The 72,089-nt window shown below is 49.4% G+C and overlaps 1 long non-coding RNA gene across 1 annotated transcript; it reads right to left on the reverse strand.

Annotated features, from left to right (window-relative positions):
- Positions 1 to 3,430: 3,430 nt before the first annotated feature.
- On the reverse strand, positions 3,431 to 42,442 carry LOC140395914 (uncharacterized). Its single transcript, XR_011936390.1, has 3 exons — positions 42,398 to 42,442; positions 7,714 to 7,792; positions 3,431 to 3,510 (listed from the first exon to the last, which is right to left on the reverse strand). It is a non-coding gene; the product is annotated as an uncharacterized lncRNA (long non-coding RNA).
- Between the last annotated feature and the right edge of the window lie 29,647 nt (positions 42,443 to 72,089).

A 72,089-nucleotide genomic window follows, 5' to 3' on the forward strand; every position in this document is an offset into this window, starting at 1 on the left:
TTCTGAACCCTTATCTTTTGGTATCATTAGTAACTCTATGGTACCATTCTTGTTACTGCATCGGAAGGCCATATGTCAAACTTCCACTCCAGAGACTTGAGCACAAGACCTATAAGAGTTCTACACTGTCAGAGGTGACATCTTTAGGGTGACACGATTAACTGAGGCCCTTTCTTCTGGATTAAATATAAAAGATCCCACAGCTCTATTTTGAAGAGGAGGGGCCGTCTCCCTGATTTCCATGTCATTAATTATTCTTACTCTCATTGCTGTCTGTGGGGGATTGTTGTATGCTGCGATTCCTACATCACAACAGTAGTTACACTTCAAAAGTGCTTCAATGGTTATGAAACGTTTTGGGATGCAGTGGAGCCATTGAATCAATGGCAGTCTTTATTTATTTTCTCAGTGGTACCTGTCACCAAATTGCCTGCTGCATTTGAGAGGAAGTTCTTTATACTTAACTAAAGTTCTGGGTGGTATGTATACGTTGGGTTATGGCCTTCATTTCTGAAAAGAGGAACATCTGCCTCACTGTTTAACTGGCACATATCCTGCTGCTTGAAAGGCATTGAATCAGGTTGACTCATTTCAGGTAGTAGGGCAGAAAACAGAGGACAAAATATGTGTACGGTGTTCTCTGTAGAGATAACCTTGGAGATGCAGGGCTTGACTGTCGCAGTCCAACAAATTTTAAAAAACAATGATACAAGTTCAGGAATAAAGAATTCAGTTTGAATGCAAAGCATCAAAATTTACATTTTCTCAGTATGAGCCATATTCAAAGTCAACAGAGGGGTGATTATTGCAAAATTGTGCAGCAGCTCATCCTTGGGAGCTCCAAATATATCATTAAAAATACAACCCACATTCTGTCACCTTCAATCTATCAGAGTCGATTAGATGGACACTGTTATCAAGATCTCTGACTTTTTTTGATTAAGGTTAGGAAAGAGGGAAAGATGGTATGAGTGATAATAATGAATTATAGATAACCAAAACACAGCATCGCAGTTCGATCTTGAGCAATTGTCCAGTACCAGTAAAGAAAGTGGCACTGGAATCTGGGACTGAGTGAAGAAAAGGAAGGCAATAGCAACACTAGTGGAAAGTACTAATGCCACACAGGTCATCCAACATCAAACAATCAAGCCAAAACTAAACTAAGAATGCAACAAGAAACTCGGAACGCTTCAATTAACGATCTACTGTATATTGGTCTGGATTTTGCGATCAGTAATGAAGTGACAACACTTGCTATTGGTCTTGAAGAAAACTGTCCAAAAAGATAGAGTGGGCTCTTTAACATGGATTTCACCTTTCCCAGTAAAGATTTAATTCTGGTGCCAGTTAATGAATAATAATCTTTATTGGCACAAGTAGGCTTACATTAACAGTGCAATGAAGTTACTGTGAAAATCCCATAGTCACCACGTTCCGGCACCTGTTCGGGTACACTGAGGGAGAATTCAGAATATCCAATTCACCTAACAGCATGTCTTTCGGGACTTGCGGGAGGAAACCAGAGCACGCGGAGGAAACCCACGCAGACACAGGGAGAACGTGCAGACTCCGCACAGACAGTGACCCAAGCTAGGAATCAAACCTGGGACTCTGGAGCTGTGAAGCAACAGTGCTACCCACTGTGCTACCGTGCCATCCAAGTTATTGGGGATCTCTGACATCCAGGAACACTGATGTCACCAAGCAGGCTAAGCAGCCTACCGGATTGAAGAATTCACAAAGGTAGCAAATCATGAAGTAAGAAGCACTTTGTCATTCACATTTTATTATTTTATAGAAAGCAATATAAAGGGCTGGATTCTCTGGCCTCCCAGCCGCATGCTTCTCGGCAGTGGGAGGCACCACGCTGTTCGCTGGCGGTGGAATTCTCCATTCCTGCTGCTGTCAATGGGAATTCCCATTGAAACCACCCCACCCTGCCAGGGAGCCCACAAGTGGGGGTGCATTGCCGGTGGGATCAAAGAATCCCACTGCCAACGAACGGCCAGAGAATTCCAGCCAAAGATTGGGATACACATATGGGATAAAGGTGGGAGATGAAATATCTTGAAACAACAAAGGCCCTTTTAACATACAATAAAAAAATTGATACACCACAAATAGAAAATTAGAGGGCGGCAAGGTGGTGCGGTGGTTAGCCCTGCTGCCTATGGCGCTGAGGATCCGTGTTGGTTCCCGGTCCTGGGTCACTGTCCGTGTGGAGTTTGTACATTCTCCCTCTGTCTGCGTGGGTTTCACACCCACAACCCAAAGATGTGGAGGTTAGTAGATTGCCCACATTAAATTGCCCATTAATTAGCAAATAATAATTGGGCACTCTAACTTTTGAAAAAGAAGGGAAAAAACAAATATAAAATTAGATCTTCAGGGCCAGGGAGCTTGCTCAGTAATCTTAGTCATAAACTCAAGATTTTTACAAAGAAACTAATAGCATAAAAAATGGAAGTAGCTAAGAGTGTGTTAGCATTGTCTAAAGATAACAAAGACATGGATGAAGGTTTTAGCAGTAGATAAGCTGAGGCAAGAGTGGAATAGACAATATATCAGTACAAGAACAGTTCAAATGTTTCACATCCACATCAATGAATACAAGACACTTAAATACACTCTGGTGTCTCTTGACAGCCATCTGTCTCCGATGCTTTGATGCATGTGTGGGAATAGGAAATGTGTGAAAGGGAGTAATGAGCATGGTTGACTAATATTGATGCATATGGCTTCAAAAATAAGTCGTCAAGACCCAGATAAAACAGAGTTCTTAAACATGTCTGTGCTGAGGGCACCTGCAAGATTCACATAATGTGTAAATCAATTCCTCATCAACTCTGCCTTGATCTCAGCGGCTTTGATACATTAGCACAGCGAAATACAATTTAAATGGGACAATACATATTCATTTAGCCGCAAAATTCACCATAGCATGCGACGTAACTTGGCTGTGCACTGGCATTAGTGCCAGATAACAATAAAATGATAATGTAGACATTGTTAGACAAGTCTGTCTAACTCGTAAATGTTTCCATCTAACTTGTGCAGGACAGTTTGCAGGCCTTGAGTTTCCTGAGTGAGGACATTCCAGCTCTCAGTATACCAATAACTGCAGCATGAAAGATCACTACGATAAATAAAACAAGTTCATTAAATTCCTCACTGAAGGATTTGTTGAAGCGGGGTTGATATACTAATGATTCATTTTAGTTCCTACATTTTTTTGGGGCGGGGGGGGCATTTCCCTAGTTCTCTGTTAGCCAACTTACTTTCGGTCTCTTATTATCCATGTGGAAATTTGTGATTGATGCATGACTCGATCCTTGAAAATAAATATATAAATAAATGATGGCAATAAAAGAAAATTACCCGATCACAAAGATCCAACTTTAATTGAATATGTATCAAAGACTATTCCAGTGCATTGAAATAATCAGGTGGTGAGGCCTTCGCTGAATGCATATCCTCATCCATACGTCAAATTCCTGTTCAAAGCGCCTATAGAAATGAGCACAAACAGGTTCAGGAACTGTATCTGAGGGATTGTAGCCTTTTTCCTGAATGCATCAAATTGTAATACTGAGATAAAAGAAAATTACTGCGGATGCTGGAATCTGAAACAAAAACAGAAAATACTAGACAATCTCAACAGGTCGGACAGCACCTGTGGAGAGAAAAGGGTGCAAACGCTTTGAGCCTGGATGACTCTTTGTCAAAGCTAGAGGTCAGGCAATATATCTGCCACAAATTTCCACATGGATAAATAATAGACAGAAAGTAAATTGACTAACAGAGGACTAGGGAAATGTCCCCCCAAATATGTAGGTACTAAAATGAATCATTAGTGCAAAAATGTATGCAAGTATAATACAAATAAATAATGAGGAGCCAAAGGCTTTAAGTCTAATTTTACAGCATCTAAATGAGCTAGTTAGTAAGTATGAGGGAACTGAAAGCCAGAATTACAACAAAGAAACTCTATGATAGTTGACTATTGAGGCCATAGAATAGTTCAACTAACTTTATGCACATAGTTTTTTAAAGTTTTTCCTTCAGTATTTTCTGTTTTTGTTTATAATACTGAAATAGGAGCGTGAGTCTCATTGCTCATGATGCTCTTTTTTACTTTCACCAAAGTTCTTTAAGAGCAGATTTTATCAAGAGAGATTTGCTCATCAAATGGTGTGGATGGTGTAGAGACCGTACTGACTGAGATTCTTTCTGTCAATATTTGCATTTATATTTCTTTATTATCATTTTAGAACCAACACCAGATGTGCCGTCCTTACCAGGGTGTTAAATTTCATCACAAAATCTCTCGACATTTCATCCATAAACTCCTGTTGATGGGAGCAATCATACAGAACCCAACACTGGCTGCCAACCGACTGGCCAGAATGATGGAAACTCTAATCAGTGCTTTAATGGGGAAAGGCAGAATTATTTATTTCACCACTAACTGCTTGCATACCTGTTCCTATCGAGTAGCCAATTTGTGCAGTCATGATGCTCATGTAGTTATTTCTTTTCACTCTGGATTCATGACCATCTAAACTCAATATCCAGTTTCAGCTGGAGCTTAGATCTGAGGATTCAAGCTATTGCATTATGATTCCTTTGTTCAATCCCTAGCTATTTTCTTGGATGACATTAAACATACAGTGCCTATCATAGTATTAGTATATCTGTCTGATCCAAAATGAAACCCTTAGGGGAGAAACACAAATTAGTCACACACAGCAGTGCAGATAGCCATGCAATTTGGAAAATATGTTTTTCTATTCAAAAGTAGGAATGGTTTTCATGAAACCCATCAGTAATTAAGTGCATTTTTCCTATTTATGGAACATTCTTATGAACTTAAATGTCAAAAATACACAAAATATGGGTACTAAGTGTATACTGTGAAAGACATGCCGAAAATATCAAGTTCAATCAGTCAAAGTTCTTTTTTGAAACTTGAATGGTTTCAAGGGGAAGAAAATCCTGAATTATTCATCAAAAGCTGCAGGATGCCATCACTTTGTCACATTTTGAATCTAACACTCTTTTGTTGGTGTATATACTATCCCTGGACAGTGGATAAAGGCTTTTGTGTTGCACTGGGACTGAATGCAAATGCACTTATGTCAAAGTCATCCATTTTAAATGTGCCAATGGTTCACGTGATTGGAATGGATGTGCTTGGAGTCAACCTATGCTTTCATCGGTGATGCAGCACAGCAGACACTACTAGACAGTGGTGGGCAACCTGCGGCCCGGGGCCACGTGCGGTCCACCTGGGTTCTGAGTGCAGCCCACGAGACATTTCGTTGACCGTTTCCCACAAGCAGGGTTGCCACGAACCGCTGATTAATGTCTGCGTAGTTTTTTTCTCCCGGTGTGACTAAAGTGAAGCAAATGAAAGTGAAGTGAGATGCGTGCTGATAACACATAGCTTTGAATGAGAGCCGAGTGCTCCCTCTGCATCCAAAGTGTAAATACTTATTTTGTTTATACCATTTGAAGTTGATGATATTAATATATAAATGATTCAGCGTTTTCTATAACTTGTTATGAAATACTCGGAATGTATTAAATGTATTTAAGTTTATTCATAGGGTCATGTTTAGTGACCAAGGCTGATTTCAATCTTGCGGCCCACTGAGGTGAAGGAGGGTCACTCATGATGTCTACACACCAGCCTAGGTTGCCCATCACTACTGCAAGATGACTATCAGGATCTAGAAAGAAGTCGCAATCAATGTACTCACTATATAGTCAGATGCCAGTGCTGTAAGTAAGTAATAATTAGGAACATAGTGCTATGGGCCAGGGCTTAGAAACTCCAAAGTGTATTGTGAAGCTCACCTGACCTATAACTTTTATGTTGAATTTGGCTAGGATGAGCACAAGAGCCTTCACTTCAGGTGTGATTCAACAGACTTCCTAGGCGCGGTTATCAAAACAAGGTTTATTATTAGAATGTAATTAACATATCTGAAACAGTTAGCAAGAGGTTGTTCTCAATTACAAACCTGAAAAAACACAACAGCTACAGTAATCTATATATATAAAACTCTTAATGAATCCCCCTTAGTAGCTGTTCCAATTCAATACAAAATCCAATAAACCAAACCCCCTTTCAAGGGCGTGGCCCAGCACACATTAATCTCACTTGAATGGGACTGGTCCTTTCCCTGAGATTCTGGTCCAGCCTCCAACCAGCAGATTCAAAACTCCTTCTGGGAAGCAACTCTATCTTTAAAGTCACCAAGGCAGTTTGCCACACCCAATGTGCTTTCAGTTCCCTGGAACTGTTTTAAAATGAAACAGGGAAACACTGCTTCTCTTCTGCAGTCCAAAGCAACAAACCGAAACCGAAACCCAAACACTAAAAACCCCTCTCACCTGACAGCCACAGCCCAGCTCCACCCACAAATGACATCACTGAAGCTGTGCTGCAGGTCATGTGGTAAGATCAAACCTTTCTTAAAGGGACACTCACATGACAATAGGGAAGTGAGCCATTCAGCTCCTTGAGTCTGTTCCTCCATTCAATTAGATCATGGTTGATTGCTCTCTGAGTGCCTTGGGTTTGAAAAACATAAGAACCATGAGCAGGAGTAGGCAATTTAGCCCCTTGAGCCATTCAGTACAATCATAGCTGACCTGATTTTGGCTTCACCTGTACTTTCCTGCCCATTCCCATAACCCTTCAACCCATTAATAATTAAAAATCTGTCCACTCTTTAATTTTACTCAATGTCATAGCAACCATGGAATTCTGGGGTAATGAATTCAACAGATCCACGACTCTTGAGAGATGTAATTTCTCCTCATCTCTGTTTTAAATCTGCTACCCCTTATCCCAAAACTACGACTTCTTCTTCTAGATTACAGCACAAGAGGAAGCATCTGTTCTACGTCTACTTTGTCAATACCTTTTATCACCTTCTTTACCTCAATTAGATCGCCTCATATTCTACTAAACTCAAGAGAGTATTGGCTTAAACTGCTCAATCTCTCTTCATAAGACGAACTCCTCAGCTCTGGCATCAATCTAGTGAACCTCCTCTGAACTGCCTCCAATGCAACTACAACCCTCCCCAAATAAGGGGATCAAAACTGTACTCCAGGTGCGGTCTCAACAATGCCTTGTACAGTTGCAGCATGGCTGACCATGTTACGGCAATTACATTGGCTACAGGTTTAAGGGAAGAGTACATAGCAATAGGGTTTGTCATGGGTTCTCCAGCTAAGAGCCAAAGCAGACTTAATGAGATGGTTGACCTCCTTTTGTGCTTCATATCGTAAGTGCATTATACAGCTAGTTGGAAATCAAACCAAATTATTATTCTGCGTATTTGGAAGCATATTACTCTTTTCTTCAGTTCTCTTCATAAAAGCAGGTCCTTGGTGCGTATTTTCCAAACCATAATAAAGTGTCAGGACTTTTTAATCACGGGTAGTGCAAGGAGACAGGCCCCCAAGTATACCTCAGCGTGAATGGGGAATTGAACCCTGTGCTATTGGTGTTGACTTAATCCACATGCTAGCCATCTGAGCTAACCATTCCCCTGCTATAACAATAGCCAACTCTAATAATAAAATATAGACAGTGAAGTTGAGTTTGATGTTAATGCAGAGATGAAAGGGCCTGTAAAAACTGCACCAGAGTGTGGACAGACAAGATTAAGATTTCTCATTGTTAGTACTTACTGCAATAGCTTGTACCTAGAAGAGCTTTGCTCCATATTAGAGGTTGTATTCCAAGTGATGGGCAGATTATCTCCAAAATCTGGAAAATAAATTTGTAAGTGTTTAAGCATTGGTAGCTTTTTGCATGAGAGAGATCACCAAGTTTTGAAGCTGCCGTTAACCCACAGATCACTACCAGCATGACAAATCCATGTGTTTAAAGATTTTGAAATCGAAGTGAGCATCTCCTCCAATCTATTGTTTTGCGAACATCTAAAATAAAATTGAGAAACAACTTGACATTGATTTTGTAGGACGTTCAATAGGCTGGATGAAAATTATGCACTCTAGATTTTATATTTACTTATCAGAACTCCAACATTTCCCAACATATTTCACAGCCAGCAAATGATGAAATGTCAGGCGCGATTTAATGGAAATGAAACAGTCTGTTTTGGGTGTATTTAGCGGGGTGTTTCACAGAATCATAGAATAATACAGAGCATAAGAGGCCCTTCAGCACATTGAGTCTTCACCAATGCATGAAAAACAGCTGACCTGCCAACCTAGCCCATTTGCCAGCACTTGGCCCCGAGCCTTCAATGCTTTTTAAATTCAGGTACTTTTTAAAAGATGTGTGGTAACCCACCTCTACCACCCTCGCAGACAGTGATTTCCAGACTCTCACCACCGTCTGGGTAAAAAGGTTTTCCCTCAAATCCCCTAAACCTCCTGCCCCTCAACTTGAACATGTGTCCCCTCATAACTGACCCTTCAACTTGGGGGAACAGTGCTCCCTATCCACCCTGTCCTTGCCCCTCATAATCTTGTACACCTCGATCAGGTCACCCCTCAGTCTCCACTGCTCCAGCAAAAACAACCCAAGCCGAACCAACCTCTCTTCATAAACTTAAATGTTCCACCCCAGGCAACATCCTGGTGAATCATCTCTGCATCCCTGCCAGTGCAATCACTTCCTTCCTATAATGTGGTGACCAGAATTGCACACAGTGCTCCAGCTGTGACCTCACCAAAGTTCTATACAACTCCAACATGACCTCCCTGCTTTTGTATCTATGGCTCGATTCATAAAGGTAAGTGTCTCGTATGCCCTTTTTAACCGTTCTATTAACCTGTCCTTCTGCCTGCAGTGCCGGAACGACCCCACTATTAAATGGGACTCTGCTTCATTTTCTGCCTCTCGTGAGATTTACCGACCTCGTTGAGTCCCAGAAGTCAATTTGCATACAGCATTGTCCCACAAACATCGCTGAGCTAAATTACGAAATTTAAGTAATGCTGCTTGAGGGGTTTTACCTTGGCTGGATACAAGGAGAACTCGCTTGATCTTCGTCAAATAGTGCTATGGGATGTCCAGCTGAGAAAGTGGCCACAATTTTCCTGCTATTCCCGCCAGCGAGATCTACCGGTCCCACTCTATGTGTGTCTGATTCAGAGGTTTTTACATATGTTGAAGATATTATTCCACAGTGCCCTCATGAAGGACAACAACCAATACGTTGATTGACAAGCACAGAAACATTTCTATCTCACTGGTTGAGTATGTTTGTTGGATTAGTGCAGCAGAAGTAATTTTCACCTGAGTAATTGCTTTTTTTTGTGGAAAATGAAGAATGAAAGATTTACTTTTCTTCATAATTAGCAATAAGGCGGAAGAGGAATGGATATTATTGACAACCTTGCGGGTTTTGCTGCCAGACCAGCATTGTTCATGGAGAGTGACTGTGAGACTAAGTTAAACACGTTTGCTCATTGACTTGGATTAGTGGTACGAACACGTAACTTCAGTTGTCTTTCGTTACACCCATGACGACAAAAGAACTAAAGTCAACGCACAGATGGAATGCGGATACACCCTGCATAGTCTGCAGAAATATCAATGCCAAAACTACACCAGCCGTCTGCACCTGACAGAACCTTGAGTATATTCGTATTTGGATCCATAGCACCACTGGAGATTGTGCCACAGCAACTGAACACCCTCCTGCGGGTACGTGCTGTGGCACCTGCTCCTTCCAGTGAAGGCCGTTGTGTTATGTAATTTGGAATTACACAAGCTGCCACTTGATGCAGTTCTGAGTAAAAGATGCTCCAGACTTTGAAGTGAGTTCAATGTCTTTTATTGAACTATTAGCACAGTTCTCAATGAGTTCGACTCTCTGCTAATCTAAATGTAGTAACTCAGTCTAACTGAACCAGCCATGCTCTAAGCCACGTGCTGGGGTGTTATGCTGAAGATACACCCTGTCTCACTCTGTAGATGTTGGTCTGTGGAACGAGGCGGGGTGTGAGTGCCTCATCCCTTTTATAGTGAGATCCCACCCCTGAGTGTCCAGACTGCTCATTGGTCATGTCCTATTCTACGTGTTCATTAGTTGCATGTTTGCATATCATGACAAAGGCCACATGATGCACCATGTTAAGAGCACCAGAAACAACTCAACTGGTACTTTCATGACATCACAGATCACTACTGGCTGATGTGATGCCTATTTTCCAACTTTGGACCACATAGGTCCAGTCAACAAATTTCCACATCCCTCACCATAGAGCAAGCATTCAGCTGCGAGGTTGACCCTGCTCTCGTATTATTTGAAGGGACAGGCAGCCATATTTCAGGAAAGGTAATTCTGAAGAACTTCTGACATTACAAAGTGTCTAAATATTCTCTGGTGTGTTTCTGGAGTTCCTGTGGTGAGCTGCTGGATTTGACAGGGAGGGTTGCTGCAACTTCAGAAAAAGGGGAGAGAGTAGGCCACTTATTCACACAAAGACTGCAACTGTAGGGGCTCCACTGGCATTTAGGTCAACAAAACAACAGGAACATGAAGCAGAGGCTGTTCTGTGCCCTCTGTCACATTGTAGCTGGACTCACGGTGGGGGGCACAGTGGCACAATGGTTAGCACTGCTGCCTCACAGCGCCAAGGTTCAATTTCACCTTGGGTGACTGTGTGGAGTTTGCACAATCTGCCTGTATCTGCTTATGTTTCCTCCGGGTGCTCTGGTTTCCTCCCACATTCCAAGATGTGCAGACTATGTGGATTGGCCATGTTAAAATTGCCCCTTATGTCCAAAATTTGCAGGTTAAATGGGGTTACTGGAATAGGGCGGGGACGTGGGCCCAGGGTGCTCTTTCAGAGGGTTGGTGCAGACTTGGGGGATGAATGGCCTTCTTCTGCACTTTAGGGATTCTATGGATCCCTCCATACCTTGGCAGCAATGGGAAGCTGTGACAGACCAGCCAATACACCCAAAATCCTGGCATGCATACCTATCAGTGTTCTGTATTTCATCCCATTGAGTTTCCTGGAGCAGAACTTTCCTCTGAGCTCATCTTCCACTGAGTTGGCACAAGAATCATAGCCCCTGGATTTGGCTGCAGTATACTCATGACTGGTGACTCACCATGTGCAAATTCCAACTCAATACTAGCCTGCAGGGTATATGCAGATTCAGTACCTGCGCTGGTGGATCTGAGCCTCTTATCAAGTGACAGAGCCTCACCATTAATGCTGAGCTGCTGCTCCCTCTCCTTCTGCTGCTGTTTCTGGGCAGATACCAGTGCGAGTGGGTCTGAAAGCAGAATATCAAAAGGGGAAGCTTTGGGGTGAGGGAAAGGGAGTTGTATGATAAGCAGGAGGTCCATGGTCACATCTTTAGCAGTGTTTGACTCAGAGGAGAACTTGCAGTAGCTGGTGTTTCCATTTGCCTGCTGGTCTTTCTCTTTTAGATGGTGGAGATCTCAAGTTTAGAAGATGCTGTTGAGGAAATCTTGGTGAGTTGACACAGTACATCAGGTAAATAGAATGCACTGTTTCCATGATGTGCGAGTGGTGAAGGAATGAATGGTTAAGATGGTGGATGGGTTGCCAATCAAACAAGTTGCACTGTCGAGCTTCTCGAGTGTTGTTGGAGCCACAATCATCCAGGCAATTGGAGAGTATTCCATCGCATTCCTAACTTGTGTCTTGTACATGACTAAAATACCTTGGCAATGGACCGCCTCATGTGAACATGGGAATAGCAGCTTTTCCCTGCGCTCTGCGCCACTCACTTTATAATCATTTATCCTGATTACCTGACACAGGTTTGCCTTATCAATTATTTGACAGTTGATGTTCTGTCCCTCAAAGGCTTCTGGGTGAGTACTGATGAGAATGTGCTGCAGAACATGAAGAAATACAGCAATAACTGGGTGCAGTCGGATTCAAACGGGGTGGAGCCGCCTTTTCAAAATGGCGGCTTGATGCTCGGGCAGTCTCTGGATCCGGCCCTTGCTGAAGTGCTCTCGGAAGGGCTGAAGGTGGCGGCTGCTAACTGATACGAATGAAACAAAATGGCTGTACAACATCCTGACTTTTTCAACTCGTAACAATGTCCAATGCCTCTGGATTAGTGACAAAAATCCTTCAATTCAAAACTGGCATAAATTAGTTACGTAATGTATTTATATGGAATTCCTGACATCTGTGATCTGTTTTAGATCTGATGCATTTGGTAGAGTGTGGACACCTATCTTAAATGTATAGGCTCCATCTTGTCTGACTTGCTCCTGATAGGCTTTCCATGATCTATATTATACGGTGTACGGTATTGTATGTCTTGATCTCGCAATAGATGAAGGTATGCACCCTGAACTAATATCCTTTATACTTGGTTGGCCTTATCCTCATTTTCCCCTCATTTTGTAATGTTAGTGGGCGGCACAGTGGAACAGCGGTGTGAGTGGCACAGTGGTTAGCACTGCCGCCTTACAGCGCCAGGGCCCCGGGTTCACTTCCGGCCTCGTGTGACTGTGGAGTTTGCACATTTTCCACACAATTGCCTCCGGGTGCTCCAGTTTCTTCCCACAGTCCAAAAATGCACAGGTTAGGTGGATTTGCCATGTTAAATTGCTGCTCAGTGTCCAAAGATGTGCAGGTTAGATGGGTTGCCCATCATCAATGCTCGGGTTACGGGCATAGGGTGGTGCCTAGGGAGGGTGCTCTTTCAGAGAGTGCAGACTCGACGGGCTGAATGGCCTCCTTCTGCACCGGATTGATTCTATGTTACCGAATCGATCCGGCATCAAAACTAAAGACACTAGTTCCTTAAACATGTTGTTCCAAACTTATCTTGTCCTGTTTGTTCCTACGTTTGCGATAATTCTTGATCTGTGGTGCTTTGAACTATTTATTCCTTCTTATTTTTGTTGTATAATGAGTAAAAAATTTGATAAAAAGTATATTTTTTAAAACGCCCTGGGAAGTCCTGAGGTGAGTTACTTGCCGCAGAATTCCCAGCCTCTGACCCATATTTATTCAGCTGTTCCAGTTCAGTTTCTGGTCAATGGTACCCCCAGGATGTTGATGGCAGGGGATTCAACAATGGTAATACCACTGAATGTCAAGGGGAGTTGGTTGGATTCTCTCTTGTTGGAGATGGTTATTGCCTGGCACTTGTGTGGTCCAAAGGTTACTTGCCACTTATCAGTCCAAGCCAGGATATTACCCAGATCTTGCTGTGTGCAGGCTTGGACTGCTTCATTACCCAGGGAGCTGCAATTGGAGCTGAACACGGTGTAAACTCCACTTCTGACCTTATGATGGAGGGAAGATCATTGATGAAGAAGCTGAAGATAACTGGGCAGAGGCCACTAGCCTGAGGTGCTCATGCAGTGATGTCTTGGGACTATGGTGATTGACATCCAACAATCACAACCATCTTCCTTCGCGCCAGCGGAGAGCGTTCTCCCTGATTCCCATTGACTCCAATTTTGCTCAGGCTTCTTGATGCCCTACTCAATCAAATGCTGCCTTGATGTCCAGGGCAGCAACTCTCACCTCGCCTCTGGAATTCAACTTTTTGAACATGTTTGAACCAAGACTTTCATGAGGTCTGGAGCCAAATGCTTAATGTTTATTCCTTATTCTTTGTTACGTAATTCAAAACTTGGTCTTAGTCTTGAATTTGAACTTGAATTCTGCATATCACTTAAAAATGAGCCAAAAACATCTTAAAGATTATTTGCGATCCAAAGCAGTCAAATAATTGTATTTTTCAGTCTCATTATGCTATCCATGCTTTGTGTGTTCAAAAATATTAACAGACATATTGTAGATAATGGACAGTGTTTCCGAATGCTATAAATACTTGGTTTCATAATTTACTTTTGTTGAGATTGTTCCTCACAGATTTACATTGGTAAAGGTAAAATAATCATCATCTCAGATGACGATAGGCTACTTGAGGGGGAGAGCTGACTGGTGGTGATTTAACCTGAGGGTCACCACACCTCAGGTAAGGGAGGAGGTTGAGAAAGCGAGGCATTCATGAATAACCTCAGTATCACAAACCAGCTGTCTAGCCAAGTGAGCTAAACCAGTCCCCAGCTTTACCTCAACATTCGGTCAATGCTTCAAAGCCAGAGGGCACTATAATAAAAGGTAGGTTTGCAAGTTCCAAAGATTATTTTTGGAAGATTGAAATGTTTTAATTGTGCTCTAGAGGTGACACGTTGAAAATGTTGCTGTGTGGTTTTATTTAATCATCAGGTAAAATTGATGTGCTATGATATAGCAGCCAATCAAAAGTAATTGTCGCTTCTGCACATACTCACACTCTGGCCTGTGCACTTATAAAATGTGTGATCATTCCTTCTGCCAGACTGGAATATCCTTTGGGTCACTAATTGTCACTTGTCTGAAATCATGCCACCAGAATGGCATTTATCTATGTCAGTGGCACACAGTTTTATCAGATCAGAAAATTCACTGAAAATCGTCCTGGCCTGGTAGACACAAACCTGACAAGATATACACATACATGTTTGAGGCTCATGCATCATTCTAAAAATTGTTATCATAAATCATTGACATTGAAAGCTCATTAAGGAACCATTTAATAATGCAGTGGATGGATTAACCATGACAGTAATAGTGTGATAGCCTGTCACCTACAATCAGTTACACTACATTTGTAGGATTAGTAGTGACGTATATTACCATTACTGGCACTCCTTTTAATTAGTGGAACTGTGCTGCAGTGTAACTGTCATCCAAGAGACAGCAATAATCTCACAACATTTCTTACTCATTACTGACATTTTTCGCAAATATTTACACACCTTCTCCTAAATACACCATTGGATATAGATGCTGTGTCTTAATGAGGCTGTATCACATGGCTAATTGGAACCTGTTTTCCTTATCACATAGGTTGAATTCATAGAATCCCTACAGTGCAGAAGGAGGCCATTTGGCCCATCGAGTCTGCACCACCCCATTTAATGAGTACATTTACGAGTGACCACCCTGTCCTATCCCCGAAATCCCATAACCTAACCTGCACATCCCTGGACATCAAAAGGGCAATTTATCATGGCCAATCCACCTAACCCACACATCTATATAAAAGCAAATAACTGCGGATGCTGGAATCTGAAACGAAAGAGAAAATGCTGGAAAATCTCAGCAAGTCTGGCAGCATCTGTAAGGAGAGAAAAGAGCTAACGTTTCGAGTCCGATGACTCTTTGTCAAAGCTAACAGACAGAGAATATGGGAAATAATTATACTGTTGTTGCTAATGTTTGCTTGGCTCTTAATTTGGCTCTGTTTAATTACGTTTGCTCAAGAGTCGCCAGGTATCTTTCGACACCTCCACAAGGTTCAGAACCAAATGCTGATCAATGACTCGATAAACCAGTTAGTAAGTTCAAAAGCAATGCTCATTAATTTACACACAGTCAAATCTACTCATGCATAAACTCTACAAACTAAACTACCACTATAACTGAAGCCTATACTTAACTTCGGGTGCCCACTCAGTCAGAGGAACAATGGCCATTGCTCGGTTCTGGGGCTGCTGGGTCGAGCTGTTTACAGGGTAGCAACTAGGAGCGTCTATCTCATAGCGTGTGTGTGGTTATTCTGCGAGCCGTAAGCCTTGAGCTGGTTTATATGAAACCATGCAGACTTACCATTGGGATAGGTTATTTTGTATACTGAAGGGCTGACTTTGTCCGAAATGGAGTACGTTCCGGAAAATTTGGGGGAAAGAAATGAGCTGGGATTGTAAAGGGAAAGCATAACTTGTTGCCCTACTGTAAACTCAGTGGCATGTACTGTTTTGTCGAAACAAGCTTTGCTCTGTTTCTTCCTGGTTCCAGGTCTCACTGCTGCGTTTTATATTCAGGTCTCACTGCTGCCTTTATATTCTGCATCTGTTGTTTAACCGCATTTTCATGCGCGAGGGCTGTAACTGCGGGGCTGGCCAAATCCAGTCCTAGTAAATACTCAGTGCCTTTCATGGGGCTTCCGCTCATGAGGGTGTGGGGGGTGTATCCTGTGGACGTGGATACCGTGTTTCTTAAAAACATTAAAGCAAATGGGGGTACTGAATCCCAGGTGCTATTATTCTGCTGTACTATTTTCCTGAGGGTGGCTTTCAATGTCCTATCTCATTCATTCTACAATACCACTTGACTGGGGGTGGTATGCGATATGGAACTTTTGGCTAATGCCGAAAATCGTGAGGACGTTTTTTATTGCACGTCCGGTAAAATGGGAGCCTTGATCGGACTCTATACTGTGTGGGAGGCCCCATCTTGTAAAGATGTGGTGTGTTAATATTTTCGCCGTTGTCTTGGCCGTATTAGTTCTTGATGGAAATGCTTCCACCCATTTTGTGAAGGTGTCTATGACCACCAACACATACTTGTAACCATTTCTGCACGGGGGTAGGGGTCCTATATAATCTATCTGGAGATTTGTCCAGGGTCCATTAACGGGGCGGGAATGGCTAAGTTGAGCCTTTTTCGCATATCTGTCCGGATTGTTCTGGGCACAGATTAAGCAATTCTCAATGTGGTGCGTTACATCGGTTTTTAAATCAGGCCACCAACAAAGCGGTCTGAGGTGGGCTAGGGTGGGTTCAATTCCTTGGTGTCCATGATTGTCATGGAACTGACAAATGATCTGGTTCCTGTCCTAGCTGGGAACTATATAAATGCCATCCTTTAAAATCACTCCGTCATGTGTGGTTATTGAGTTTTTAAACTTGTCGTACGGGGCTGGGAAGGTTCCCTTTAAAACTTCCCTGAGTTTCTCGTCCTCTTTCTGTGCCTTCGCTAAATCCTGAGTGTTGGTCTGTGAGACCTGAACTGAGTGGATTGGGGTGCTTTCAGCGGGGTTCCAAAAATAGCCAGCCTGGAGCCTGCCTTCGCTAGGGCGTCTGCTTTAACGTTACTAGGGTGGGAAGAACGGTGATGACTGCGAACCTTAATTATTCCGTATTTCCTATCCTTCGCTGTCTCTATGATATGGCGGAGTAATGGGGCTGAGGGTAGGGGTTTACCGTCCGCGGAAACAAATCCTCTTGTTTTCCAGAGTGGTAGGAATTCTGTCAAACTATGACAGACATACAAGCTGTCTGACTAGATGTCTGCTGGGGTCGGGAACGAGTCTGGGTGGTCTACAATATATGCATCGCTGCTAGCTCTGCTGCCTGCGAGCCTAAGTGTCTTGGCAACTTTAAGGAAATTTCATTTAGGGCGCATCCCTGTGCGTCCTCTACATATACACCGCAACCGGTAATTCTCTCTCCATTTAATACTGTGGAGGAGCCATCCACGTAAATCTTCAGGGGTGCGCACATGTCTGTGGGCTGGGGTCTCTGTGGTGTGCTACCTGTTTTCCTGGGAGGTGTTTTCATAGAAACAGTTTTTACAGTGCAGAAGGAGGCCATTCGGCCCATCGAGTCTGCACCAGCTCTTAGAAAGAGCACCCCACCCAAGTTCCACACCTCCACCCTATCCCCATAACCCAGTAACCCCACCCAACACTAAGGGCAATTCTGGATACTATGGGCAATTTAGCATGGCCAATCCACCTAACCCGCACATCTTTGGACTTTGGGAATAAATGGGCCTGTGTTCTGTTCCGTGGTGATGATCTCACATTCATGAGGGGTGCCTGCATACTGCAAATTATCAGCAAGGAAGGTGTGGGTTTTGGTTCTCTTTTACGTGATGTCCCATCCCTGCAAAAGAAGGGTCCAACGGGCTGCGCGGATTTGGCTGACTGTGCCATCTTTAAGTCGGCCGTCTAACAATAGCTGTGTCGGGGTGTGTTCTGTGAGGATGGTGATGGGGTTGAGTCCTGTAATGTAGGCGAAGTATTGTACTGCCCAAAAAACTGCGAGCAGGTGCCCTTCACAGGCAGAAAATCCTTGCTCTACGGGGTCTAACATGCGTGAGGCGTATGCTACGGGGCGTAATTGGTCGTGGCGTTCCTGGAGGAGCACGGCCGAAAGGGTTTGGTCGGTGCTTGCTACCTTGATAGCGTACGGGGAATGTGGATCTGGGACCTGTAGTGCGGGGGCTGTGCTGAGTGCTCTTTTTAAAGCGTCCATGGCATCTGTATGCTGTGGAAGCCATTCCCAAGGTGCCTGCCTCTTGAGAAGGTCGGAAAGGGGCGCTGCTTTAGTGACAAAACCGTCAATATGGTTTCGGCAGTAGCCAACCAGTCCTAAAAATGACCGGAGGGCTGAGACATTGTGGGGAAGGGGCAATTTGATGATCGAGTCAATTCTCTTGTACTCGATCTCGCGTTTACCATGAGTGATCACTGTTCCCAAGTAAATCACTTTTTCTTTCGGAATCTGAGCCTTCTTGTGGTTGACTTTCCAACCAATTTCGTTTTGGAGTGCTAGGAGCTCGGTGAGAAGCAAAATGTGCTCTCCCTTTGTGTCTGTCTGGAGTAACAAGTCGTCTACATACTGGACCAGACAATCGGGGCGGGAAAATTTTGCTGAACCATTACCAGCTGTCGGTGGAAAATGGAGGGGGAGTTGTGGAAGCCTTGTGGAAGGCACGTCCACGTGTACTGTTGCCCTTGGAATGTAAAGGCGAATTTGTACTGGCACGCTTTAGCCAATAGAATGGGCCAAAAGTCATTACTAATGTCCAAAACTGAAAAACATTTTGACTGGAGTCCCTGTTTGAGCATGGTCTCGGGACTCGTGGCTACGGTGGGGACTGCTGCTGGGGTTACTTTGTTCAGTTCCCGGTAATAAATGGTCAGTCGCCATGATCCATCCGGTTTCCTGACGGGCCAAATCGGTGCGTTGTTTGTGGAGGCTACTGATCTGAGTACGCCCTGATCCAACAAACTCTCTATTACTTTGGAGATTTCTCCCTCTGCTTCTTGGGGAAATCCGTACTGCTTCTGGGGTTTAGGGTCGGGACCTGTAACGCTCACAAAGCCAGCCAAATTGCCACAATCGTGCTTGTGCTGTGCAAATGCTGCTTTATGTTCCTGCAGGTCTACCCTAACCTGTTTGTCTGCACTAATGGCTCGAGGGCGCACCAGGAGTCTCCTACTGAGCTTATCCTATTTGCGTATTCTCGTACAGCTCGTGCTGCCTTTGCCATTTTCCAAACACACTTGTTAACTGGATCAAAAGAAAGGTTATGGGAGCTCATGAAATCGATCCCAAAAATGTGTTCTGCTGTCTGGGGTAGATCAACTAAAACTAAGGGGTGCTTAGTCGTGATGCTCCCTATCTGTATTGCTATAGGGGTTGTGATGTGTCCCTGTTGTAAATGGTCTGTAAAGCCGCTGAGTGTGATGGTGTCTGTTGTGGGCCACGTGTCTCGCTGAAACATCGTGGAGGAATTGAGTGTGGTGCAGGACCCTCCTGTGTCCCAAAGAAATTCTATGGGTTGTTCCCGGACTTTGCCTGCTACTACCGGTCTACCGGACTTGTCCCAAAGGGTGTCGCAGACCCAGGTTGGGGAGCTCGAACACCGTCAGTCGGTGCCGTTCATATCTGCATTCTCTGAACGGGCGCTAACGCTATGGATCGGCTTTGCCCTATTCTTGTTTAGGGTGCCTGTCTGTTGGTTTCTTTGCTGCTTCTGGGGCGCATTGCACTCTCGTGCAAAGTGTCCTAGCTGTCCACAGTTGTAACATTCCTGAGGTTTAGGCTGGGGTTGGCTGTTCCTGCCCTCATTTACCCATGCGGGGTTCTGGTGTGTTTTAACTAGGTTCATTTCTGCCTGCTCTTCATCGGGTGTTATAAATGCGGTTTTGCCTGCAATTGATTGCTCCCAAGCGCGGGACAATCTCTTCAAAACCCATTTTCCATTGTGGGCCTCATCTGAGGGGTCATAATTTGCACAAGCTTTTAGTCCTGCTTCTGTGGCGTGGGAGACTAGAATTCGGGTCCATTTGGCCATACTATCTGGGGACAAATGAGCGCGGGCTAACTCTCCAAAAACTGGTGAAGCGAATCCACAAATGTCCAGCAAACGCTGTGGGGTGCTCTGTCTTCTTTTGCCTACACTTATTTAGGCCTTCTATGGGGTCTCCTCTGTTAAAGCTGATCGCATCAAGGATGCTGTGTGCATGTCTTGGAATGTGCCTCCTCCTACATTCTGTGGGTGGGGAAGGGCTGCTTCGACTGAAGGGTTGAGGCTTAAAACTGTGAGCTTCACTTGCTCCTTTTCGTCCAGGTCGTACATGGTAGCCTGCTGTTTGACTTTCGCGAAAAATTGGTGGGGGTCAGATGTGGGAAGGAACGGTGTAATTTTTTCACACACGTCCCATGATCGGCTCAGGTTTAACGGGGTTGTATAAAGGAAGTCTGCTTCTCCTTCTCCTGCGGTCCTGCGGTGTGTGGTTACAGGACTCATGGTGTTCTGCCTGTTCGGTTGGGGGTTGGGACGCTTTCCTTTTCTGGGGTTTTTCCTGCGTACATGGCATGTACGTATCTATGGGCAGTCTCCTTCAATTCCTGCCAATCGGAGCCGTTTTCTTGATCTAATTGGGGTCCGAATGTACTTTGAAATCCATTTTGAACGGAAAGCAGAGATTGCAATTCTGCAATTTGCTTCCGTCTCTTTGCGTGGTCTACGGAGCTCTGCCTTTGTTCCGTTGTGGAAGTATGGAGTGCTCGTAGGGCTGCTTTTAAATCATTGCACTGTTTCTGCAATTTCTCGACTTGCTGTTCTGTCTCTTGTCTTACCAAGACCGCACGTTGTCTTACCAAGACACTGTCCTACTCTACTGCTGGTCACTGCGACCTCGAATTCCTGGGGGTTCATAAGACATTCCATTGCCTTCATTGCTATTTGCTCTATCTAGGATCTCTACTCAATTTGGAACAGGGGGTGATAAAGTGGTGATGTAAACACGGGTACAGCTTACACTAATTTCCGGCCTACAAAACTCTCGACAGTTTTACACAACAAAATCTCTCAGGTTTACCTGATATCCCTGTTAGTACACATGCATTAACATACTTCCGAATCTCAGAGGCTTGATCAGTACTGTTTTGACGCTTCTGGTTTTTCTGTTCCCAATTGGATTCTCAATTCAAATTTTGGGTTCTCTCGGAGTGGTTAGGCCACTTCTAAGTCGAGTCCCGGCAGACTCGCCAGTAAATGTTGCTAATGTTTGCTTGGCTCTTAATTTGGCTCTGTTTAATTATGTTTGCTCAAGAGTCGTCAGATATCTTTCGACACCGCCACAAGGTTCAGAACCGAATACTGATCAATGACTCGATACACCAGTTAGTAAGTTTAAAAGCAATACTCATTTATTTACACACAGTCAAATCTACTCATGCATAAACTCTACAAACTAAACTACCACTATTACTAAAGCGCACTTAGTAAGCATTGCGCTGGTCAAGGAGACACAGCCTGAGTGAGTGAGACAGACAGAGTGAGAATTTGGTGCAGTGAGATAATTCGGTGAAGAGTGGGAGAAGGTGCTTTTTCCAAACTGTTTTGTTCTCTTTCTTTCTTCGGACCTAATTTTGGGAGCCGTTCGGAGGAGGAGGAACAGTCTCTGTGAGTATAAAAACCTAACGGTAACTTCCTGTTTTCCAATTTTTTTCTCAAAACGTGACGTCAGAGGGAAGCTGTGATCTGATTGGTTGATAGCAAATCTGCCCCAAATTTAAAAAAAAAACACAGCTAAACTCGAAAACTTAAATTAAACTAATTAATTAATTAGTGATGGCTGGTCAGGTGAAGTGCTTGAGCTGCTTGAGCTGCTTGATGTGGGAGCTGGCAGATCCCATTGCGAACTGCAGAGACCACATCTGCAGTATGTGTTGGCTGCTCGAAGAGCTCCGGCTCAGAGTTGATGAGCTGGAGTCTGAGCTTCAAACACTGAGGCACATCCGGGAGGGGGACACTTATCTGGACACTGTGTTTCAGGAGACAGTCACACCTGTCAGAGTAAGTAGTTTAAATCCTGCCAGTGGCCAGGGACAGCAGGGTGTGACTGCAAGTCAGGCAGGTAAAGGGAACCAGCAGCCAGGAACTCAGGAGCCTTAGCCCTTGATCCTGTCCAACAGGTATGAGGCACTTGCTTCCTGTGTGGATGGCGAACAGGGCTGCAGGAAGGATGAGTCAGCTGACCAAGGCACCATGGTTCAGCAGGCCATTCAAGGGGAGGGAGTAAATAGGCAAGTTGTAGTTGTAGGGGATTCTATTATCAGGGGGATAGATAGTATCCCTTGTGAGCATGATAAAGAGTCCCGCATGGTATGTTGCCTGCCCGGTGCTAGGGTGCGGGACATCTCTGACCGGCTTGAAAGGATACTGGAGAGGGAGAGGGAGGGGGAGGATCCAGTTGTTGTGGTCCATGTCGGTACCAACAACATAGGCAAGTCTAGAAAAGAGGACCTCTTTAGAGATTATAAAGAGCTAGGATTCAAATTAAAAAACAGGTCCTCAAGGGTCATAATCTCCGGATTACTGCCCGAGCCACGTGCAAATTGGCATAGGGAGGCAAGAATAAGGGAAGTTAACACGTGGCTGAAAGAGTGGTGTGGGAAAGAGGGGTTCTTTTTCATGGGACACTGGCATCAGTTTTGGGACAGGGGGGACCTATACCGTTGGGATGGTCTCCACCTGAACCCGAGCTGGGACCAGTGTTCTGGCGAAAAGAGTAAATAGGGTGGTCAATAGGACTTTAAACTAGAGATTGGGGGGGAAGAGAAAGTCAGGGAACCAAGAGGTGAAGTAATCAGTGGGAATCGTAGCTGCTTAGGAATACAAAAAAGCACGAAAAGACAGAACTCAGGAGAGGTTACGATAGTCCCCATCCCACAAAATATGACAGTGTATGGAAAGGCTCAGTAAACCAAGGTCCACCACACTAAGAAAACAAAAAGGGATGGTCAATAGAGAATTAAAGGTGCTATATTTAAATGCGCGCAGTGTATGGAACAAGGTAGATGAGCTTGTGGCCCAGATTGTGACTGGCAGGTATGATGTGGTAGGCATCACAGAGACGTGGTTGCAGGGGGTTCAGGACTGGCATTTAAACATCCAGGGATTCACAACCAATCGAAAAGACAGAGAGGTGGGCAGAGTGGGTGGGGTTGCCTTGTTAATTAGGAATGAAATTAAATCAATAGCACTAAACGACATAGGGTCAGATGATGTGGAGTCTGTGTGGGTAGAGTTGAGGAACCACAAAGGCAAAAAAAACCATAATGGTAGTTATGTACAGGCCTCCTAACAGTGGTCAGGACCAGGGGCACAAAATGCACCATGAAATAGAAAGTGCATGTCAGAAAGGCAAGGTCACAGTGATCATGGGGGACTTCAATATGCAGGTGGACTGGGTAAATAATGCTGCCAGTGGACCCAAGGACAGGGAATTCATTGAATGTTTACAGGAGGGCTTTTTGGAACAGCTTGTGATGGAGCCCACGAGGGGACAGGCCATTCTGGACTCAGTGTTATGTAATGAGCCAGACTTGATTAAAGATCTTAAAGTAAGGGAACACTTAGGAGGCAGTGATCATAATATGGTAGAATTCAATCTCCAATTTGAAAGAAAGAAGGTAGAATCAGATGTAAAGGTGTTACAGTTAAATAAAGGTAACTACAGGGGCATGAGGGAGGAACTGACGAAAATCGACTGGGAGCAGAGCCTAGTGGGAAAGACAGTAGAACAGCAATGGCAGGGGTTTCTGGGAGTAATTGAGGACACAGTACAGAGGTTCATCCCAAAGAAAAGAAAGGTTATCAGAGGGGGGATTAGGCAGCCATGGCTGACAAAGGAAGTTAGGGAATGCATCAAAGCAAAAGAGAAAGCCTATAATGTGGCAAAGTGTAGTGGGAAGTCAGAAGATTGGGAAGGCTACAAAAACAAACAGAGGATAACAAAGAGAGAAATAAGGAAAGAGAGGATCAATTATGAAGGTAGGCTAGCCAGTAACATTAGGAATAATAGTAAAAGTTTCTTTAAATACATTAAAAACAAACGGGAGGCAAAAGTAGACATTGGGCCGCTCCAAAATGACGCTGGTAATCTGGTGATGGGAGACAAGGAAATAGCTGAGGAACTAAATAAGTACTTTGCGTCAGTCTTCACAGTAGAAGACATGAGTAATATCCCAACAATTCAGGAGAGTCAGAGGGCAGAGTTGAATATGGTAGCCATCACAAAGGAGAAAGTGCTAGAGAAACTAAGAGGTCTAAAATTGATAAATCTCCGGTCCCAGATGGGCTACATCCGAGAGTTCTAAAGGAGATAGCTGAAGAAATAGTGGAGGCGTTAGTTATGATCTTTCAAAAGTCACTGGAGTCAGGGAAAGTCCCAGAGGATTGGAAAATCGCTGTTGTAACCCCCCTGTTCAAAGGGGGAAAAAGATGGAAAATTATAGGCCAATTAGCCTAACCTCGGTTGTTGGCAAGATTCTAGAATCCATTGTTAAGGATGAGATTTCTAAATTCTTGGAAGTGCAGGGTCGGATTAGGACAAGTCAGCATGGATTTAGTAAGGGGAGGTCGTGCCTGACAAACCTGTTCGAGTTCTTTGAATAGATAACAAATAGGTTAGACCAAGGAGAGCCAATGGATGTTATCTATCTTGACTTCCAAAAGGCCTTTGATAAGGTGCCTCACGGGAGACTGCTGAGTAAAATAAGGGCCCATGGTATTCGAGGCAAGGTACTAACATGGAGTGACGATTGGCTGTCAGGCAGAAGGCAGAGAGTTGGGATAAAAGGTTCTTTTTCGGAATGGCAACCGGTGACGAGTGGTGTCCCACAGTGTTCAGTGATGGGGCCACAGCTGTGCTCTTTATATATTAACGATCTAGATGACGGGACTGGGGACATTCTGGCTACGTTTGCCGATGATACAAAGCTAGGTGGAGGGGCAGGTAGTATGGAGGAGGTGGGGAGGCTGCAGAAAGATTTAGACAGTATAGGGGAGTGGTCCAAGAAATGGCTGATGAAATTCAATGTGGGCAAGTGCGAGGTCTTGCACTTTGGAAAAAAGAATAGAGGCATGGACTATTTTCTAAACGGTGACAAAATTCATAATGCTGAAGTGCAAAGGGACTTGGGAGTCCTAGTCCAGGATTCTCTAAAGGTAAACTTGCAGGTTGAGTCCGTAATTAAGAAAGCAAATGCAATGTTGTCATTTATCTCAAGAGGTTTGGAATATAAAAGCAGGGATGTACTTCTGAAGCTTTATAAAGCATTAGTTAGGCCCCATTTAGAATACTGTGAGCAATTTTGGGCCCCACACCTCAGGAAGGACATACTGGCACTGGAGCGGGTCCAGCGGAGATTCACACAATGATGATGCCAGGAATGGTAGGCCTAACATACGATGAACATCTGAGGATCCTGGGATTATATTCATTGGAGTTTAGGAGGTTGAGGGGAGATCCAACAGAAACTTACAAGATAATGAATGGCTTAGATAGGGTGGATGTAGGGAAGTTGTTTCCATTAGCAGGGGAGACTAGGACCCGGGGGCACAGCCTTAGAATAAAAGGGAGTCACTTTAAAACAGAGATGAGGAGAAATTTCTTCAGCCAGAGAGTGGTGGGTCTGTGAAATTCATTGCCACAGAGGGCGGTGGAGGCCGGGACGTTGAGTGTCTTTAAGACAGAAGTTGATAAATTCTTGATTTCTCGAGGAATTAAAGGCTATGGAGAGAGAGCGCGGGTAAATGGAGTTGAAATCAGCCATGATTGAATGGTGGAGTGGACTCGATGGGCCGAATGGCCTTACCTCCGCTTCTATGCCTTATGGTCTTATGGTCTATACTTAGCTTCGGGTGGCCACTCAGTCAGAGGAACAATGGCTGTTGCTCGGTTCTGGGGCTGCTGGGTCGAGCTGTTTACAGGGTAGCAACTAGGAGCGTCTATCTCGTAGTGTGCGTTGACTTGGGACTTACTTGGTCTGATGCAGCTGCTAGGCTGGTCTCTCTCTTCGGTGAGAGCCAAAGGAGGAAGATTCTCCCTTGGGGAATACCTTTTATACTGAAAAGGTCTTTGCGTGCTTTTGGGCGGGCCTTGAACTTGTCCTCAACTAATTGGGTCTTTCTCAATCAGTCAAATCGATTTTCCTCCAATAGAGGGGTGGTTCCCTGATCGCTGGGCGTGTCCTGGTGACTGTTAGTCTGCTTTGTCTGAGCCTCTTATGGCACCAGGAAGTCTGCCTTAACATTGCGTATCTAAATGTTTCCCTTTTGTCCCCGGAGATGGCTCATTAGTATGTAGATTGCTTGGTTGTTTCTGTCCTGTCTGAGCGTTTAAGGTTCTAATCAACAGACAGAGCTTGCACCTGCTTGTTGCTAAGTATTGTCCAATTTTCCCTGCATTCTTTGCAAGTGCCCATTTTGTAATTGGGATGTGACCATCCCAGATGGCTACACTGTGGAGTGAGAATGAAAGATGAGTGATAGCCACAGAAACCCAGGGAAACCGGGTGCTAATGGACACAGAAACCAAGGGGAAAGAGTGCCAATGGCAGTCCCCAGAGAGGACAAAAGATGTGAACGGTCAAACAGCACGGAAACTAACATCAGAGGATGAACTGTAGATGTGGGGGGGGAGAGGAAGGGGGAAGCAAAAAGGAGAAAGGTGAAGGAAAGGTGGATAAGATTGGGCGGAGGGGAAATTAAATGTATATTAAGAAAGAAAAAAATGGTAAAAGACAGTTAAAGTGAAATGAAAACAAATGGGTCGAGGTGGGGTAGAGCTGATCATCTGAAGTTGTTGAATTCGACGTTCAGGCCGGAAGGCCTAACCGGAAGATGAGATGTTGTTCCTCCAGTTTGCGTTGAGCTTCACTGGAACATTGCAGCAGGCCAAGAACAGACATGTGGGCATGGGAGCAGAGTCTTTTATTAAAATGTCAAGCAACAGGAAGGTCAGGGTCCTGAATGCGAACAGACCGAAGATGTTCAGAAAAGCGATCACCAGTCTGCGTTTGGTTTCTCCGATATAGAGGAGACCACACATTTTTGGTCTCTCCGATATATACAGGACCCACACATCTTTTGGACTGTGGGAGGAAACCAGATCACCCGTAGGAAACTCATTCAGACACGTTGAGAACGTACAAACTCCACAGTCACTCGAGGACAGAATTGAACCCGGGTCCCTGGCGTTGTGAGGAAGCAGTGCTAACCACTGTCCTTCTGGTCAAGGTTTACTCCAAGAACTATATAAAATTAGTATATACACAAAGTTAAATAAAGTCACAGAGAGAATAACTATTGGACATGCAATAGTAGTAGTTTAGGGCAATTATACAACACATGAATTGATACAATTAAATCATGACTTCATTAACCCTACCTGCTGGAGCATCCTCTCTCAACTCCTCCGCTTTGATCCTTCCTTGTATTTGCATACATAGAACATACAGTGCAGAACATAGAACATAGAAAAATACAGCACAGAACAGGCCCTTCGGCCCACAATGTTGTGCCGAACTTTTGTCCTAGATTAAGAACAAATTAATCTACACCCCATCATTCTACCATAATCCATGTACCTATCCAATAGCCACTTGAAGGTCCCTAATGTGTCCGACTCAACTACTTCCGCAGGCAGTGCATTCCATGCCCCCACTACTTTCTGGGTAAAGAACCTACCTCTGACATCCCCCCTATATCTTCCACCATTCACCTTAAAAAAAAGTCTCTGACTGTCTACTCTATCTATTCCCCTGATCATCTTATAAGCGTCTATCAAGTCGCCCCTCATCCTTCTCCGTTCTAATAAGAAAAGGCCTAGCACCCTCAACCTTTCCTCGTAAGACTTACTCTCCATTCCAGGCAACATCCTGGTAAATCTCCTTTGCACCTTTTCCAAAGCTTCCACATCTGTTGTGGTGGTTTTACTTTGTACTGTCGCATGCTTAAAATTTTTGAATTAGAATACTTAAAAAAAATATTACCTAATAATATCACGTATCAAATGAGTAGCTGGAGAGTCTCATCTTTTACTCTCAAGTAAAGTTCATTCCCACTAGTAAGTTGAAGGAGGCCATTCGGCCCATCGAGTCTGCACCGACCCACTTAAGCCCTCACTTCCACTCCATCACCGTAATCCAATAACCCCTCCTAACCTTTTTTGGTCACTAAGGGCAATTTATCATGGCCAATCCACCTAACCTGCGCATCTTTGGACTGTGTGAGGAAACCGGAGCACCCAGAGGAAACCCACGCAGACACGGGGAGAACGTGCAGACTCCGCACAGACAGTGACCCAGCGGGGAATCGAACCTGGGACCCTGGAGCTGTGAAGCTACAGTGTTATCCAATTGTGCTACCGTGCTGCCCATTGAACATTATTTTTTCTGTTTGCAAAGTCTAGGACAAGGAGGCATTAGTCTTAAAATTAGAACCAGACCTCATTTTTGAAAATCTTTTCATTGGCTTTTCTCTTATTCATCAACAGTTGTGTGTATACATTACATTTTCTTGCCCGCGCTAATTTACCTTATTTTACAGAGAGGTTTATTTTGTCCTTCATTTAACTAAGTCTGTGTACCTTTCGTTGCCCTCTGGATCAGTCTATAATTCTCCCCCCCCCCCTTCCCTGTCGTCGCCCCCCCCTCCACACCTCACCACCCCCCCCTCCTTCCCCCATCCTCCTCTCCCTCTATCCCTCCCGCCCTCCTTTGGATTCAGCACCCTTCCTCTTCTCGTGTGAGAACCAGACCTCTTAGGAGTGAAGTTGCACAACAAGATTTACTGCAGTTTGGAATTCTCTTCTACATAATGGCAATTGATGCTGGATCAGTTATAAATCTGAGATGGATAGATTTTTTAAACTCAAAAACCTTTCAGGTCCTGATTGCATTTGCCCACATTGCCGACAGTATATGTCATATTTTTGCCGATTCACTTAATCGATTTATATCTTTTTTTGTAACTTTATTCTTTGATTTACACTCTCAAAATGTTGCTTATGGTTGTATCATTGTCAAACTTGGTTAGGTGACTTTCTATCCCATCATCTAAGTTGTTAATAAATACCATGAATAGATCAAACCCTTACACAGAACCTTGCAAGTTTCACATTCTATTCGCTCTGCGTAAAAAAAAAAATGCTCTTATTTCCTGACTGGGCTTAATGGTGACTATCTTACATTTTTGGCCGCTAGTATGCTCTCACTCACAAATTGAAACATATGCTCCATGTCTCTCACTATCATATCCAATCAAACCTCTTCAAATAACCTTAATGACCTCTATCGGGTCAGAACAGAGAGTATAGAGGGTGGCAGGAATCTAACCTCAGGCAGAGCAAAAAAGGTGACAAGTATGAGAAGGGAGGTGGTTAATGCAGGACTGAGGGTGTTGCACCTAAATGCACACAGCATACGGAACAAGGTAAATGAGCTTATTGCGTCCATTGAAATTGGCCGGTACGATGTTGTGGGCATCACAGAGACGTGGCTGCAAGGGGATCAGAGCTGGGATCTAAATATCCAAGGATATGTGTCCTATCGAAAGGACAAGCAGATGGGCGAATGGGGCGGGGTTGCATTGTTAGTACGGAATGAAGTTAAATCGATATCAAGAAGCGATATAGGATCAGAAGGCATAGCATCTCTGTGGGTAGAGTCGAGGAATCGCAGAGGTGAAAAGGCCCTGATTGGAGTTATGTCCAGGCCCCCTACAAGTCAGGATGTGGGGCAGAAAATAAATCAGGAGATAGAAAAGGCATGTAAAAAAGGCAATATCACAATAATCATGGGGGACTTCAATATGCAGGTGGACTGGCAAAATCAGTTTGGTAGTGGATCCCAAGAAAATAAATTTGTGGAATATCTAAGAGATGGTTTTTTGGAGCAGCTTGAGACAGAGCCTACTAGGGAACAGGCAATTCTGGAATTGGTGATGTGTAATGAGGCAGACTTGATTAGAGAACATAAGGTGAAGGAACCCTTAGGAAGCAGTGACCACGATATGATAGAATTTACCCTGCAGTTTGACAGGGAGAAGCTGGAATCAGATGTAATGGTATTACAATTAAATAAGGGTAACTACAAAGACATGAGGGAGGAGCTGGCCAGAGTTGATTAGAAAGGGAGCTTAGCAGGAAAGACAGTGGAACAGCAATGGCAGGAGTTTTTGAGGGTTATTCAGGAGGCACAACAGAAATTCATCCCAAGAAGGAGGAAACATGCTAAGGGGAGGTCGAGGCCATGGCTGATGAGGGAAATCAAGGACAGCATAAAAGCACAAGAAAAAGCATACAAAGTGGCGCGCCTTAATGGGAAGCCAGTGGATTGGGAAGCCTTTAAAAGCAAGCAGAGGACAACTAAAAAAGCAATAAGGGGAGAGAAGAAGAAATATGAGTGCAAGCTGGCAAGTAATATAAAAGAAGATAGGAAGAGTTTTTCTCAGTATATAAAAGGTAAGAAAGAGGCAAAAATAGACATTGGACCACTGGAAAATGAGGCTGGAGAAGTAATAATAGGAAACAAAGAAATAACAGAGGAACTGAACAGCTAATTTGCATCAGTCTTCACGGTGGAAGACACCAGTGGGATGCCAGAGCTCCAGGAGAATCAGGAAGCACAGGTGAGTGCAGTGGCCATCACTAAGGAGAAGGTTCTGGGGAAACTGAAAGGTCTGAAGGTGGATAAATCACCTGGACTGGATGGACTACACCCCAGGGTTCTAAAAGAGATAGCTGAGGAGATTGGGGAGGCATTGGTGGTGATCTTTCAGGAATCACTGGAGGCAGGAAGGGTCCCATAGGACTGGAAAGTAGCTAATGTAACACTGCTGTTTAAGAAGGGAAGGAGGCAGAAGATGGGGAAGTATAAGCCGGTTAGCCTGACTTCAGTCATTGGTAAGATTTTAGGCTCCATTATTAAAGATGAGATCGCGGAGTACTTAGAAGTGCATGATAAAATAGGACTGAGTCAGCACGGCTTCGCCAAGTGGAGGTCATGTCTGACAAATCTGTTAGAGTTCTTTGAGGAGGTAACAAGGAATTTGGATAAAGGAAAACCAGTGGACGTGATTTATTTAGGTTTCCAGAAGGCCTTTGACAAGGTGCCACATAGAAGACTGTTAAATATTATTTAAACTTCCAGGATACTGCAGGGCCTGGATAGAGTGGATGTGGAGAGGATGTTTCCACTAGTAGGAAAAACTAGAACCAGAGGTCACCATCTGAGACTAAAGGGACCTGTTTTGTTATGCTCTTGACGCAGCATAAGCTGCTTCCTTGAAGTGCACTCTGACAAAGGAAGGTTCAGACTTGGAGATAGCTTTAACATGTTTATTAAACTGTTAATGATTCTCCTACTTGGATTCGACTCTACTGTTAATCCTGCTATAGCTACTCAGACTGACGAACCAGTCTGCTACAATCCATGTGGTGGGTGTGATGTTTAATCAACCCTGTGTCTGTACTCACTGAGTGTCTCCACTGGAAAGAGACTGAGCATGTGTGCTGTGTCCTTTTATATGGGTTGGTTTAATGCCCTCCTATGTCAGTGTCACCTCTGAGTGTATCTTGAATGCCCATTGGTCGTGTCCCATCTTACTGACCTATTGGTTGACTGTCTGTGTGTCATGTCTCTGGTGCTCCCTCTAGTGTCTAGCTAGGTGTAGTGTATGTACATTAACCCTTTGTGTACTTACAGTGATGTATATCACCACAGGACCATCCTTTAAAACTGAGATGAGGAGGAATATCTTCAGCCAGAGGGTGGTGAATCTGTGGAACTCTTTGTCACAGAAGGCTGTGGAGGCCAAATCACTGAGTGTCTTTAAGGCAGAGATAGCTAGGTTCTTGATTAATAAGGGGATCAGGGGTTATAGGGAAAAGGCAGGATAATGGGGATGAGAAAAATATCAGCCATAATTGAATGGTGGAGCAGACTCGATGGGTCGAATGGCCTTATTCTGCTCCTATGTGTTATAGCCTTATGGTCTAACACCCACGCCCCCAACCCTTTTCTGCAGGAAAGAGTCTCAATCTGTTTAATCTATCCTGGTAGGTATAACCTCTCAATCTAGTTATCATTCTGATAAATCTTTTTGCACATTCTCCGCTGTCTCTGCACCCCTTTGTTTATACAATATAAGGACCAGCTTTCCAGTGCTCCAAGTTTGGTCTAACCAAGGTTCAAAAGAAGTTTAACAAAACTTTCCTGTTCTTCAACTCTAGTCTTCTCGAAGTGCGCCTCAGTGCTTTGTTTGCATTTTATGTTCAAATTATCCTGTTGCACTGATTTAAACCATTAGATTATCTACCCCGTTTACATCATTATAATCCACTTCCTAATTTTTCTTGCCAAAATGGACCATCTCACATATTTCAATATTGAAGCTCAGTTGCCCATTGCATGCCTATTCTGCAGGTTTATTAAGATCTTCCTGTATATTGTTGCAGCATTCCTCTGTGTTAAGTATATATCCACCCCCCCCCCCCTCCCCCCTCCCCCAACACCACTACCACCAAACTGGTGTGCTGGGCAAGTTTTGAAATTGTACTTTCAATTCCTGAGTTTAAATTGTTGATGTAAATAGTGCAACAGGTAAGGAACTAAGATCTAGTGACATGTTGCTCAGGCCCCATTTCTATTAATGTCTTCACATATTTTGCCACCGTTTTTGTTCCACCGTGTGTGATGGTGGCACCTCTCTGGAGTAAAGCAGGAGAGCCTGAGATACTTCAAAACTGAACAACTCAACTGCCTCATGTGGTGAATGTATTATACCAATAATCCACCATTGTATCAGTATCATGCTTTGCCTTTGTATTTGCATCTATGCTACGCTGTTGCCCTTGTGGGCTCCACCTATGGGCCATTGTATGGCATCATCCATAGGGGAACATGTTGGGACACGTATGGGCTCCGCCCATGGCTCCTCCCCTTGAGGGGGGTATAAAGAGCAGTCGACCTGTAGGCTGCGCACAGTATTGTTTCAGTCGCAGGCAGGCACTGTTCTAAGTTGATTAAAGCCACGGTTTACTTTTACTTTTGTCTCGAGTGAATTGATGGTCACATCAATTTAATCAACTTAAATGCAACTATGGAATCGGCCCTCAAACCTGACCGACTGGAACTCGATCCGCAGGCCGCGGAGGCGAAAGAAATTTTTTCGCACTGGCTTCTATGCTTCAAGGCCTATCTCGCAGCCGCCTCAATGCCTTCCGTCACCGACGAACAGAAGCTGAGCCTCCTCCACGCACGGGTGAGCCATGGAATCTCTGTTCAACTCGACGAGGCCTCCTCCTACGCAGATGCCCTCGCGATGCTCGAACGCCTCTATGTACGGCCCGTGAACGAGGTTTACGCGCGACGCATCCTCACCACTCACCGCCAGCGTCCCGGGGAGTCGCTAGATGACTACCTACGCGACCTCAAAGCCCTCGCACGCAACTGCAATTACCAGGCCATTACGGCCACTCAGCATATGGAACTCGCCATCCGAGACATCTATGTGGTGGGAGTCCGGTCTAATTACGTGAGACAGCGCCTACTCGAAAAGGGGCCCTGGACCTGGATGAGACGGCAAAGTTAGCCTGCTCTCTGGAAGTGGCGTTCCAGAGCCTTACCGCGCTCCCGACGGACCACGTGACCCCCTCGTGGAGCCCCGACCACAGACTACCCCAGGCCTGTGTCGCGCAGCCACCCGCCCATCATGGGAGGCTACCTTGCTATTTCTGCGGCCAGTCTCAGCACCCCCGGCAGCACTGCAAGGCCCGCAACACGAACTGCAGCAGCTGCTGGAGAAAAGGACATTTCTCCAAAGTCTGCATGGCCAGATCTAAGAACTCTAACTCACAGGCCCGATCCTCAGACTCACAGGCCCCCAGACCCCGCAGCGTGGCAGCGTGTCTGCCGACTCTGCCCCCCTCATCAGCCTCGTGCTATCAGTGCGGGCAGCCATCTTCCAGTCCTACAGCACGTGTGATCCATGGGGGCCACCATCTTGGACGCCATCTGCCTCGCCGCTTGCCACGCTCGACCAACGGGGGCCGCCATCTTGGCCACCATCTGCTACGCCACTTGACGCGTACGATCAACATGGGCAGCCATCGCGGAGCTGCCCCAGCACCTCCGACCATGCCGGCTACTCACAATTCAGCGCGGTCACCCTGGACCAGTCGCGACCCAAGCACCTCTGGAGCTCCATGATGACCGTCCGGGTTAACGGGCATGAGATGCCTTGCCTCTTCAACTCTGGGAGCACAGAGAGCTTCATTCACCCGGACATGGTAAGACGCTGCTTGCTCCCAATTTTCCTGGTGCACCAAACCATCTCCCTCGCCTCTGGGTCACACTCGCTGCAAATCCAAGGGTGCACTACCGCAGCCCTAGCAATACAGGGCGGCGAGTACGCAAACTTTAAATTATATGTGCTCCCAGACCTCTGCGCTCCTCTCCTATTGGGACTCGATTTTCAATGCAACCTCAGGAGCCTAACCCTGAAGTTCGGGGGGCCCCTACCTCCACTCACCATATGCAGCCTCGCGACCCTAAAAGTTGACCCTCCCTCACTCTTCGCAAACCTCACCGCCGACTGCAAACCAATCGCCACCAGAAGCAGGCGGTATAGCATACAGGACAGGACTTTTATTAGGTCCGAGGTCCAGCGTCTCTTGCGGGAGGGAGTCATCGAGGTCAGCAATAGCCTGGAGAGCTCAGGTTGTGGTCGTCAAGACCGGGGGAAAGTTCCAGATGGTTGTTGATTACAGCCAAACCATAAACCGGTACACGCAACTCGACGCATACCTCCTTCCCCGGATTGCAGACATGGTAAACCATATCGTACACTACCGGGTGTTCTCCACGGTGGATCTGAAGTCTGCATACCACCAGCACCCAATCCGCCCGGAGGACCGCCACTACACGGCTTTTGAGGCAGACGGCCACCTTTTCCACTTCCTCCGGGTCCGCTTTGGCGTCACGAACAGGGTTTCGGTGTTCCAAAGAACAATGGACAGAATGGTGGACCGGTACGGGCTGCGGGCCACATTTCCGTACTTGGACAATGTCACCATCTGCGGCCATGATCAGCAGGACCATGACGCCAACCTCCAGAGATTTCTCCAAACCGCCCAAACCCTCAATCTCACGTACAACAAGGAGAAATGCGTTTTCCGCACGACCAGACAAGCCATCCTTGGCTACGTCATGGAGAACGGGGTCCTAGGGCCCAACCATGACTGTATGCGCCCCCTCCTGCAACTCCCTCTCCGTCACTGCCCCAAGGCCCTGAAGAGGTGCTTCGGGTTCTTTTCGTATTACGCCCAGTGGGTCCCCAACTATGCGGACAAAGCCCGCCCAATAATCAAGACCACCATCTTTCCACTGGCAACTGAGGCCCGCCAGGCCTTCAGCTGCAACAAGGCGGACATCGCCAAAGCCGTGATCCGCGCGGTGGACGAGTCCGTCCCCTTCCAGGTGGAGAGCGACGCATCAGAGGTCGTTCTTGCTGCTACCCTCAATCAAGCAGGCAGACCGGTGGCGTTTTTTTCGCGCACCCTCACCACCTCTGAAATTCGACACTCCTCGGTCGAAAAACAAGCCCAAGCCATCGTGGAAGCCGTACGGCACTGGAGGCACTACCTCGCTGGTAGGAGGTTTACCCTCGTCACCGACCAACGATCGGTAGCCTTCATGATCGGCAAAATCAAGAACGATAAGATCTTGAGGTGGAGAATCAAACTCTCCACCTATAACTACGATATAGTATATCGTCCTGGGAAGCTCAACGAGCTCCCAGATGCCCTGTCCAGCGGCACATTCGTACGATGACCTCTACAATCCGGGGGTCACCTGGCTTCTCCACTACATCAAGGTCCACAACCTGCCCCACTCCACTGAGGGGGTCAGAGCCATGACCAGGGACTGCCAAATCTGTGCGGCGTGTAAACCGCACTTCTATCGACCAGATAAGGCCCACCTGGTAAAGGCATCCCGGCCCTTTGAGCGCCTCAGTATCAATTTCAAAGGGCCCGTCCCCTCTAATCACCGCAATACATATTTCCTCAATATTATTGATGAGTTCTCCCGCTTCCCCTTTGCAATTCCTTGCCCCGATATGACCACGCCCACCGTCATTAAAGCCCTACATAGTGTCTTCACCCTGTTTGGTTTCCCCAATTATGTCCACAGTGACCGGGGCTCGTTGTTCATGAGCGATGAACTGCGTCAGTACCTGCTCAGTAAGAGCATTGCCTCGAACAGGACTACCAGTTATAACCCCAGGGGAAACGGGCAGGTGGAGAGGGAGAACGCGACGGTCTGGAAGACCGTCCTACTGACCCTGCGATCCAGGAATCTCCCAGTTTCTCACTGGCAGGATGTCCTCCCCGATGCCCTCCACTCTATTAGGTCCCTTCTTTGCACGGCCACAGACGAGACCCCTCATGACTGCCCATTTGTTTTCCCTAGGAGGTCCACCTCATGGGCCTCGCTTCCGTCCTGGCTGAAGAAACCGGGGCCTGTCCAACTCAGAAAACATGTCAGGAGCCATAAGGCCGATCCTCTGGTAGAGAGGGTCCAGCTCCAACACTCAAACCCCCAGTACGCTTATATCGATGATGGTCGACAAGATGCGGTCTCCCTCCGGGACCTGGTGCCTGCAGGTTCCACCACCACCACCACTACCACCACCACCGCCCCTCCACCCTCCACTATATCCCGCCCAACCTACCATGATCAGCGCCCCCGCACCTTTATGGCCCCCACCCGCCATTCCCCCTTCCCCGGTCCACAGGAATGAAGCTCCAGAAGAGATGCTCCCGGAGTCCACGCCTGTACCTGCACCGGCGCCCCAACTACCAATACCAGCACGGATGAACTCGACACCCGGGCCAGCACCGACGCCAGAGCTTTGGCGATCACAGCGCACAATCTGTGCGCCGGACCGGCTGAACCTATGAACCCATCACCCCCGCCGGACTTCATTTTTTATCAGGGGGTGAATGTGGTGAATGTATTATATCAATAATCCACCATTGTATCAGTATCATGCTTTGCCTTTGTATTTGCATCTATGCTACGCTGTTGCCCTTGTGGGCTCCACCTATGGGCCAGTGTATGGCATCATCCATGGGGGAACATGTTGGGACACGTATGGGCTCCGTCCATGGCTCCTCCGCTTGAGGGGGGGGGCTATAAAGAGCAGTTGACCTGTAGGCGGCGCACAGTATTGTATCAGTCTCAGGCAGGCACTGTTCTAAGTTGATTAAAGCCACGGTTTACTTTTACTCTTGTCTCGAGTGAATTGATGGTCGCATCACCTCACAAAACTGTTCTTTGCTGTGACCATGCCCTGCTTTGTCCCAGCCAATCTGTTTCACCCGCACTCCCAACACCCCCAAAGATGAAATGTAACAATGGGAATTAAAAATGGGGATAGAGGTCAGATCTAATTAATAATACGCAAGGATAAGGAGACTGTTGCTGTGATCAAGTTTGAATTAAGTCTTTTATACAAAATCAATGAACAGTTAGGGAATAAGGTATGAGCTATGGGGTCATTTTGTTCTCAAGGTAGCAATAATGAGGAAGATCTCCATTAAATAGCCAAATAACAAATGCAGTGGTTTGGGGACATAATCTAAACCCGAAGATAAAATGAAAAGTTTGTTCTGTTCTTTTCTACCATTTGTAACACAGTGAATTCTTTGTTCAATAACCCGATGGCCACACTTAGGAGATGAAAGCAGCCCTGAAAGTATATTGATCGAGGAGAGTGAAAAGCTAATACAATATAATCACTACAAGATAATCCCATTGCACAGGCTAAAATGGAATTATTTTGAAGCTCTAGTGCTGAATCATGGAGGTTTTCTTAATCATGTTAAATCTCTACATATCTCCTTTAAGAATGTTGTTTTTTTTGCAATATTTATTTAATTATTAAACCTATTAATTAGTACTGGTGACTATCTGCATTTTATGGGAATGCACATTCACGGTGAATGAAGAAATCAGTGTTGCCCTCTCACTGTCTTTGTTATGTGAATTTGAGTTTTCTTTCTTTCTCCTCCAACCATTTTCTCTGCCATTTTTCTCAGTCTTTCCTCCTGCGTTCCCCTCTTTGGAAGACAATGGGATGGATAAAGAATTTTGGGAACCCCATCGGTTTCATCATTCATGGGATGGATTAGCACCTGCACTGCTCAGGCCACTTCTGACCTAAAATGGAAACTGGGTTCTTACTTATGTCATAGACTCTCAATTTGCTTTATTTTATATTAAAAGAAGCCAGTTATCTAAAAAGGCGGGGCATTGTGCACATAATGTTAGGCCACTTTTAAAATGGATGCGGTCATGCTGTGGATGTTGACGACACTGCATGATTGCTATCCCCATCTTAAAGGCGGGTCCAAAAATGGTTTGAGTCCTTTTGACTCTTCTTCGGAGATTTTGGGTACGATCTAATGCCCGCTTTGCGCCTGATGCGATTCCTTGTGAGGCGGTTAGATAGTTTCCGATCTAACCAACCTGCTCCAGTTGGCAGGTTCCAAATGCCACCCGACCGTGGAAAGGTACCAATTAACAACAATTGAGGGCAATCTCCATCTCAATAATGAGATGGATGCCCTATCTAACGGCCTCCCGGAGTCTAACCAGCTCCCCAATGGAAGGTCACACAGGCGCCCTTTAGCACACCTATCTAAAAATGGGAACCTAGCGCAATGGCTGCTGTTGGGATCGGGGAGGTGAGCAGCCATTTTCAAAATCAGGCATGCAGCCCGGGGGCATTGGAATTGCTGCCCCAGTGATGGTGGGGAGGGGAGGGGGGGGCGCGCTGGGCCTGTTCTGGGGGCTTGGCACCTTTGGCGTGGGGTACTACCTTGGCCGGGGGGACGGGAGGTGGGGGATCATCACCCATGGGTCCCTACATTTCATCCCCCAGATTGTGTGCACCATAACAGGGACAGCTATAGCTGCTGCCCGTGACCCACCGAGCACCTCCAGGGCAGAGTCTCATCCGTGGTAATATGGTGCAGGTCATTTTAACTCCCTCTGACTGTGAGCAACCTCTGGCTGCACAGCTGAAGGCTATTGCTAACAGGGAATTGGGAATGTTAGTGATCTGAGCATTTCACAATTCTAAAGTGGTGCTGCAGGTTGTGTTTGCTGAATGTTCCAGCTTCTAGCTGCAAATGGCTGAAGGCTGTGTGTTTGCTTGTTGCCGCCTCTTTTGCTTCTGTGGCCTGGAGTAAGGAAGGGGAGGATGTACAATGACCTGCTGCCAATGCTGGAGAAGGGCAGGGGTGCTTTTTTCTGGCATGCTCTACACCGGTGTGACTTTCTGGTGTGATTTTCCACTGTTGAGAGTCTACTGCTGGTAGCTGCGGGAGGGGAGGAGAGAGGCAGATTGATCCGAATGCAGCTGCAGTTTCATAGAGGCGGCATATTGGTTTGCCGCTGCCCCTTTTATTTGTGGCTTTGCGTAAGGAAAGGACGGATGTAAGATGGACTACTGCCAGTGCTGTGGAAGGGGAAGGTGATCTCTTTCTCGCTTCTGGCATGTTCTTTGTCGGTGTGGTTTTTCCCTTGCTGAGGAGTCTACTGCTGGAAGCTGCAGGAGGGAGAGACAGGTGGATTGATTCGAATGAGCAACTTGACGAAGGTGTTGAAGAAATGCATTTGCAGATTGCTGGAGACTTTATTGTATTGTTGACTGTTTCATGTTTAATGCCTGGAGGCTGTGTGTTTGTTTGCTGCCACCTCGTTTGATTCTGTGGCCTGGAGCAAGGAAAAGGAGGTTGTATGATGGCCGGCTGAGAGCTCTGGAGAAGCTCTGCGTCAGTGTGATTTTCCACTGTTGAGAGTCTACTGCTTGGAGCTGCGGAGGGGGATGGGGTGGTGAAAAACGAACTGCACACCTTTTGCATTGGTGGGGCAGGTCTATGGCAGGTGACATATGTGGGGACTAATGCTGGGCATGGGCAGGTTGTATTGATGGGTGCCGGGGCATGGGGCACAGGTAAGGTCTTATTCTGGGGAAGGGTATGGTGTGAGGTGCCAGCCGTCAACCCCTTGTGTGCGGTGGGGGGGGGGGGGGTGGAGCGGGCACGGGGGTGGCAGGCAGGAACAATGCCAGAGTGCCGGTGTCAAGTTCCGGTGGAGGTCTTCCTGCACTGGACTGAGGTCGTCCTGGTCACGCTGCCTGAACTGACAGCTGCTGCCATTGCCTCCCAGGCGACATTGGCAGTACTGTGGCTGGTGCTCTGACCCCCTCGGGGCAATAGGGTGGCCCATCTCGCCTCCATGGCATCCAGCAGCCTGTCCAGGTCAGCACCCCCGAAGTTTCCATGCTGGCACGGCTGTGTGGTGTCTGGAGTGCGTTTGGAGGGAGTGGTTTATGTGCTACACCCCTTGTTAGTTAACTGGAAACATTGGTACAAACTTCATCTACAAACCAATGGGGCCAATTTGTTTCACCTTCTAATCAGTTCCTTCGCCTCCAGTGAGCTCCATGGATTATTTCCAGTGCAACAGAAGGAAATTGCGGTCTTTCACAAGTTCGTAACATCACAAAATGGTTTATAGTCAAAGATTTATTGTTGTAGGGTAGGCAATGCAGCAATCAATTAGCCAGAAAGTGTCCAAAAATAGCAATGAGACAATGGCTAGATAATTTTCGCAAAGTTGATTGAAGGGATTAGTAATGGCCAGGGCAGTGAGATAGCTCCAATAATTAGCCACAGTACGCAAGGGACGAGAGACATGTTTCTCTGCTGGAGAGAAACAATAGGTTATATGGCTTGCAGGGCACCACTCCACATCAAGAATGGAGCGAGGCCTGCTGGTATAGGGATTGAACGCACACCATTGGCACTTTTTTGCACCATATTCTAACCCTTGAGCCAACTAAACTAACTAAGCTCCATCCCCTGCCCTGCTTCATATAGTACCATGAAAACCTTCACATCCATCTGAGAGGGCAGATGCGGCTTCGCTTTAATACACAGTCCAAAAGGTAAGTCTAACAGTGCAGTCAGAACTGCACAGAAGTGACAATTTGCTTTTAATCAACCTCCTCAATTGTTTGGACCCGATGATTCACCAGCGTCAGAAGGATCACTGCCAGAACCATGGAGGCCTCCTGGTGGTTCACCAGCACCCTCGTATAACTTTGTGATGATAGAGTTGGTGTGGCACTTAAATCCATAACTTTTCTAAAGATGAGAATGTGTTACTGGGCCCCCGCTGGCACTGCAATCGCTACCTTTCCCAAGGCCTCCTCTTACCCTTTTTTTTTCTATCCATACATTTTACAGCTGAGAATATGTCTTGGAATGGACAAGCATGAATCGTCCTCGTGTGTATTGGCAGAAGGTTTGCGTCATGGCATAAAGAACTTGGGCACTGACATTCGGCTGGGGCCCTCCCAAACTCAAATGGTGACACAAGGGGGAGACGAGAGGGAAACCCAGGGGAAAGATTTCAATGGTCATTGACAGCCTTTGAAGGCCTTTTCTGAATTTTCCTGGGCAGGTTTGGCGAGAAAATACCTGCGGAATTCTAGTGTCCTAGAGTTGCTGAAATTCTGATGGCTACAATAGCAATGAGCCGATTCATCACACTGATAATTTCAGGTAGGGAGGGCGAACATATGTCTGCATCAGGGAAGCAAGGAAGCATTGCAAAGGCAAAAGTGGTTCTGGACTGAATGTTTGCATTCTATATCTTGCTTGCTTGAAGGCTAATGGTTAGAAAAACCTGATGGGGATGATCCTTGGCAAGCAGAATGATCAAGAACCAATAGGACTGGCTCGGATATAGCAGCGAGGAGGAAAGAAGGGAGAGGTTATAGGAGAGGATAGGATCGCATGAGGAGAGAGGCCAGTGAGGGAAAGATGGAAGGTGAGATGGTAGAGTTGGGGGGGGGGGGGGGGATGGAGGGGAAGGATCAAGGAGGTTTGAAGAGGGGGGAGAGACGGAGGGGAAGGATCAAGGAGGTTTGAAGATCGCCGGGAGGAGAGGGATGGGAGAGTGGTCAGGTTGATCATGGGGAGGGAGAGACTGTGGCAGAAGGTGCGTTTGAGGAATCAGAAGTACTCCTGCCCTTGGACCACAAGCCGTGCTGGTAAAAGACCTCAGCTGCTGGAACCAGCAGCTCCCACCTCCCATTCAGCTGCCAAGTTGCTCAAGCACTGTGAAACCCTGCCTGCAGCTGTTACCTCCAAATGGTGCACAAAATCTGAAGACTGGATCATTTAAACATGAGAGCGACAGGCTGCCATTCCAAAGCGCGTTGTAGCTGACCCTAAAGCCACTGCAGTTAAACTAGATGTGGTGCGTTCACAGTGGGTTGGGTTTCACATTTACCACCACCTCCCCCCGCCACCCCGACCATTCCACTCCACCATGGCGTGGAGGGGTGCTAAAGTCCGGCCGTTGTTTCTAATGGTACTTACCAGCTGCTGACTAGCGGCTTTCCAGCCATCGCTGTTGTTCTGTGACTTGATGGCTTTTATTTCTTCGCCGCCTACCCCCGCCCTACTGGAACATAGATTGAATTTCTGACATTGAGTGGCAGAATAAATAGCTGCTAAATGGCAGCTGATAACAGACTCTGCATTGTGAAAAGTCTGCAGTCACAGCTGTGCTTGTTAGCTCAGTGGAAACATCTGGAATGTACATGGCACGGCTCCACAGTACCAGGGGGCTCTTTGTGCTGACACACTTTGGAGATTTTGTGACTCGTCTCTGGTACTCCTCAGCAGTAATGTTTCAGAAGAGGAGCCGAGAATTCTGTTCTCCGCATTTTCTCTTCTAGATATTGATTCATTGTTGGTTTTCTTTCAAGCTCTCTGCGTGAGCTATACTGTCTCTGAGTGGTCCAATAGTATGTAGGGACTGGTTTAACTCGGTTAGCTGTACAGCTGGTTTGTGATGCGGAGCAATGCCAACAGCGGGGGTTCAATTCCTGTAACGGCTGAGGTTATTGCTGAGGGCCCCGCCGCTTACCTGAGGTGTGGTGACCCTCAGGTTAAACCGCCACCAGTCAGCTCTCCCCCTCAAAGGGGAAAGCAGCCTATGGTCAAATGGGAGAATGACTTTAGTATGTGTGAAACGTAGCCCACCACTGGACCACAGAGTGCTTAGTGCATAGGCCGAGGCCCTCCTCACCTGACACCTGTACAGGTGCACTTCTGGCAGGGATAATGACAAATAATCAGGCTGACCTTCCTTTCAATAAGTTTGGAAGTATTGCAAACTGTGAAGAGGACAGTGTTAAACTTCAAAAGGACGTGGACAGGTTGGTGGAATGTGACTTTAATGTTGAAATGTCCATGGCTAGAATTTTCTGGCTGTCGGGAGTCTCTTTTCCTGCCGGCAGCGCACTCCCTGCCTACGGGTTTCCCGGCAGCGTGGGGTGACTTCAATCGGAAATCCCATTGACAAGCAGATGGAAGAGAGTACCCCGGCACTAGCGAATGGCGTGCCGCCAAGGAACATGCGGGACCGGACAATCCCGCCCCATAAATCATCGAAGGTGGCAGGACAGGTAAAACGAGCAGTCGATAAAGCATACAGAATCCTGAGCTTTATTAATAGGAGCATGGAGTGCAAGAGCAAGGGGATTATGTTGAATTTACGTAAGTCATTAGTCTGACCTCAACTATTACATCCAGTCCTTGCCTCCGCGCTTATTAATAATAATAATAATAATCTTTATTAGTGTCACAAGTAGGCTTACATTAAATCACAATGAAGTTACTGTTAAAAGCCTCTCGTCGCCACATTCCGGCGCCTGTTCTGGCACACTGAGTGAGAATTCAGAATGTCCAAATCACCCAACCTGCACATCTTTGGACTGCGGGAGGAAACCGGACGGCACCCGGAGGAAACCCCCGCACACACGGGGAGAACGTGCAGACTCCACACAGCCAGTGACCCAAGCTGGGAATCGAACCGTCCCTCTGGTCCAGGAACCTCCCAGCCTCTCGCTGGCAGGTGGTCCTCCCTGACGCTCTACACTCCATCCAGTCACTATTGTGCTCCGCCACTAATAACACACCCCATGAACGTGTTTTTACCTTCCGCTGGAAGTCCACATCCGGGGTGTCGCTTCCGACTTGACTCGCAAATCCAGGACCGGTCCTTCTCCGTAGGCACGTCCGACTCCACAAGGCGGACCCCTTGGTGGACAGGGTTCACCTGCTCCACGCCAACCCTCAATATGCCTACGTTGAGTTCCCTGACGGCCGCCAAGATACTGCCTCACTCAGGGACCTGGCACCGTCAGGTTCCGCACCAACACCCCCCCCCCCCACCCATGCGCCCCCCCCTTCTCACCGAGCCGCCAACATTGACCCCACCAGACCACCCCCCCCCTTTTCTGTGCAAGAGGACGAAGAGGACTTCGGCACACTCCCGGAGTTCCCCAATGACTGGCCAGCATCAGCACAGCCACCACCGCCATCAGTGCCACCTCCACCACCGCCAGTACCGGCCTCGCCGCCACCGTTACGCCGCTCCCAATGAAGCACCAAAGCACCGGACCGGCTGAACCTTTGACGGACTCCGGACCGTCAACATGGACTTTTCCTTTTTTTTCCTACCACTGTACATAATTGCACTATTTGTATATAGTTTTATGTCAACCCCGCCGGACTCATTTTTAACAGGGGGTGAATGTGGTGAACCACTGTATTTCGGGATGTAAGGTAGCACCTGCACTCCAGGTTCGCCGGTAGCCCCTGTCGGCTGGCTCCGCCCACTAAGAACTGTATAAATATGCATGGCCTCCAGTGCCCTGCCATTTCGCCAGCTGCAGCAGGAGGCCACGCATCTGACTGTAATAAAGCCACAGTTGTACCCAACTTTAGTCTTTGTGCAATTAATCGTGCATCACTCACACTACACGTTTGTAGGAGTGAAACCTGGTGTTGCTTCATTTAGTCCTGCATTTATCCCAGGCAGTGTCCGAAACATGTCATTGGAGAGTGCAGCAAGGTGACTACATATAATGTATGATTCGATTTTATTTATTGAGTGCGCAGAAGGAAGATATTCCAGCGCAAATTCACTCATTTGGTACTCTTCAAGGGAGCTTCACCTGGAGGCTGCATGGGTCAGAGATAGGGCTCCGATGATTAAACTCTTTGCTTGGTGAAGAAATAGAATTAGTAAATTAACCATGACCTTCCTGACATTGAGTCACACAATCTATACTTGGATTTCTTCTTTTTAATTTCATTACCTCTTCAACAGTTCAGCGAGTTTACCTATGGTCAGGTGATCCACGCAGAGCCGTTAGGGAGCATCCACAGGTGGTGCAAATTAAGTTGCAAAACCACCTGTTCACCCTTGCTCCTTTCGGAATTAAACTACACAGCCTGGTGTGTAAATCCCTACATGATCCCTGAGCTCGCTATCACTGTAACCCTCTCCAGGCCTGGAGATCTCCAAACTCACTGCTCTTCTCACTCTGCACGACTCCCACTTCCTTCACACCCACCTCATCCTGCTTTATAGCATCCCCTTCCTAAACCTCTTTACCTTCATGTCTTTCTTTAAGACCCTTCTTTTTGAACCAAGATTTTAGTCACCTGTCCTAATATCTCCTTTAGTTTGGCATTCATTGTTTAAGAATGTTACAACTCCGTGAATTGCCTCGGTATAGCTTTCTACTTCAGAGGCACCGTTGTTATTTCTTTGAGCTGATGCTATCAGCCCTGAGCTCCAATCAGCTTCAGTATTGCTTATGAATGAGGATCCCCTGTCACTGTGGATGTAGGCGGGGAAATCGAACAGAGCAAAGATGGTGCTGAGGGCCGTGATGAAGGTGGCAGACGTCATATCGGGGCATGGGATGGCGAAGGGGAATCTGGAGTACTCATCGACCACACTGAGGATGTACATGTTACGGTCGGTGTAGGGGAGGGGCTCTTTGAAATCCATGCTGAGGCATTCAAAGAGGCGGGAAGCCTTCACCAGGCGCGCATGGTCCGGCCGGTAGAAGTGCGGTTTGCACTCCGCACTGACCTGGCAGCCCCTGGTGACTGTCCTTACTTCCTCGACGGAGTAGAGCAGATTGCGAGCTTTAACCAGATGGGACAATCGAGTGACCCCCCAGGTGACAAAGGCCGTCGTGTAGGGCCCGGAGTTGGTCCACTTGTGCGCTGGCACATGTACCTTGGGAGTGGGCGCCTGGGGCTCGTTGAGTTTACCAGGGCGAGACAAAATCTCTTAATTATAGGTGGAGAGCTCGATTCTCCACCGCAAGATTTTATCATTTTTGATCTTGCCCCGCTGTGTGTTATTGAACATGAAGGCTACCGACCGTTGGTCCGTAAGGAGAATGAATCTCCTACCGGCCAGGTAATGCCTCCAATGCCGCACAGCTTCAACGAGAGCTTGGGCCTCCTTTTCGACAGATGTTTGATGAATTTCAGAGGCATGAAGGGTGCGGGAAAAGAATGCCTTGGGTCTGCCTGCCTAGTTTAGAATGGCGGCAAGGGCGATGTCTGAAGCGTCGCTTTCTACTTGGAAAGGCAGTGACTCGTTCACTGCTCGCATCCCGGCCTTGGCGATGTCTGCTCTGATGCGGGCGAAAGCGTGTTGTGCCTTGGCCTCGAGGGGGAATGGGGTGGACTGAATGAGTGGGCGGGCCTTGTCCGCATAGTTTGGGACCCACTGGGCGTAATAGGAAAAGAACCCCAGGCAGCATTTGACGGCCTTGGGGCAGTGGGGGAGGGGAAGCTCCATGAGGGGGCGCATGCGGTCGGGGTCGGGGTCGGGCCCGGGAAGTCCGTTTTGGACTACATAGCAACTGGGTCATGCTGAACACACACTTCTCTTTGTTATAGGTCAGGTTGAGAAGAGTGGCAGTTCGGAGGAATTTATCGAGGTTGGCATCGTGGTCCTGCTGGTCATGGCCGCGGTTGGTGACATTATCTAAGTACGGAAAGGTGGCCCGCAAACCGTACTGGTCGACCATTCGGTCCATCGCCCTTTGGAAGACCGAGACCCCATTTGTGACGCTGAAAGGGACCCTAAGGAAGTGGTAGAGGCGACCGTCCGCCTGGAAGGCCGTGTATGGCCGGTCAGACTTCCGGATGGGGAGCTGGTGGTAGGCGGATTTCAGGTCAATTGTTAAGACCCGGTACTGCGCAATCTGATTGACCATATCAGATATGCGTGGGAGGGGGTACGCGTCGAGCTGCATGTACCGATTGATGGTCTGACTGTAGTCCATGACCATCCTCTGTTTCTCCCCAGTTTTAACCACTGCCACTTGGGCTCTCCAGGGGCTGTTGCTGGCCTCGATAATACCCTCCTTAAGCAGCCGCTGTACTTCGGACCTGATGAAAGTCTTGTTCTGGGTGCTGTACCATCTGCTCCTGGTGGCAACGGGCTTGCAATCCGCAGTTAGATTGGCAAAAAGAGAAGGGGGATCGACCTTGAGGGTTGCGAGGCCTCAAACGGTAAGGGGGGGTAAGGGCCTGCCGAATTTGAGGGTGAGGCTCTGGATATTGCACATGAAGTCTAGGCCCAACAGGAGTGCAGCGCAGAGATTAAGGAGGACATAGAGGCGGAAGTTATTACATTCTACACCCTGGACAGTGAGGGTGACTGTACAGAAGCCTCGGATCGGGATGGAGTGGGATCCGGAGGCTAGGGAGATCCTTTGATTGGCAGGATGGACCGCGAGGGAGCAGCGCCTTACCGTATCTGGGTGTACGAAGCTTTCGGTGCTCCAGGAGTCCAGCAGGCACGAGGTCGCGTGGCCGTTGATTTTCACCGTCGTCGACGCGGTGGCCAGGTTGTGCGGGCGAGATTGGTCCAGCGTCATCGAAGCGGGCTGCTAGTACCAGTCGGATGCTTCGGGTGGCGAGCGTGTGCGGTTCCGATCTTGGGATGTCCGGAGACCCTGTGGGGGACAAGATGGCGGCGCCCATGGTGCGCACATTGCGGGGTCGGGCCAAGATGGCGGCGCCCATGGGGTGCACGTGGCCGAAGGGGGCTCAAGATGGCAGCGCCCATCGGTCGCACATGGCCCCGGGAGAAGATGGCGGCTCCCATTGTGCATCTGGTGTGGGAGAGGGGGCGATAGCGGGCTCGATCGTAGCGACTGCGCGGGCCTGGCACACAGCCGCAAAGTGGCCCTTTTTACTGCAGGATTTACAAACGGCAGTGCGGGCCAGGCAGTTTTGGCGGGGGTGCTTCTGCTGACCGCAGAAGTAGCAGCGGGAGCCCCCGGGGTGTGCGGATCGGTGTGCAGCGCAGGAATATTGAGAAGGCAGGGCCCCGGGGTCCAGGGGGGGTAGGAAGGGTTAGAAGGGTGAGCAGCGCGGCAGGAGGGGTAAGATTGCACATTACAGGATGCGACCATCATGGAGAGCGCCAAGGCTTTCGTCTCCGCCAGTTCGACCGTGGCCCCTTCCAGTAATCATTCTCGGATGCGGTCCGACGCAATCCGCGTCACGAAAGCATCGCGCATGAGGAGGTTCGCGTGTTCGGCGGCCGTAACGGTCTGACAGTCACAGTCCCAGGCGAGTGGAATTAGGGCCCGCCAGAAGTCTTCGATGGACTCACCAGGTAGTTGTGAGCGGGTGACGAGTACATGCCTGGCGAAGAACGTGTCCGCCTTCTGCGCGTAGTGTTCTTTGAGGAGTTCCATTGCTTTTGTGTAATTCGTGGCGTCTTGGATCAACGGGAACACGCTGGAGCTCAGTCTGGAGTACCGGACATTTATTTTCTGAGCCTCTGTTGGCGCAGGGTCTGCAACATTGATGTAGGCCTCAAAACATGCTAACCAGTGAGTAAAGTCTTTTCTGCCGTTGGGTGAGTGCGGATCCAGCTGCAGGCGATTGGGCTTAATTCTGATATCCATTCTGTGGAAAACTATGACTGTAATAAATTGATGCACGATCAATTGCACAAAGACAGTTGGGTACAACTGTGGCTTTATTATAGTCAGATGCGTGGCCTCCTGCTGCAGCTGACGAAATGGCAGGGCACTGGAGGTCATGCATATTTCTACAGTTCTTAGTGGGCGGAGCCAGCCGGCAGGGGCTACCGGAGAACCTGTAGTGCAGGTCCTACCTTACATCCCCTAATACAGTGGTTCACCACAGTGAGATTGCCAAATTAGTGCTTAATAATGAGTAGCACTGTGCTGTGCTCACATTGTTGGTGGGAACTGGGCTGAGGATGCCCAAACTAATTTCACTCAAAACCCTTCCAGGAAGGGAACCTTCTTTTCACGCACCAGGCCTCGATTTGAGGCAAATCTCACAGATATTCCATTGGACACTGCAGATATGATCCTTTGGAGAAATAACACAATCTTTTAACAGATTGACTTGATTAGAAGTTAACCCTGAGAGAACAGAGCTGTGTAGATATTCAGCAGCAATGAAGTAAAAATAAATTTTTCATTAAAACTGGTGATTTTTTACATTAATTTCCTCCTCTGTTCACCTCTTTCCATCGCAACTTCGATCACATCCATGAGATATTGGGCAGGTTTCTCCGTTTCTGAGACTATGTGCTGGATTCTCCGATTTTGAGACTAAGTGCCGATGCTGGCGTGGGAACTGTGGTGTTTTACGACAGAAAGAACGGCACAACAGCTGCACCGATTCAGCTACTTTAAATGGGCAGCACCATCACCACGTGGAACACAATCAATTCCATGCAAAACGGCGCCGGATTCGCTGGGTCCGTGATTGGCGCACATGAGGCTCACACACCGCAGATGCACTTAAACGATCCTTTCCCCCCACACACACACCGTCCCAGCCAACAAGATGGCTGGAAGGAGTGCAGCGCCATGGTTGTGGGACGCTGAGCTGGACACCCTTCTGAACGCCGTGTAGCAGCGAAGGATGACCCTGTACCCTGGCTCAGGAGGAAGGCTGCCAGGCGCCACCGTTTGCCATGCCTGGGCGCAGGTGGCAGAGGCGGTCAGCGCAGTGGACAATGTCGTCCGGTCTGACATGCAGTGCCAGAAGAAACTCCACGACCTCCTCAGGGCGGTCAGGGTGAGTTGGCTGCTCTGTGCCCCTGGAATTAATCGTGCCCCCCCCACACACCTGTAACCTGCCCCCACCCCCCCCCACACCCCCCCGCGGGGACGGCCAAACTCCCACCCTGCCCCACATGCCAGCATCTATGCCAGCCGCCATGGTGTAGCTGTTTAACAGGCAGAAATAGTATGCAGCAAGTCTGTGAGGAAGGATAGACAGTTGATGGGGCAAAGTTGCACTCAGTGGAATGGGTTAAAGTGCATCTGTTTCAATGTAAGGAGTGTCAGGAATAAGGGAGATGAACTTAGAGCATGGATCAGTACTTGGAATTATGATGTTGTGGCCATTATGGAGACATGGATTTGACAGGGGCAGGAATGGTTGTTAGATGTTCCGGGGTTTAGATGTTTTCAGAAGAATAGGGAGGGAGGTAAAAGGAGGGGGAGTGGCACTGTTAATTAGGGAAAGCACCACAGCTTCAGAAAAGGAGGTAGCTGAGGAGGGTTTGTCTACTGAGCCAGAATGGGTGGAAGTCAGAAACAAGAAAGGAGCAGTCACATTATTGAGAGTTTTCTATAGACCCCCCAATAGCAGCAGAGAGATAGAGGAACAGATCGGGCGGCAGATCTTGGAAAAGTGCAGAAGTAACAGAGTTGTTGTCATGGGTGACTTCAACTTCCCTAATACTGACTGGAACCTCCTTAGTGCAAATGGTTTGGATGGAGCAGATTTTGTCAGGTGTGTACAGGAAGGATTCCTGACTCAATATGTAGGTAGGCCAACTAGGGGAGAGGCCATATTGGACTTGGTGCTCGGCAACAAACCAGACCAGGTGTCAGATGTCTCGGTGGGAGAGCAGTTCGGTGACAGTGACCACAACTCCTTGACCTTTACCATATTCATGGAGAGGGATAGGAACACACTGTATGGGATGGTATTTAATTGGGGGAGGGGAAATTATACTGCTATTAGACAGGAGCTGAGGAGCATAAAGTGGGAACAATTGTTCTTGGGGAAATGCACAACATTAATGTGGGGATTGTTTAAGGAGCACTTGCTGCGAGTGCTGAATTGTTTTGTCCCACTGAGACGAGGAAGGAATGGTAAGGTGAAGGAGCCTTGGATGACAAGAGAAGTGTAGCTTCTCGTCAAGAGGAAGAAGGATGCTTACGTAAGGTTGAGGAAGCAAGGATCTGACTCGGCTCTATAGGGTTACAAGGTAGCCAGGAAGGAACTCAAAAATGGACTGAGGAGAGCTAGAAGGGGGCATGAAAAAGCCCTGGCGGGAAGGATTAGGGAAAACCCCAAGGCGTTCTACACTTATGTGAGAAATAAGAGGATGATCAGAGTGAGAGTAGGGCCGATCAGGGATAGTGGAGGGAACTTGTGCCTAGAGTCTGAGGAGATGGGGAGGCCCTAAATGAATACGTTGCTTCAGTATTCACTAGAGAGAGGGACCTTGTTGCTCATGAGAACAGTGTGAACCAGGTTAATAGACTCAAACAGGTTGATGTTAAGAAGGAGGATGTGCTGGAAATTTTGAAAAGCATCAGGATTGATAAGTCCCCTGGGCCTGATGGGATATTCCCAAGGTTACTACGGGAAGCGAGGGAGGAGATTGCTGCGCCGTTGGTGATGATCTTTGCGTCCGCACTCTCCACTGGAGTAGTACCGGATGATTGGAGAGAGGCGAATGTTGTTCCCCTGTTCAAGAAAGGGAATAGGGAAATCCCTGGGAATTACAGACCCATCAGTCTTACGTCTGTGGTGAGAAAAATGTTGGAAAGGATTCTGAGAGATAGGATTTATGATTATTTAGAAAATCATAGTTTGATTAAAGATAGTAAGCATGGCTTTGTGAGGGGCAGGTCATGCCTCACAAGCCTCATTGAATTCTTTGAGGATGTGACGAGACACATTGATGAAGGTCGGGCAGTGGATGTGGTGTGTGTGGATTTCAGTAAGGCATTTGGTAAGTTTCCCCATGGTAGGCTCATTCAGAAAGTCAGGGGGCATGGGATAGAGGGAAATGTGGCTGTCTGGATACAGAATTGGCTGGCTGAAAGAAGACAGCGAGTGATAGTGGACCGAAAGTATTCTGCCTGGAGGATGGTGACCAGTGGTGTCCCGCAAGGATCTGTTCTGGGACCTCTGCTCTGTGGTAAGTATAAATGACTTGGATGAGGAGGTGGAAGGGTGGGTTGATATGTTTGCCGATGGCACGAAGTTTGGGGGAGTTGCAGAAAGTGTTGAGGGTTGTTGCAGGTTACAGCAGGACATTGACAGGATGCAGAGCTGGGCTGAGAAGTGGCAGATGGAGTTCAACCTTGATAAATGTGAAGTGATTCATTTTGGAAGGTCAAATTTGAATGCAGTATACAGGGCTAAAGGCAGAATTCTTGGAAGTGTGGAAGAACAGAGGGATCTTGGGGTCCACGTACATAGATCCCTCAAAGTTGCCACCCAGGTTGATAGGGTTGTTAAGAAGGCTTATGGTGTGTTGGCTTTCATTAACAGGGGGATTGAGTTTAAGAGTCGTGAGGTTTTGTTGCAGCTTTATAAAACTCTAGTTAGACCATACTTGGAATATTGTGTCCCGTTCTGGTCGCCTCATTAAAGGAAGGGTGTGGATGCTTTGGAGAGGAAATTTACCAGGATGTTACCTGGACTGGAGGGCATGTCTTAAGGAGAAAGGTTGAGGGAACTAGGGCTTTTCTCACTGGAGCAAAGAAGGCAGAGAGGTGACTTGATAGAGGTGTACAAGGTGATGAGAGGCATGGATAAAGTGGATAGCCAGAGACTTTTCCCCAGGGTGGAAATGGCTGTCACGAGGGGACATAATTTTAAGGTGATTGGAGGAAGGTACAGGGGAGATGCCAGAGGTAGGTTCTTTACACAGAGAGTGGTGGGTGTGTGCAATGCACTGCCAGCAGAGGTGGTGGAGTCAGAGTCATTAGGGACATTTAAGCGACTCTTAGACAGACACATGGACAGCAGTAAATTGAAGGGGTATAGGTTAGGTTGATCTTAGATTAGGATAAATGGTCGGCACAACATCGTGGGCTGAAGGGCCTGTACTGTGCTGTACTGTTCAATGTTGTATGTCGTCTTGTGCCTTACAGGACCTGCCGGAGATGGTGAGGAAGCCCCCAGTCAGTGCCAGATCCGGTGCCCCCCAGACAGCCGAGCACTGATGGGCAGAGCAGCCCGAACACCAGCCCTCCGCCCGAGACTCAGGACACCCCGGAGCTCAGGTCGGAGGATGACACTAACTTTCCGTCGCTGCTGTCTCCTACACCCTCCACCAACCCAGAGACTATCACCTCGGTTGGACATATTAGTGAAGAGGCTCCTGGGACACTATCTGTGTGCACCACACATCGCATCCAGTACAGCAGGTGGAGGTAGGAAGAGCCGAGAGGCCGGACGATCGGTGGGCAGGCCGGCCCCAGGAACCAGATGCCGTCCAGATGGATCCTGGGCTCCTGGAACATCCAGTCCCAGCCACAGTGCAGGTGCAGTCAGAGACCCAGGGACCACAAAAGCGGATGACGGCAGGAATCCAGCACCTGCAGGCACAGGTGGAGGAGTCCAACCACGTGCAGGAACAGGGGGTGGTGCTGGTCATATGTGCCACCCAGGCCGAAACCGCACAGGTGGTGTCCGCGGTGGAGGCATTGGGGGCGACAGTTTCAGCTATGGATCAACGTGTCCAAAGCCTGGGGCATTCCTAAGCCCAGGCCAGGGCTGCTCTCTCACAGGCAGCCATGTGCCAGAGCCACCTGGACATTGCAGCGGCGCTCCTCAGCGTGGCCCAGTCACAGCAGGCCATGGCTGAGAGCGTCAGAGGCTCCTGGCCAGGCGCTGGCCGGCAGTGTGCAGACACTGGGCGGGGTGGCCCAGGCCCAGAGGGAGCTGACCCACACCCAGAGAGCGGTGGCGCCCAGTCACTGGCTGATGTGGTGCAGTCTCAGACGGAGATGGGCCACTGCCTGTGCTCCATGGCCACGCACGTGCAGACTCTGGTCGCGAGCACAGTGGACCTCCAGCGCCAGGTGGCAGGTGGGATCTCAGGGGATGGTTCCACTTGCACCCCGGCCCAATGGTGTAGCCCGGGGGCCATCGGGCACCCCAAGGGAGGAGGAAGTGCTGGGGCCTGTGCTGGCGACTCCCGCAGTGGACGTGCCGGAACAGCGCACCACTTCGAACTCTTCCCCCCCCCCCTCTTCTGTCCCTGATGCATCTGGTGGGCAGCGGCAGAACAGGTGGCACCACGCAACCTGGGACACGTGAGTGAGGGGGCTGTGCCACCGACGAGTAGCCCCCACAAACCCCTCCCCAGTTGGTGAACCTGAGGCAATCAGAGCGCCCCATGCGCGTCAGCCCTGCGCATATGCCTGGGCCCCGTGTCCTGCCCATCCTTCCTCTCACCCGCAATCTCCTCGTCGGACGGCAACTGACGTTCCTCCTCCTCCAGCAGGTTGCCTCTCTACTGCATGATGTTGTGGGTGACGCAGACGGCTGCCACGATATGGGCAACCCTCTCAGCGTTATAGTGGTGGGCCCCGCATCTCGAACATGTCAGGAATCGTCGAGTATATCGCTTCTTGGCCTTTTGGCTAACGTGAGTGTGTCTCTCTTGTGGGGACCATGAATTGGATTCAATTTGAATTGTTTTTTGGCGCAGGCAGGGGGCTGGATTAGGGGTTTGCCCCTGTCCCCACTCTGAGCTCTGGCTTTGTAAATCTGATAAAGGAATAACAAAAAGGATGAAGGCATCGTGCACACTGCCTGGGTATCACACACAGAGGTAAATGATGCACAACTGATGATCACATATCAGTTGCACGTTCATCGAGTGGTACCCCCTTCGGTTTGTATAGAGCCACCTGTCATCTTCAGGTGCTCATTAGGGAGGACATGCACCCCATCGATCACCCGCTTGACCTGGGGCATCCCATAAATGGGAACGGGCCGGGCATCCTGGTGGGCTCAGTCCACATTGAGTCACCTGGGCACACAGGGCCTCCATTATGGCACAGATGCACTTGTGCACCGAGGTCTGTGAGATCCCGGGCAGATCCCCACTTGGCGGCTGGAAGACCCATGTGGTGGAGACGTTCAGGGCGACCGTCACCTTGGCGGCCGTGGGGAGCGAGTGTCCTCCCCATAGCCCCGTGGTGTCAGATGTGCCACCATCTGACACATAAGTCGCACTGCCCCCCTGCTCAGCCGGAGTCTTCGGCATGCCCAGTCCGGTGGATCCTCGAATCACAGGCACTGCCAGTACACACGAGGCCTCATGCGGTGCCTCCTCGGCACCTTCTCTTCCTCAGCCTGTTGGGTGGCTGGTTCTCCACCTTGGCGGCTGCCACCTGTTCCTCTGCGGCACACTCCGCTGCTGCACACTCCGCTGTTGCAGCTTCCTCCTCCTCGAGCAGCTCCAGCCCGTACAGCCGCAGGGCATCTCCCAGGGCTGCGGCGACTAGGAGGAAGGCCACCATTGCTGGTTGAATCCCAATATCCATTGTCTGCAGGGTTAAAGGCCGACATGTTCGCATGGTGCATACCCCCATGCCCAACCAGGTCCATGGTGGCCCCAGCTGGCATTGCGGGCTCTGCTCTGCATGTTCCCACCCCCCCCAAAACACGCATACCTGGGTCCATCGGTGGCTGGCATCGTGTGAGCCTCTGGCCCTGGCACATTGGCTTGATGCCAGGGGTACCGTCGGCTGGCACGCTGCGGCCCCCGCCCCACACCCCGTAAAGGCTACTGTGGGCATTGTCCTGGGTGGACCGCCGGCAGCTGGCGGCCAGGTGAGGTGGGGAGTATGGCAAAGAATGGGGTGGTGAGGGTGGGGGCACCCATATGACTAGAGAACCAGGAACCAAGGTGAGTGGTCAGTGGGTGTGCAGCAAGATGTCTGCCTTGCAGTCCACGGCAATGGTGGACACCGCCCCAGTGGAGGGTCACCCTGGCCAGACAGCCTGTTCCCCCATCATGCCTTCCCCCCCCCCCCCCCCCCAGCCCTGGCCGGGCCCAGCCCGGCCAGTGTCCGGCCCGGAACATCACGGTCGTACCTCTCCGTCTCCTATCGTCTCTCTCTCCCTCATCAACCACAACGCCAGTTTCACAATTTTTAAAAGCACAAGTGAACTGTGCCATCGGGAACTCGACCCATCAGAAGAGGAAATTGCGGAGGCCCTGGTGAATACTGGGTCGAGTCCGCGAATGATATGCAAATGGTGTTTGCGTTCCTGAACTCATTGAGTCTGATGTGATAGAGAACTGCGATTTGGCGTCAAATCAGCACCCTTTGTGATTTTGGTGTCGGAACCTATTCTCCGCCCAATCGGCTTTTCCAAGTCTGGTGTCGGCCAATGGAGAATCCCGGCTGAAGTTTTCATTATCATGGATTTGACTAGCAAGGATGAAAAATGTTCACAATTGCTGTTATTGATTGATGTTCCTCCAGCATCTCGCATCAAGTCCATGGTGGCCCCAGCTGGCACTGCGGGCTCTGCCCCCCCATGTTCCCAAGAAAAATGTTGCTGCTCCTTTGCCTAAATGAAATATTCAAGTACAATGGCCTCCCACCAGTATTGTCAAACTCCCCCTGGAATTTCTCATCGCAACCCCTCCCTGCTTAGGCGCAGTGCCCACATATGCTAGTTGTCATTGGCCTTTGACCCGCCAGGAGTCCAGCTCACATAATCCCCATGTGTGTCCCTGCAGGAGAAGATCGAACCTAACCGCTGGGAGTGAGGAAAAACAGGTGGTGGGATGCCCGAGCTGAGGTTCCTGATGCCATCCAAGGAGAGGGCAGTGGAGCTCACAGGGGAGCAACAGGAGTGGGCCTGCATTGAGAGCGAGGTGAGCGTGACAGAAAGGTGAGGAGCAGCTGGCACCTTCATCCCGACCAGTCTCAAGTGAGTTCTGTGTAGTCCAAACCCTTCTCAAGGCAATATACCAAAACCATGTCCCTTTCCTTGCAGGAACATCAACCGAAGAACCTAGCCCATCTACCAGCTGTGCCCCCTGACCACCATCGTCAGCACCTCGGAGGAGATCTCGGAGAAGGACACGGGTGAAGCGTCACAGCTTTCACCCACACAATCCACCATCTCAGAGACCCATGCCTCGTTGGGTGAAATGGACAGGCAGGCGTCAGGGTCACTTTCTGGTGAGCACCACACAGCTTCTGATGCACATCAGATGGAGGTGGGAACATCCCAGAGATTGGACAGTTGGGGGGCTGCTGGATACCCCAGCTGCTGGAGATGCAAAAGCAGGTCTGGGAATACTAGGAGGGATTAGCAATGATACTCTTGCGACTGCAAGGCCGAATGGAGGAGTCCCAAAGCCTTCTGTCGCTGGAGACATTGTCGGTGATGCGTGGCACCCAGACCAACACTGCAAGTGTGGTGTCCACAGTGGAAAGCCTGGGGTAAGAAGTCAGACCCATGATGAGAGAATTCAGGAGCATGGCCCAGTTCTTGAGGGCCGTGGTTGAGGGGTTTTACACCATGGTGCAGAGATGGTGGGCCTCCAGGACTAGCAGAGCCAGATGATGTTGAGGCTTCTGGATTTCACTCCAGCTGCCTCTCCATCCCATCGAATAACCTGGGACCCACGAGCACCAGGAGGGAGGATGATTCGCTGGGACACATCCAGTGGCCTTCCACCCAGGAGACCCTGGGAGTGACCAGCCAATCTGAATTCCCCCCTTCCTGAGACCAGAACAACTCAGTGGGACGAGCACAGTGAAGCAGCAACACCAATGCCACCCAAAAGTAGGCCGTTGCCCTCCATGTTCCGGCTTTCCAGAGGATACCGACCAGAGGCATCTCAGGCCACAGGGTGGCACAGTGATTAGCACTGCTGCCTCACAGCGCCAGGGACCCAAGTTCAATTCCAGCCTCGGGTCACTGTCTGTGCGGAGTCTTCACGTTCTCCCCGTGTCGGTGTGGGTTTCCTCCTGGTGCTCCGGTTTCTGCCCACAGTCCAAACATGTGCAGGTTAGGTGGATTGGCCATGCTAAATTGCCCCTTAATGTGCAAAGATGTGCAGGTTAGGTGGGGTTACGGCGATAGCTTAGGGTTGTGGGCCCATGTTGAGTGCTGTTTCAGAGGGTCAGTGCAGACTCGATGGGCCGATTGGCCTCCTTCTGCACGATAGGAATTCTTTGGTTCAGGGAGTGGAAGGCCACATACTGAGAATACACCTAGACCTAGCGGGAGGGTATGAAAGTGTAAGGAATTGCAGAGGCACAGCTTGGGCACTCCTAAAGTTAGGTGCAGAGAATTGGCGATCTTTATCACTCCTATTATCTGCAGATACCACTAAATTAAATTTGATTGGTCTGAAGACCACATTTTTGTTAATCCTCGTCTCAGTGGAATTCCGCTTCTCCCCATCTTCTCTCAGGCCCTCAATGTCAGGCAGGCAATGAGTCACTCTCATAGCGAATGTTTCATTAATTGTGAAAGGGCTCAGGCCGGGTGGTACAGTGAGCCTCGTTGTCCGAAGTTCAAGTCAAAATGAATGAAGTTCAAGGCCTTTTGTCGAGTTCATCTGTCACCTCACGGATGCGCTTATGGGTGAATGCCTGCAAAATACCACACAGGTCACTCATGGAGCCCTTGAACGACCCTGTTGCATAAAAGTTGAGGACTGCCGTGACGTTCCCGGCCATAGGGAGAGGATGTCCTCCACCTCCATGTGGTGCCAAGTTGCAAAGAATGTACCACAGGGACCGCACTGTCTCCCTGGCATGGTGCAGTCTCCTACGACGCAGCTCCATTTAGGACACTGGGGTCCTGTATACACTCAGTCTCCTTCTGCCCCTTCATACCACTAAACGACTGGTGTAGCCTTAGGCTCCCGAGCCTGCCCTGTGGTCCCCTGGTCTCCTGGCGCTGGGCCTCGCCTGGGTGCTGCTGCACGTTGCGACTGGAGTCTGTTCTCCTCTGCGCTGTGATAAGAAGGATAGCCAACTCCACTGGCTTCAAACTGATATCGTTCAGTTACGTGAGAGCGAGATAGAGACAGTCAGGTTGGTGTTGCTTCCGATTAACAACAATACCGCCCCTGACTCACTGGCCTCCTGGATGTGGAAGCAACCAGTCCCACACCTTGTCCAGTGGCAACTGCTCAGTGACATCACAGGTGCCCTGCCAACTAGATTGCAACACTGGATGACTGGCCCCGGCCTGGGCCCTCGCCCAGTCAGAGTCACCTTTGGCCTTCCATCTGGTTCTCCCCTCCTGTATTCTCAGTATACCTGGGGGTTCTGACAGGAGGTTTATATGGTTGCCACACCTCATGGACAGGGTCCACTGGATGGTAATGTCTGCCTTGGGGGCTAATGGGTCTTCAATGGCAGGCATTAGGGTCTGGCACATAAGCAAAAACAGTGACTCTGGATCCCGTGCAAACAAACATTTATTCTTCAACCCTGATTTTCCAGCCCATTCCTTGACTTTGAGACTGTGGACAGCTGACTCTTGATGGCCAATTAGTTTGATGAGTATGAGTCTCAGAAATGTTGGAGGGCACATTTACTTTCTGCTTCAGGGATAGGAAAAGCTAATAGGCACCCTTCTTACTCAAGCTGCATCATTCTGAGATCTCATTGCTGTCAGGCCTTTACACTTAAGGCTCCTGGACAGCTATTCCCTATGTTTGCCCCTGCCCCCTGATGTGTTGGGTGTTCTGGATCACATACAGGTCAGTAACACTTGAAATAGTGCAATACTATTTTATTGAATCATTAACTGTTTAAACATACTCAGACTGTGGGTTAATACGATACTAGTTTTAACTAAAGACCTTTGCCTTGTCCTAACCAGTCGATGCACTCAGCACATGGTGAATGTCTGTGTTGCAGGCTGTGAGCTCTGTCCTCCTAGCTAGCTGCAACTCTAATAAGCGGGAACTCTGATGCCCCCTGTCTTTATAGTGCGTGTGCTCTCACTGGTGATTGGCTGCGGTGTTATGTGTGTTGATTGGTCCCACTGTGTCTCCATCAGTGTGTGTCTGCACCATGATATACTGGTGTATATTATAACACCCCCAGGCTGGGAACTGTGTTGATTTCTCTTTAGGAGTCTCATCCACCCAGCGCATTCGGCCCACTCTCATCACACCCTGCTCCGTCACCCCATGTGGCCCGCAGCTGCAGCCACCCATACCCCATGCCACGATCAGCAGACTCACAGGGCTTTATGAGCATAGGTAGAAGGCTTCGGGACCACTCAGACTAGCCACGACTTCCATCCTGGTAACTCTCGGCCCCGCCCATCTCTGGAGCTTGACATCGGGCTCTGCCCCTTAGCTTTCTGGTGCTAGGTGGAGATAGTGGTGCTCCTTCCCAGAGGTCATGGCCCCTGGTTCCTGTTTTTAAAAAGCAGTAGTAATTCACGTCCATGTGACGCCACGTCTGGTGGGTGGGAAGTTTCAATGAGGTCTGAGGGTGCAACAGTATCCTTGCTAAGTATTACAGTGAATTCAAATTGATGCAAATCAGCTTTGCCCCCCTTCTTGGGCACGACTCTGATCACATCATTGGGGAGGTCCTGGGAAGATCACATTCTGAAATCTTGCCGTTACAAATCCTGCTTATAGCCTCGCGATATTTAGCAACCATTACAGGATTTGCACCCGCGGCTAATGGGTCCACCAAATCCTACCTTGAATGTTTATTGTAGTATATTAGCAATCCTAAAACGAATAAAAATGACACTGAAGGACACATTACTTATGTCCAATTTGGCTTAACTTCTACCCTTTGCATGGCAGAACCTTTCACAAAGGTTGACAAAACATTTTTTTTAAATAATTTTAGAGTACCCAATTCTTTATTTTCCCAAATTAAGGGGAAGTTTGCAAAGAACAGAGAACAAAGAAAAGTACAGCACAGGAACAGGCCCTTCGGCCCTCCAAGCCTGTGCCAAACTTGCTGCCTGTCTAAACTAAAATCTTCTACACTTCTGGGGTCCATATCCCTCTATTCCCAACCTATTCATGTATTTGTCAAGATGCCCCTTAAACGTCACTATCGTCCCTGCTTCCACCACCTCCTCTGGCAGTGAGTTCCAGGCACCCACTACCCTCTGTGTAAAAAACCTGCCTCGTACATCTCCTCTAAACCTTGCCCCTCGCACCTTAAACCTATGCCCCCTAGTAATTGACCCCTCTTCCCTGGGAAAAAGTCTCTGACTATCCACCCTGTGTTGCTCTTTTTAGCCTTAGTTTATTAGCTCTGATTATGTCACCTTTGCTCACGAGTCGACAGGTATCTTTCTGATACCGCCACGTGGTTCAAGCTCGAGTTATGATTAATAAGTCAGCACACCGCTTAGTAAGATTGAAATCAACGGTCATTTATTATGTACAGCAATCAATACTTACACAATAATCCTACTATCTATATCAAAACCTACCACTACTGGCCTATACTTAATTTTAGGAGATGGCTTAATTTTCTATCGGGTAGCGATCGCTGGAGTCAAACTTACAGTTTCTGGTCGATGTTCTTGCGAAGGTTGCGAACAGGAGAAGAAGGGAGAGAGAGCGAGATCTGAACTTGGCCCCCCACTTTATAAGGCCCAGGGGCTTCCCGCCTCTCGGGGCGGCCCTTGACCCTGAGTCCCAAGTGATTGGACTTGTTCCCAATCACTGGGTTCGATATGCTCCAATAATGGGGCGATTCCTCGATCGGGGGGTGGTCGTTCACCTGTCTTTGTTTCGGCCACTGCAGGCGCCGAAAGGTCTGGCCTGGCATTCAATTGCTAATATGTTGCAATTGTTCCCGGGGACAGCCGATTAAACTGCCGATGTCTGTGTTGATGTGCTGCTAATAGTCTTAGGTATCGATTTGGGCCGACTTCCCCAGATCCGAATACGCTATTCTGTTTGCAGCTGTCCGTTTGTGTCCTGTTGGCTGCTTTTCCCATCAGCCTTTTCGGTTAGCCATTTTAAATCGGGTTTTGGCCAAATTAATAGGGAATCAGCCATTTTAGGTGGCTACACCTGTCTATGCCCCTCATAATTTTGTAGACCTCTATCAGGTCGCCCCTCAACCTCCGTCGTTCCAGTGAGAACAAACCGAGTTTATTCAACCTCTCCTCATAGCTAATGCCCTCCATACCAGGCAACATCCTGGTAAATCTTTTCTTCACCCTCTCTAAAGCCTCCACATCCTTCTGATAGTGTGGCGACCAGAATTGAACACTATACTCCAAGTGTGGCCTAACTAAGGTCCTATACAGCTGCAACATGACTTGCCAATTTTTATACTCAATACCCCCGGCCAATGAAGGCAAGCATGCCGTTTAGCACAGGGCTAAATTGCTGGCTTTGAAAGCAGACCAAGGCAGGCCAGCAGCACGGCTCAATTCCTGTACCAGCCTCCCCGAACAGGCGCCGGAATGTGGCGACTAGGGGCTTTCCCCAGTAACTTCACTGACGCCTACTTGTGACAATAAACGTTTATTATTATTATTATTATCTGCCTTCTTGACTACCTTCTTGACCTGTGTTGCCCCTTTCAGTGACAAATTTAGCGTGGCCAATCCACCTGTCCTGCACATCTTTCTGGGTTGTGGGCGTGAGACCCATGCAGAAATGGGGTGAATGCGCAAACTCTACACAGACAGTGACCCGGGACTGGCATTGAACCCAGATCCTTAGCGCCGTGAGTCAGCAGCGCTAATCATTACGCCATCCTTACGTTGAAAAATAATAAATGGTAAAAGTGATCAATTTTCCAATGTAATTACATAAAATAAATTAAATATGTGGCACTGTTTATAAATGGCGAACCGTTTCTTACATAATTGCATTTATCCAATACTTATACAGACTCACTTTAATTCAATAAAAATATTGAGGTGGGTGATTTGGCTGAGTATGATTGAGGAATATTGGAGGCACTAAGAGAAATATGCTGAAAGGAAAGCGTGAGACACCAGCAGATTTGTAGAGAGGTGGATTTGCTCTTTTTCTCCTCCAGGAATTTATCAAGGGAACTGTCAATTATTCTAAAGGCCGGAGTGTGTGGGGTAAAACAAGTGGATGTGATGCGAATACTGTATGAAGACCAGACTATTCTTCATTCTGTTCACAAAGACTAGTGAGTAAGAATTGTAGCTGCTGCAGCCCTCACAGGCCAGAAAGGAACAATTCTGCCCTGTTTGGATTGCACACATTGTGGGTGAAAGTCATGCAGGCTGCCGGCTCAAACGATTACAAGTCACAATGCACCACCGTTGTTTTTCTTAATTCAGCCAGAACAGCAAAGTATTGATAAGTCTCTGGCGTATTATTTCTTCTCAGTAGGGAAGTTTGCAAATAGCGGTGTAGATAATTGCAGTCCCGCAAATACCTTGCAGCATCGGCTTGTTGACGTTAATTTAGCTTCCTCTGTTTTCAGAAACCCGCCTTCGTCACCGATCGCCACAGTGTGGAAGACGTTTAATATTCAGGATATTGCCAAATTTGTTCATTCCTTCCCCCACCAATAATGATATAATGGAGGAGCCCTGGTGACAACAGTTGTGCAGTGTAAGACCCTCTACTTGGTCTAAAAGTTCCTTTGTCTCCAGTCTGGATAAAACTGACATGACAACTTGGATGAAGTTTCATCAAAGGTGATACAACCTTCTTAAACCACTAACATACACACAATTACAACACACAAGGGGCAGCACGGTAGTACAAGGGTTAGCACTGTGGCTTCACAGCGCCAGGGTCCCAGTTCGATTCCCGGCTGGGTCACTGTCTGTTCGGAGTCTGCACGTTCTCCCCGCATCTGCGTGGTTTCCTCCTGGTGCTCCGGTTCCCTCCCACGAGTCCCAAAAAGACATGTTGTTAGGTGAATTGGACATTCTAAATTCTCCTTCTGTGTACTCGAACAGGCGACTAGGGGCTTTTCACAGTAACTTCATTGCAGTGTTAATGTAAGCCTACTTGTGACAATAAAGATTATTATTATAACCATGCCGGTTGCTTAGTTTCTCTGCATGCTAGGGTCCGTCTCAATGGTCAATCTGATGATGAAATCCTCTGTGCGCATCTTCTGATCGATAGACCAAAATGTGCTAACCACCGCAGCCCCAATGGTTCTGTGGGATCTTTCTTTATACAGTGTTTTTGCTGTTGCCCTGTGCCTTATAAGATAAAGCCTGTTTTCAGTCCATTTAATTGGTTTTCAATTACATCAGTGTCTTTTCCCTTGTTCTTATGTTGTGGGCCTCTCACGAGGTCGTGCTTGAAGGAATAGAACCAGCCTGACTTCACTTTGTCATCTCTTAGACTGTTATCAATCCCTCGGCTGGTACAGATAGACACCTTGACTACCTTTAACGAGCACAAAAGGCACATGTCTTTCTCACAATTTGAGGCCCGTTCCGCTGCACAATTTAATTTGTTTTGCGGACATTGCTAAATCTGGCAAGGCTTTCGCTTGACTAAATTGACCATCATGCTTTATGTTTTGTGCTCACTGCTGTTCAATACAATTCTTTGCATATCTTGAGTCTGTGTCCTTCTTATTCCTTGAGGTTCCATGTTGCCACCACGAGACAGACTCCACACACAGGATTACACCACAACCGACCTACATTCATTAACATAAAGAAACAGCTACTTCATCAAAAAATGATTGAACCTGAGGTAAATCATAATTGTGGCTTTTCTTGATACAATTAGTTCTGCATAACAGATTGGAGGCAATGAGATAGTACAATATGTTAGAATGTCGGTATTGGAACGTGAGCTTGATCATCCATTTCCTAAACTGCTGCTTGGAGCTCAGTTAAAGACTTAATCCCAATTCCTGTATCTCCCAGAAACGGGGCCTGCAGCAGAGAACTGGGGTGATCAATACAAGGATACATTGTACACTTCATTGTTTGACTAATAAACGTAATCCTCTTCTCCATAGATTAAGATATATCTTAAAATGTTGAAGATTATGGGGCGAAATTCTCCGTTATCGGCGCAAAGTCCGCCGATCGGAGCATCAAACGGCGCAAATCCGACTTGCGTCACGCCGCAAAAATCGTCGCGAAGTCTCTGGCCCGAAATGGGCTAGTAGCGACGTGACAGGATCCGCGCTTGTCACGTGGTTCACGCCGTGCAGCATCATACACGCCGCACGGCGCGACGGCTCATAAGGACGCGCTGCTCCCCCCCACCCGACTGGAACACCCGACCGGAACACCCGACTGGAACACCCGACCGGATGGCTGGCCGCCGCTCAACCCCGAGGTTCCAGTCACGGGATGTGGAGGCGCTCCTGGACGCGGTGGAGCAGAGGAGGGACGCCCTGTATCCCGGGCACGGCCGCAGAGTTGCCCCACGCCACAGCCGGCGTCTGTGGAGGGAGGTGGCAGAGGCCGTCACCGCTGTGGCCCTGACACCACGGACAGGCACCCAGTGCCACAAGAAGGTGAACGACCTCGTCAGAGCAGGCAGGGTGAGCCTCCCCCCCCCCCGCCCGATATCCATATCCCCCCTCCCCCATATCTCCCATATCCCCCCTCCCCCATATCCCCCCTCCCCCATATCCCCCCTCCCCCATATCCCCCATATCCCCCTCCCCCATATCCCTCCTCCCCCATATCCCCCCTCCCCCATATCCCCCCTCCCCCATATCCCCCTCCCCATATTCCCCCGCCCCATATCCCCCCTCCCCCATATCCCCCCTCCCCCATATCTCCCATATCCCCCCTCCCCCATATCCCCCATATCCCCCCTCCCCCATATTCCCCCTCCCCCAGGGGCCACGGGAGACGGCGAGACCCGGACCCTCCGGCATGCGACGCCCGCAGGATGCCCCTCGCACACCACGGGAGACGGAGAGACCCAGACCCTTCGGCATGCGACGCCCGCAGGATGTCCCTTGGAGACCACGGGAGACGGAGAGACCTGGAGCAACAGGGAGACGACGCCCCCGTCACGTGCGGGGGCGACGACGCAGGCGTGTGCCACCCAGCGACGAGAGGGGAAGCCACAGGCCCCCATCACAGCCAAGCCAGGACACCACTACCCAGGACACCCCTACCCAGGACACCCCTACCCGGGACACCCCTACCTGGGACAGCACTACCCAGGAAGATGAAATACCGGACAGTGACACAGAGTGGATGGGTGGAGACGAACCCCCACCCCAAAGTGCCATGGACTCAGAGTGGGACGAAGAGCACGACACAACGCCACTGCTGTCACCAACACCCTCCACCATCGCAGAAACACTCACCTCGGTTGGGCACTTTAGTGATGAGGCGTCTGGTACACTCACTGGTGCGCACAACACAGCCGTCCCGGTACAGCAGGTGGAGGTAGGAGCAGCAGAGGGGCCGGGCGGTCGGAGGGCAGCCCAGCCCAAGCGAACATCTGCCGCCCAGATGAATCCCGGGTTCCTGGAGTTACCACACCCACACATAGATCCGATGCAACCAGCGACCCGGACACGAGCGAAGAGGGTGACGGGCGGCTTGCGGAGGCTGCAGTAGCAGGTGGAGGAGTCCACCCGCGTCCAGGAGCTGGGAGTGGTGCCGGTCATACGTGCCACCCAGGCCAACCCAGGTGGCGTCCACGGTGGAGGCAATGGGTGCGACGGTGTCAGACATGGGGAACGGTTTGCGAGGCCTGGGGCTTTCCATGCAGGCGGCATCTGTGGCCCAGGACATGGCTGCCCTCTCACAGGAGGCCATGAGCCAGTGCCAGCGCCAGATGGCAGAGGTGCTCAACGCCATGGCCCAGTCTCTGCAAGCCATGGCCCAGCCTCAGCAGGCCATAGCCCAGTCTCTGCAGGCCATAGCCCAGTCTCAGCAGGCCATCGCTGAGGGCATCGGCGCCATTGGCCATGTGCGAGCCGGCGTCGCACAGTCACAGACAGGGTTTGCCAATCCCCTGGGCTCCATGGCTGCAAACCTTCAGACCCCTGTCGATACCAGCACGGGCCTCCAGGACTGGCAGTGCCAGATGTCGGGGGGGTGTCGGATGGCCAGTCCGTTCGCATCCCCCACCCATGTAGAGGCCTGGGGGCCATCGGGCACCCCAAGGGAGGAGGAGGTGGTGTGGTCCGTCCCGGGTCCCCCTGTAGGGGAGGTCCCAGAACACCGCGACACCTCGGACTCCCCCCCTTCCGTCCCAGGTGCATCGGGTGGGCAACAGGCAGGACAGGCTGGCAGCTCGCCATCCCAGTCGCCCGGGCCGCAGCCTGGCCCATCTAGGCCAGGACGCCCCAGGAAACAGCCGCCAAAGGGATCCCGTGTCAGAGGGCAGGAATCACAGGAGTCCACCTCCAGTTCTGCTGTACCGTCTGGGGAACCACGTAGACGTAGTCAAAGGGCCCGTAAGGCCAAACAATTAGACACTGAGTAAGTTGGCACGGGTGCAGGGCACAGATGAGTTTTAGGGGCTAGGGCACGTGCATGAACTCCTTTGGTTATTAAAGTCAATGTTACACCTACAGAAGCTGCCTTTGTGCTCTGTCCAAAGCGTGCGGGGGTGTCATGTACGTTGAGCGCAAGTGTGTGTGTGAGGGGTGGTCTTACCTCAGCCCCAGGTGAGTCTGCCCCTTCCCCCTGGGCCGCCATTAACATCCCCCCGGGCAGAGGACGGGACCGTGCGCTGCAGTGTCACAGCCGCATGCAGGGATGGTCCGGGTGGATGGTGGTACTGTGGCCATGGGTCAGACATAGTCCAACGATGTGGAGCCAGGAGCTCATCGCAGGGCGGGTTGTCATCATCCTCCATGGCCTGCAATAGACACGCGTCCACCCGCAACTGTGTGAGCCCGGCCATTGTGCCGCAGGTGGATCGGCAATGGGGGGGGTGGTGTGCATGCGGGTGGGGTGGGTGGGGTTGGGGAGGGGGGTGAGGGTGCTGGGTGGGTGGATGGGTGGGGGGTGTGGGTGGTCGGCTGTTGCTATGGTGTGCGGTCTGTGGCCGTACTACCCGATTCCCACGCCCATCTAGTCAGTGAAGCGGGCGGCTATCAGCCTGTCCCGTGCCCACTGGGCCAGCCGATAACGGTGGACAGCCACCCGCCTGTGTCTAGCCCGTCTGCCCTGACCATTGCCCCCATCCCCCTCATCTGGGGAGGACTGCGCCTCTTCCTGCTGCTCTTCCACTCCGCCCTCCTCTGCCTGCGGCACATCGCCCCTCTGCTGGGCTATGTTGTGCAGGACGCAGCACACCACAATGATGCGGCCGACCCTATCTGACCGATACTGGAGGGCGCTCCCAGAGAGGTCCAGGCACCTGAAACGCATCTTCAGCACGCCAAAGCACCTCTCTATCACTCCCCTTGTCGCTACATGGGCATCATTGTAGCGGTTCTCCGCCTCATTGCGTGGCCTCCGTATAGGCGTCATCAGCCACGATCGCAATGGGTAGCCCCTGTCGCCCAGCAACCAGCCCCTCAGCCGGGATGGCGTCCGTCGTACATGCCGGGGATGGATGACCGCGACAACACGTATGAGTCATGTGCACTGCCTGGGTAACGGGCGCAGACGTGCAGGATCATCATGCGGTGGTCGCAGACCACCTGTATGTTCATCGAATAGGTCCCCTTCCTATTGGTGAACACGGCCCTGTTATCTGCAGGTGGCCGCACGGCGACGTGCATCCCATCAATCGCGCCCTGGACCATGGGGAACCCGGCCACGGCAGAGAAGCCCACGGCCCGGGCATCTTGGCTGGCCCGGTCCACAGGGATGTGGATGTAGCGGTGCGCCATGGCATATAGGGCACCTGTCACTGCCCAGATGCACCGATGCACCGATGTCTGCGAAATGCCGGACAGGTCCCCACTCGGTGCCTGGAATGACCCCGTTGCATAAAAGTTCAGGGCCACCGTAACCTTGACGGACACGGGGAGAGAGTGTCCCCCGCCAGTGCCACGCGGTGACAGGTGTGCCAGCAGGTGGCAGATATGTGCCACGGTTTCCCGCCTCATCCGGAGTCTCCTCCTGCATTCCCGGTCCATGAGGTCCTGGTATGACTGCCACTACACACGGGGCGCCCTCAGGTGCCTCCGTTGCCATGGGGCCGCGACGTCCTCCTCCCCCTCCTCGTCCTGTCGGTCAGGTGTCCCTTCAGCCTGGGCGGCTGCCACCTGCCCCTCTGCGGCAGCCTGCGCCGCCTCTCTGGCACGCTCCTCCTCCTCATCCAGGGCAACATAGACATAGCGGCTGCCGCCACGGCGGCCAACATCGCTGGATGATCGGAAAACATGACGGACTGGTGGGGGGAGGGGGGAACGACGACATGTCATCATTGCCCATATCCCCTCCTCCCCCCAGCCAGGTGGCATGGACCGCATGGGTCCAACTGTTGGAGGCCAGGTGGACCAACTCACTTGCCCTCGCACCCCCTCCCCGGCACGGGCCCCCCATCCTCCTCCCCGGCACGGCCCCCCCCCATCCCCCTCCCCGGCACGGGCCCCCCCATCCCCCTCCCCGGCACGGGCCCCCCATCCTCCTCCCCGGCACGGCCCCCCCCCATCCCCCTCCCCGGCACAGGCCCCCCATCCTCCTCCCCGGCACGGGCCCCCCATCCTCCTCCCCGGCACGGCCCCCCCCATCCCCCTACCCGGCACGGGCCCCCCATCCTCCTCCCTGGCACGGACCCCCCCCAACCTCCTCCCCGGCACGGCCCCCCCCCATCCCCCTACCCGGCACGGGTCCCCCATCCTCCTCCCTGGCACGGCCCCCCCCCATCCCCCTCCCCGGCACGGACCCCCCATCCTCCTCCCCGGCACGGACCCCAACCTCCTCCCCGGCACGGACCCCAACCTCCTCCCCGGCACGGGCCCCCCATCCTCCTCCCCGGCACGGACCCCCCATCCACCTCCCCGGCACGGACACCCCCCATCCCCCCTCCCCGGCACGGGCCCCCCATCCTCCTCCCCGGCACGGATCCGCCCCCATCCCCCTCCCCGGCACGGACCCCCCATCCTCCTCCCCGGCACGGACCCCAACCTCCTCCCCAGCACGGGCTCCCTATCCTCCTCCCCGGCACGGACCCACCCCCATCCCCCTCCCCGGCACGGACCCCCCATCCATTTTCCCCGGCACGGACCCCAACCTGCTCCCCGGCATGGGCCCCCCATCCTCCTCCCCGGTACGGACCCCAACCTCCTCCCCGGCACGGGTCCCCCGTCCCCCTCCCCGGCACGGGCCCCCAATCCTCCTCCCCGGCACGGACCCACCCCCATCCCCCTCCCCGGTACGGGCCCCCCATCCTCCTCCCCGGCACGGACCCCAACCTCCTCCCCGGCACGGGCCCCCCATCCTCCTCCCCGGCACGGACCCCCCATCCTCCTCCCCGGCACGGACAGCCCCCCATCCTCCCTCCCCGGCACGGGCCCCCCATCCTCCTCCCCGGCACGGACCCGCCCCCATCCCCCTCCCCGGCACGGACCCCCCATCCTCCTCCCCGGCACGGACCCCAACGTCCTCCCCGGCACAGGCCCCCCATTCGCCTCCCCGGCATGGGCCCCCCACCCTCCTTCCCAGCACGGACCCCCCCCATCCCCCTCCCCGGCAGGGACCCCAACCTCCTCCCCGGCATGGGCCCCCCATCCCCCTCCCCGGCACGGGCCCCCCATCTTCCTCCCCGGCACGGACCCCCCCCCCATCCCCCTCCCCGGCACGGACCCCAACCTCCTCCCCGGCACGGGCCCCCCATCCCCCTCCCCGGCACGGGCCCCCCATCCTCCTCCCCGGCACGGGCCCCAACCTCCTCCCCGGCACTCCCCCGGAGCCCAGCCCACTCTAACCACCCCCCCCCCACCCCCCGCCGCTCACACACACACACACAACCCTAGACACACCTTTCCCCACACATTCAGACTGCGGCCACGCCATCGCCTGCCCAGCGGCCAACCCCCCAGGCCGTCACTCACCTCCACGCTGGTCGGCGTGAACCTGGAGCACAGGTTGACGCCGATTAAAAGGAGGTTTGATTTACGTCGACGTGACCCGTCATCACGTCGACGGGGCTTCGGCCCATCCGGACGGGAGAATATCGGCAGGCCCAAAATCGGCTGCCTTGCGCACACCCGTGCCATTCTCCGACGTCTGGGCGCCATTAACACCCCGCCGACTTTTCTCCCTTCGGAGACTTCGGCAACCGGCGGGGGCGGGATTCACGGCGACCAACGGCCATTCTCCGACCCGCTGGGGGGTCGGAGAATGACGCCCATTATTTCTGCTGCTCCCACTAATGAAATCATATTCCAGCAACATAACTGTTTCAAAACTGAATGCATCAATCAATGAGTAAGAGAGGTAAAAAAATCAATAAATAAGAGCATCTTCGATTTTACGGATTAAAAGGCAAATATGTGGCTTTGCATCTCAAATGATATCCTGTTATAAAATGTTACAAAACATTTGCAGCACAGAAATAAGCCATTCATCTCATCGTGTCCATGCCAGGATTAATACTCCACATCAGCCTCATTTCCCCCCCCCCCCCCTTCATTTCATCTAACCCATCAACATATCCTTCTTGTCCTTTCTCCCTCATTTTCTTATCTATTTCCTCTGTAACCCATCAGTAATATTCACCTCAACAAGAACAATTGAGGTTAAGGGTTATGGTTAACACATATGATGAAAGCTCTGTCGTTGGTTTTATTACAGTTGGTCAGCAGGGCTTTATGTTCCCGACATTTGACACTCAAAATCAGAAGGTTATCCACACCCCCGTGTGGTGTTATTTGTGTTGCTAAGACCACAAATAGCTTTAAATTGAACAAAGCTACAAATTTATTAACACTACTTAATTGTATTCAACACTTACTCCTATATATTACACAGTTGCTAATAAAAATATAATCTACACTCATCTACTACTAATCTGTACACTATTACATTAACTATAACCTACTCACACTCACACTATCCTTCAGTCTGTTCTCTAGCTTTCTCCTCAAACTCTCACCACAAGGCTTGGCATCAATGTCTTATGTAGTTGTCCATCTAGCTCCCTCTGGTGGTTGATTTAGACATTACATTAACCCTTGCAGTTCTTTACATCTATGATAATGTCACACCCAGCACTAACATTTATCACTTTGATGGCATAAAGAAGACTTGCATT

This window comes from Scyliorhinus torazame, chromosome 19 (genome assembly GCF_047496885.1).
Source record: "Scyliorhinus torazame isolate Kashiwa2021f chromosome 19, sScyTor2.1, whole genome shotgun sequence".
Classification (NCBI taxonomy): domain Eukaryota; kingdom Metazoa; phylum Chordata; class Chondrichthyes; order Carcharhiniformes; family Scyliorhinidae; genus Scyliorhinus; species Scyliorhinus torazame.